Source organism: Mobula hypostoma, chromosome 26 (assembly GCF_963921235.1).
Source record: "Mobula hypostoma chromosome 26, sMobHyp1.1, whole genome shotgun sequence".
Taxonomy (NCBI): domain Eukaryota; kingdom Metazoa; phylum Chordata; class Chondrichthyes; order Myliobatiformes; family Myliobatidae; genus Mobula; species Mobula hypostoma.
Window position 1 is genome coordinate 27,312,618 of NC_086122.1, and position 72,089 is coordinate 27,384,706.

At 41.3% G+C, this 72,089-nt stretch overlaps 1 protein-coding gene across 2 annotated transcripts; it reads right to left on the reverse strand.

Moving 5' to 3' along the window:
• Positions 1-18,278: 18,278 nt before the first annotated feature.
• Positions 18,279-46,073, reverse strand: LOC134338034 (UPF0500 protein C1orf216 homolog). 2 transcript variants are annotated; one of them, XM_063033538.1, is made up of 4 exons: positions 45,794-46,073; positions 40,909-41,180; positions 24,455-24,512; positions 18,279-22,955 (listed from the first exon to the last, which is right to left on the reverse strand). In XM_063033538.1, the coding sequence occupies exon 4, from the start codon at positions 22,934-22,936 to the stop codon at positions 22,133-22,135; it is 804 nt and encodes a 267-aa protein (XP_062889608.1). In that variant the 5' UTR covers positions 22,937-22,955; positions 24,455-24,512; positions 40,909-41,180; positions 45,794-46,073; the 3' UTR covers positions 18,279-22,132. The 2 variants fall into 2 exon arrangements, with proteins under 2 accessions (XP_062889608.1, XP_062889607.1); XM_063033537.1 differs by lacking the exon at positions 40,909-41,180.
• Between the last annotated feature and the right edge of the window lie 26,016 nt (positions 46,074-72,089).

Sequence of the window (72,089 nt, forward strand, 5' to 3'; positions counted from 1 at the left end):
GGAAGACATCTCCCTCGTCCTAGAATGAAAAGCCTCATCCTGAGAGCAGATGCGGCGGAGACGGAGGAATTGCGAGAAGGGGATGGCGTTTTTGCAAGAGACAGAGTGAGAAGAGGAATAGTCCAGATAGCTGTGAGAGTCAGTAGGCTTATAGTAGACATCAGTGGATAAGCTGTCTCCAGAGACAGAGACAGAAAGATCTAGAAAGGGGAGGGAGGTGTCGGAAATGGACCAAGTAAACTTGAGGGCAGGGTGAAAGTTGGAGGCAAAGTTAATAAAGTCAACGAGTTCTGCATGCGTGCAGGAAGCAGCGCCAATGCAGTCGTCGATGTAGCGAAGGAAAAGTGGGGGACAGATACCAGAATAGGCACAGAACATAGATTGTTCCACAAACCCAACAAAAAGGCAGGCATAGCTGGGAACTATACGGGTGCCCATAGCTACACCTTTAGTTTGGAGGAAGTTTAGTTTGAAATGAAATACAATGTTGGAAAATGCATAGTTATGCACTTTGGTAGTAGAAATAAATGTGCGGACTATTTTCTAAATGGGGAGAGAATCCAGAAATCTGAGATGCAGAGGGACTTGGGAGTCCTTGTGCAGAACACCGTAAAGGTCAACTTGCAGGTTGAATTGGTGGTGAGGAAGGCAAATGTAATGTTAGTTTTCATTTCAAGAGGACTAGAATATAAGAGCAAGGATGCAGTGCTGAGGCTTTATAAGGCACTGGTGAGGCCTCACCATGAGTATCGTGAACAGTTTCAGGCCCCTCATCTTTGAAAAGATGTGCTGGCATTGGAAAAGGTCCTGAGGAGGATCACAAAGATGATTCCAGGAATGAAAGGGTTATCATACGAGGAACATTTGATGGCTCTGGGTCTATACTCGCTGGATTTCAGAAAGATGAGGGGATCTCACTGAAACCTTTCGAATGTTGAAAGGCCTGAATAGAGTAGATGTGGAAAGGATGTTTCCCATGGTGGGAGGGTCTAGGACAAGAGGGCACAGCCTCAGGATAGAGGGGCGCCCTTTCAAAACAGAGAAGCAGAGAAATTTCTTCAGCCAAAGAGTGGTGAATTTGTGGAATTTGTTGCCACCTGCAGTTGTGGAGGCCAGGTTGTTGGGCGTATTTAAGGCAGAGATTGACAGATTCTTGATTGGACATGGCATCAAAGGTTTCAGGGAGAAGGCCGGGAACTGGGGTTCAGGAGGAGAAAAAGAAAGGATTAGCCATGATTGAATGGCGGAGCAGACTTGATGGGCCAGATGGCCTAATCCTGCTCCTATGTCTTATGAAGAATGAGTACTTTTAATGCAATATGTGTTCAACTGCCCTATTGTGTTTCATGGGTAGTGCAGCTCTGAAACCGCTATTGTTAGTTTCAGTAGAGGACCTGCGGCAAGTTCTTGCTATTCTTAATATGCAATCCAAAAGAGTGTTCTACATTGCACACATCATTTTCCATGTAGACTGGATGGTAGTGCAAGGACACTTTGAGGGGATAACAAGAGCCTGGAGAGTTAGGTGAAGAATAATGGCCACAGGAGATATGTCCTTTATGGTTTCGAGGCAACAGAGACCGTCCAAAGCTGCAGCAAGGATTGCCTTTGGGAGATGATGATTATATAGTACAGAATGAAGTTTTTGGGAGTTACAAGTTGTGATAGCAAGTGCGAATATGCACATCTGGAAAGGATGCTATTACCCCCAATTTCCATCCTCCTCTCACTTTTCTTCTTCGTACTTAAGGCAGAGTCTTTCTGCATGCCATTGCCTTTCTATATGCCAATCATGCCACCCATCTGTTCCCCTCACAGCTCCCTCCAAATTTTAGACGTCCCATTTGCTTCTCATGGTGTACTCCCTTTATGCCAGTTCACCACTGACCTCATCTTCTGTCTGTGGACTCCATCCAGTGTTCCTTCACAATCATTGTGGCCTTTTATCAGCCTAGCCTTGCCCTGGGGCTTGTTTTTGTATGTCTGTGCGTGTGTGTGTGTGTGTGTGTGTGTGTGTGTGTGTGTGTGTGTGTGTGTGTGTGTGTGTGTTGAAGCAGAGAAAGAAAAAGGGATGAAAAGCTGGAGGCAGTGGGCCAGTGCAGGAATGAGACCCACAAGAAAAATACAAAACAAAGAGGAAACAAAATCTCGAAGTGAAAAAAAACTAATTACAAATCAGGCAACACACACAAAATGCTGGTGGAACGCAGCAGGCCAGGCAGCATCTATAGGAAGAAGTACAATCGACGTTTTGGGTCGAGACCCTTCGTCAGGAAAAACGAGATAGTAAGAGATTTGAAAGTGGGAGGGGGAGAGGGAGACCCGAAGTGATAGGAGAAGACAGGGTTCCTGATTTTTATTTGCTTTCTTGTTTCTCATGCCACAGTTAGTTTGAAAATGCTGGTGAGACAAGGTAATGAGTGGTCTTGATTGAAGTGTCAGAATTACCAGCCAGAAGTGGCTGAAATAAGAGAACCGGTTGACATAACGGCAAAATCTCAGATAATTCAAGGTGATGAAAGCACTTGTGTAAGGGGAAAGCATCAGGCTTTACTGCAGACATTTTTTTAAGATATTCTGAGACAATTTCAATTCTTTTTATTTTTCAGCAAGTTGGATAAGATTTTTTGACACTTTCTGTCTTATTTTTGAAAACTGGGCTAAGAAATAATACAAATTAATTAAAGATTATATAATAGGGGTTAAAATGCTGGCCGTCCCAGAAGTGTGTGTGTATGTTGCTCCTTTCTGTGCTTTGTGGCACATCAGGAGGCAACTTTGCCGTTTCTTTTTTGCCTGTTTTTTACAAGACGAGTTGCTAGCTCAACGCTCTACCCAGCCCAGATGGAAAGACCTTAAGACCATAAGACAAAGGAGCAGAAATCGGCCATTCGGCCCATCGAGTCTGCTCCGCCATATTATCATGAGCTGATCCATTCTCCCATTTAGTCCCACTCCCCCACCTTCTCACCATAACCTTTGATGCCCTGGTTACTCAGATACCTATCAATCATTGCCTTAAATACACCCAATGACTTGGCCTCCACTGCCACCCATGGCAACAAATTCCATAGATTCACCACCCTCTGGCTAAAAAAATTTCTTCGCATCTCTGTTCTGAATGGGCGCCCTTCAATCCTTAAGTCATGCCCTCTTGTACTAGACTCCCCCATCATCCAGAACGAGGGGTCACAGTTTGAGGATAGAGGGGAAGCCTTTTAGGACCGAGATTAGGAAAAACTTCTTCACACAGAGAGTGGTGAATCTGTGGAATTCTCTGCCACAGCAAACTGTTGAGGCCAGTTCATTAGCTATGTTTAAAAGGAAGTTAGATATGGCCCTTGTGGCTACAGGGGTCAGGGGGTATGGAGGGAAGGCTGGGTTCTGAGTTGGATGATCAGCCATGATCATAATAAATGGCGGTGCAGGCTCGAAGGGCCGAATGGCCTACTCCTGCACCTATTTTCTATGTTTCTATGTTTCTATCATGGGAAACAACTTTGCCACATCCACTCTGTCCAGGCCTTTCAACATTCAAAATGTTTCTATGAGGTCTCCCCTCATTCTTCTAAACTCCAAGGAATACAGTCCAAGAGTGGACAAACGTTCCTCATATGTTAACCCTCTCATTCCCGGAATCATTCTCGTGAATCTTCTCTGTACCCTCTCCAATGTCAGCACAACCTTTCTTAAATAAGGAGACCAAAACTGCCCACAGTACTCCAAGTGAGGTTTCACCAGCGCCTTATAGAGCCTCAACATCACATCCCTGCTCCTATACTCTATTCCTCTAGAAATGAATGCCAAAATTGCATTCGCCTTCTTCACCACTGAAAGCGTGCAAGAAGGCGTCTGGATGCAAACCCAGGACCTCTGGCCTCGAGGTCTGGTGCAGATGCCACTACACCACCAGCCAGCTAATCCTAGAAGGTGAAGCACGTATAGTTAGTGATAGTAAATAACAGCAGCCATGCTTCCAGGCGCAAAATATTGCAGATGAAGTCATCATTAACACGGGCATTTAAAGAGGGGCTGACTCTCTCAGGTGATAGTGCACTATGTATAATTATTTAGATCAGCATGGACCATTATTACTGAGCTTTCATCTTCAAAGATTTGTGGGGCGAAACTCATTTACTTGGGGAGGCGTTTGATTTCTCCTGAGGCCTGGGTACAATAAACTGGTTCATTCAGGCTCAGCGAAACTCAGTGAAACCTGGCAACACGCGGGCACCAGTATCCACAGAGGAGCAACAGCTGTGGTATATTATAATATCACAATAACTTCCACATGTCTGCTTCAGCACACCATTTTTACTGGTGATAAATATTTAGACAGTACCCCCATGTTAATGTGTGTGGGTCTGCATTAGTGGCGTGGATACTTGCTACAAGGCATAAGGTGGACTTAGAACATGTTGTGCAATTTGTTCATTAGCAAGTTTTTGCAATGCATATGATAGTAATCTGGCTATTAATCTGTAGCCAAAATTTCTCCCTCAACCATCACCATCAAAGCAGATTACCTCGTCATAATTTTATTGCTGTTGGTGGAATCTATCTGAAAGCTAATTGGCTGCCACATTTTCTTCTTTGGTGATTGATTTACTGCAAAAATTCTTAATTTGTTGTAAAATGCAATTGGATTTGAAAACTCGTAAAGTCCTCCTTCAAATGTAAGTTATTTTTCTGGATTTCACTTGGATGTATCTTACACCTGGTTTCTGAGGCCACAAACTCTTGAGGAAATAATCTTAGTAGATATGGGGTGACACTGTAGCATAGTGGTTAGCACAACGCTTTACAGTACCAGAGACCAGGGTTCAATTCCCGCCACTGCCTGTAAGGAGTTGGTACATTCTTCGCGTGATCGCGTAGGTTTCTTCTGGGTACTCTGGTTTCCTCCCATAGTCCCACGACCTACTGGTTGGTAGGTTAATTGGATCAGGGGATTTCTGGGTGGCCAGTAGGGCCTATTCTGTCTGCGTTCTCTGTCAATAAATAAATAAATATTTGCCAATCACTACAAGTTTTTACAGTTAGGTTGTGATGTTGAGCCTGATGTGTTTCCCTGTCTTATTTATCCTTGATATGCTTATGTTTGCATTTCACCAATTAATTTTTTTATCTTTAAGAAAAGCCTACTGAACTGGTAGTATTATCCACCTATTAACTGATAGTGAACTCTCCCTCAGAAGTTTTGTGGTCGTAGCATCAAATCCCTCTGGTAATTTTTAACTACCTTGTCTGCTTCATCTTAATGGCCTTTAGCAGTTGACTGAATTTTGACAGCAGTCAGAACTTTGTAGCATAATCAAAGATTTTCTGTAAATTTTATTAACCATGGGCTCATGGAGAATTGATTTTCACTGCGTTTGAATCAAAGTCAAAGTCCTTATTCTTGTTTGTGTAGGCATATGCCTTTCAAACCTTTACAATCGGCTCTACAAAATACATAAAAATCATAAAAAGAAATTCATGTTTTTGAAACTTCTTGTTAGCTCAATGCCCCAAAATACTTCATACAAAAAAAAAATCACTGTAGACACTATTGCTATGCAGAAATAACTATTTCTATGCAAGATATTTGCAATTTATGGATTATTACCTTTAATGTTATTAACTCGTGTTTTATTATTAAAGATTCAAAGGTCACCTGTTACAGTATGTAAATATTGTGAGAGGCTTTACATTTATTTCCCGTTAATTTACCCTTCACTCTCAACTTCACTGCTCTAGAAGGTCCAGTAATAATCATATCTTAATAATCACAAACTACATATAAATTACATAATGTGATCTGTCCAATTATTGGCCATGCCATTGTTTGTCTTAACCTTACGTTCTTCACATTTTCAGGACAAATTGATCCATCTCGTCTTTATTTTACAATCTTTCTGATGGTCCTTGGTACTTACAGCTGCTAAACATTTTCTGCTTCAAATTACATTATCTGGTAACTTCCTGAATAGAGTTTGGACTCTTCAGTGCTAATTGCATTAAAGTGATCCAGAAACATAACATAGTGAGTCATCATTATGTCTTCCAATGGCGTGTTACAAAGGCTGATTATCCCTTCCTACCAATTTGCTACAGCAGACGTTCAGTGGAAGAAAGCAGTGATTCACTGTTCATTGACTCCAGAATGTTGGAGCTGCACAAAACTAATGAACTGGGTAAATAAATTTTGAAAGAAAATTATTTCAAATTTCTGAATACAGTATGCAACCTGACACTCTTGCATGCCAGTTAAAGCATGCAATTACAGTACATAATTCAAATGCCTTGCTTGATTGCTCAGAACGAGTGGACAAAACAAAGGCAGATGAAGTTTAATTCACCATTTGAATGTAAAAAGACAAACTGGAGTAGCTTCAGTTGAGTACTGATACAGTTGAAGATAAAAGAGAACTTGGAGTCCATGTAGAGTACTGTGCAAAAATCTTAGGCACATATATATAGCTCGGGTGCCTCAGACGTTTGCACAGTACTGTAGTAATTTTATGTATTACACTGTACTGTCAGAAAAAAAATGTCATGACATATTGTGTGATGATAAACCTGATTCTGATGTGGGTCTCTGTTGTGGACTGAGAGTGGGAAGGGGGCGGGGAGAGGGGAATCATGGTTGGGAAACGGGGAAGGGAGCGGGAGGCACCAGAGAGACATTTCTGTTATGATCAATAAACCGATTGTTTGGAATCAAATGACCTTGCCCGGTGTCTCAGGCCTGGGTGTGTCTGCACCTGTGCCACCACCCACCCCTGGCACTTCTTCTCTGCCACCTGTCCCACACCCCTCCTGTGGCACTCCCAACATCTTTTGCTCCTGCCAAATTTATAAACTCGTTCTCCACTCCATGTTGACAAATACAGTACTGTGCAAAGGTCCAAGGCACCCTAGCTATATATGTGTGTGTGTGCCTAAGCTTCTTGCACTGTACTGTACTGTAGATAAATCATCTTAAGGCAAAAAGTAAAAAAAAAGAATAATCAAAAGACTATTAAAAATACAGTGCTCTGAAAACTTCCTCTGAAGACCGCCATTGTCAAACACCCCAATGAGACTGACGGTAAAGGTACTGCTGTGTGTGCAAAAGGTGACCTTAGTCGGGAAAGATCAAAAGGTGAAGTTATATGAAGCATAGGAAGTGTGCAGGAATTTTTAATGCAGCCCACTATTGAAATTATAGCCCAGAATCAGCATTTGAATGGACTTTATAGATTTAATAACTTTGTGCCCCCTCAAATATAACCTAAAGGAACGTCACAGAAATGAAATCAGCTTTTACTCCATAATACTGCACAAAATTATTTTCAGGTTTGTATATGTATCCTGACCGAAAGTCAGCATCTCTTCCAAACTTGTAAATCTCTTGTTTTAGCCTAATGGCTTTATTGTACTATACATTCATATATGGTCTTAGAAACATAGAAACATTGAAAATAGGTGCAGGAGGAGACCATTCGGCCCTTCGAGCCTGCACCGCCATTCAGTATGATCATGGCTGATCATCCAACTCAGAACCCTGTACCTGCCTTCCCCCTGTACCCCGTGATCCCTTTATCCACAAGGGCCAAATCTAACTCCCTCTTAAATATAGCCAATGAACTGGCCTCAACTGTTTCCTGTGGCAGAGAATTCCACAGATTCACCACTCTCTGTGTGAAGAAGTTTTTCCTCATCTCAGTCCTAAAAGGCTACCCCCTTATCCTCAAACTGTGACCCCTCGTTCTGGACTTCCCCAACATCGGGAACAATCTTCCTGCATCTAGCTTGTCCAATCCCTTTAGGATCTTATACGTTTCAATCAGATCCGCCCTCAATCTTCTAAATTCCAGCGAGTATAAGCCTAGTCGATCCAGTCTTTCATCATATGAAAGTCCTGCCATCCCAGGAATCAATCTGGTGAACCTTCTTTGTACTCCCTCTATGGCAAGGATGTCTTTCCTCAGGTTAGGGGACCAAAACTGCACACAATACTCCACAACTCTTCTATAACATGGATTCAAATACCAGCAGCATCTTCCCTGGAAAGCTGGTTCAGGCAGTAAATAGTGTCCTTACCATCATGGTCCACACCTTGAAAAATAATCGAAGTGCTGCAGGAATCCGTACTGCACTGACTACAGTCTTTTGTCACCAGTGTCGGCTCACAGTGAATTCTATTAACAGGGATTGATCGTCGATGACAATACTGAGTTTGAAATCCAGAAGCAGTGCTCTACGGCTCACCCACAGAGCAAGACTATGCAGAATTTTACTTTCCAAACGACATCAATGCATAGGCAAAGTCAATACAAAAACCCTTGGATGCCATTCAGTGACTTGTCACCTGAGAATAAGGAGTGCCAACATGTGTGTCTCCACTCTGAGGTTTCATACAAAGTGCAAGGAATATTTTAAATGCCTCTTGTCCCCTTGTACAAAATGTGTAATTTAACTCTTGAATGTTGGCAGCCATTTTGAAAAAGGCCTAGCAACACATGCAAAGTGCTGGAGGAACTCAGCAGGCCAGGCAGCATCTAGGGAAAAAGTACAGTTGACGTTTCGGGCCAAAACCCTTCGGCAGGACTGGAGAAAAAGGTTGAGGAGTAGATTTAAAGGGTGATGGGAGGGGAGAGAGAAACACAAGCAGATAGGTGAAACCTGGAGGGGGAGGAGTGAAGTAACGAGCTTGGAAGTTGATAGGTGAAAGAGATAGAAGGCCATGGAAGAAAGAAAATGGGGGAGGAGCTCCAGAGGGAGTTGATGGGCAGGCAAGGAGATAAGGTGAGAGAGGGAGAAGGGGATGGGAAATGGTGAAGGGGGAGGGGGTGGGGGCATTACCAGAAGTTCGAGAAATTGATGTCAGGTTGGAGGCTACCCAAACGGAATATAAGGTGTTGTTTCCTTCAACCTAAGTGTGGCCTCATCACAACAGTGGAGGTTGCCATGGATAGACATATTGAAATGGGAATGGGAAGTGGAACTAATATGAAAAAGGCTTAATGCTGCTTAACATGACTGATTGACGAGGGCCATGTTCCAAGAAAGTAATAGTTGCTTAATATTCAAAGTTCAAAATAGTATCAAAGTATGTATAAATTACACAACCTTGAGATTTGACTGCATACAGGCAGCCCCAAAATAGGAAACCCAAAAGAAGCCAATTAAAAAAAGACCAACAAACGCCCAGTGCTTAGGGAGAGAAAGAACACCCGCATCGAGCAAACAGTAAAAACAAGCAACAGCATTCAGAACGACATTGTGTCCATAGACACAAAGCCCGGAGCACCCTCGCAGCCTCGCAGCCTCAGTCACAGTAATGAATTATAGAATTACATCTTTTTAATAAGTTGCCCATTGCTATCTGAAGTCCTGATCTAAGCACAATCCTGATTCAAGTATAAAACCTCTTGGATAAATGTTGTCTCAACTGTATTGTTCGGAACCACAGAGTCTCCTCTCCAATGCCAATTAGTACGGTAGGAAGTAAAGCTTCAACAGTCCTTGATCTTCCTCTTTTATATTATGGATTTATGTTTAATGAGTATTCTACAGTCTTTCAATCCCTTTTCTCCCATCTGTCAATGTAGGCACCGTTTCTTCCCCCTTTTCATCCCTCTGCTTAACTAAAATGATTGCTAACCTGTCACTTCTTATTTCTCAAAGAGTTCTACACAGAAAGTCAACATTTTTTTTCCTCTTAACAGATGCCAAATGATTTGCTTTGTTCTTCCATGTTCTGCTTTTGATTCAAAAGCAGTTTGTGAGCAGTAAACAAAATCCAGAAATCTTTCTTTATTCGGGCTATGACATGACTGATTCACGAGGGCCATGTTCCAAGAAAGTGATAGTTGTAGTAAGTGGGTAATAAATATTTAATCTTTCTAATGTTTACAGTGTTTCCCATTGTGCCAGCAGATGTGCTGTTTGTTTGTCATAAGATGCCTTATGACTTTGTTTTTGTTAAACCTAACCCTTGAATTCAGTGCACCAAGTGCCTGCAACCAGTGCAAATTTTCATTGCTAACCCTTTAATTCCTTATGCTGTCGTATATCACCCGTGCCCGGTTAGGAGATGGATTTAAGAGTTCTCTACTGTTATGGTGATGTATGTTAGGTGATGGTGCACAAAATCCACCTGGGAAGAGGAAGAGGGAAAAGAAATCGGGGCACAATGACCTTCCGTCTGGGTAGCCTCCAACCAGATGGCATGAATATCGATTTCTCCTTCCAGTAAAAATAAAATTCCCTCCTTCCCCCTCTCCTTCTATTCCCCACTCAGACCTTTTACCACTTTTCACTTGCCTATCACTTCTCCCGGGTCCCGTCCTCCTTGGTAGCATCTCTGGAAAAGAGTAAACAGTTGATGTTTCGGGCCGAGACCCTTCATCTGGACTGGAAAGACCGTAAGGTATAGGAGCAGAATTAGGCCATTTGGCCCATTGAGTCTGCTCTGCCATTTTATCATGGATGATCCGACAGAGTGATCAGCAGCACTGGGGCTCCACAGGGGACTGCCTTGTCTCCTTTCTCTTCACCATGTACACCTCGGACTTCAACTACTGCACAGAGTCTTGTCATCTTCAGAAGTTTTCTGATGACTCTGCCATGGTTGGATGCATCAGCAAGGGAGATAAGGCTGAGTACAGAGCTACGGTAGGAAACTTTGTCACATGGTGTGAGCAGAATTATATGCAGCTTAATGTGAAAAAGACTAAGGAGCTGGTGGTAGACCTGAGGAGAGCTACGGTACCGGTGACCCCCGTTTCCATCCAGGGGGTCAGTGTGGACATGGTGGAGGATTACAAATACCTGGGGATACGAATTGACAATAAACTGGACTGGTCAAAGAACACTGAGGCTGTCTACAAGAAGGGTCAGAGCCGTCTCTATTTCCTGAGGACACTGAGGTCCTTTAACATCTGCTGGACGACGCTGAGGATGTTCTACGAGTCTGTGGTGGCCAATGCTATCATGTTTGCTGTTGTGTGCTGGGGCAGCAGGCTGAGGGTAGCAGACACCAACAGGATCAACAAACTCATTCGTAGGGCCAGTGATGTTGTGGGGATGGAACTGGACTCTCTTACAGTGGTGTCTGAAAAGAGGATGCTGTCCAAGTTGCATGCCATCTTGGACAATGTCTCCCATCCACTACATAATGTACTGGTTGGGCACAGGAGTACATTCAGCCAGAGACTCATTCCACCGAGATGCAGCACAGAGCGTCATAGGAAGTCATTCCTGCCTGTGGCCATCAAACTTTACAACTCCTCCCTTGGAGGGTCAGACACCCTGAGCTAATAGGCTGGTCCTGGACTTATTTCTTGGCATAATTTACATATTACTATTTAACTATTTATGGTTCTATTAATATTTAATTATTTATGGTGCAACTGTAATGAAAACCAATTTCCCCCGGGATCAATAAAGTATGACTATGACTATGACTATGATCCAATTTTCCTCTCAGCCCCAATCTCCTGCCTTCTTCCCTTATCCCTTCATGTCCTGACTGATCAAGAATCTATCAACCTCTGCCTTACGAATACAGAAAGACTTGGCCACAGATGCCTGTGGCAAAGAATTCCAGAGAATTCCACTCTCTGGCTAAATAAATTCCTTGTCATCTTTGTTCTAAAAGGATGCCCCTCTGTTCTGAGGGTGTCCTCTGGTCTTAGACTCTCCCTCCACAGGAAACATATACTCTATCAAGGCTATTCACCATTTGATAGGTTTCAATAAGATCATCCCTGATTCATTTGAATTCTGGTGAATACAGACCCAAAACTATCAAATGCTCTTCATGTGATATGCCATTCAATCCTAGAGTAATTTTTGTGAACCTCCTTTGAACCCACTCCAGTTTTAGTACATCCTTTCTAAGATAAGGGGCCCAAAATTGCTCACAATACTTCAAGTGAGCCCTCACCAGTGCCTTATAAAGTCTCAACATTGTGTTCTTGCTTTTATATTCTAGTCTTGAAATGAATGCTAACATTGCATTTGCCTTTCTCACCACAGACTCAAACTGCAAATTAACCTTTAGGGAATCTTACATAAGGACTCCCAAGTTCCTTTGTGCCTCAGATTTTCGTATTTTCTCTTCATTTAGAAAATATTCGACCCTTTCATTTTTTTCTACCGAAGTACATGACCATACACTTCCCAACACCGTATTCCACCTGCCATTTCTTTGTCCATTCTCCTAATCTGTCTAGATCCTTCTGTAGCCTCTTTACTTCCTCAAAATTTAAAAGTGAGGCTAGTTATGATAGCCGAATCAAGATTTATTGAAAATATCTGGGTAAGAATTGAAAGCTATAAGGATAAAGGAATAACATTCAATATATGTTATAAACCCCCTAATGCCGACAGTGATTTTAATAAACAACTCTAGCAGAATATTAGAAAAAGCAAGACTGAGGGTAATGTTCTAGTTATGGGAGACTTTAATTTCCCAAATATTGAGTGGGAGAACCCAGTGACTAATGGATTACAGAAAAGTCAATTCATTGAGTTATTGAATGATTGTTTTCTGACCCAACATGTTGATGCACCAACAAGGGGAGACGCCTGTCTGGATTTGATATTCTGTAGCAATCAGGATAGAATTTTGAGTACAGAAGCTGTTGAGCCTTTAGGAACAAGTGATCATAACATTATTAGTCTGAAAGTTTTCTGGGAGAGCATATCAATAAAAACCAAAGCCATTAAATTGAATTCCAGAAAGGCAAGGTTTGTGCAGATTTGGCAAAGACTTCAGAAAATAAATTGGAAGAAACCACTTGATGTCGAGTCAGTTGAGGTAAAATGGGGTTGATCTAAAGAGGCAAGACACACAGTGCAGGAAATGTTCCTACCCAAGGCCACGAGAAGCAATGAAAACAATAGATCAACTGCACGGATGAATAAAGATTAAAATAAAAAACATTGAAAAGACATCTATATAAGAAACACAGAAAAACCAGTAATGACGCTAACAGTAGGGCATATGAAAATATGAGATCTATAGTCAAGTATAGAGAGTGGGCACATGGTCAAGTGGTTAAGGCATTGGACTAGCGACCTGAAGGTCGTGCGTTTGAGCTCCAGCTGAGACAACGTGTCGTGTCTTTGAGCAAGGCACTTAATCAGACATTGCTCTGCGACGACACTGGTGCCAAGCTGTATGGGTCCTAATGCCCTTCCCTTGGACAACATTGGTGTCGTGGAGAGGAGAGACTTGCAGCATGGGCAACTGCTAGTCTTCCATACAACCTTGCCCAGGCCTGCGCCCTGGAGAGTGAAAACTTTCCAGGCGCAGATCCATGGTCTCGCAAGACTAATGGATGCCTTAATAATAGTCAAGAGGGAAATTCAGATTGCCAAAAGGCAGGTTGAGAAGGATATTGCTGATATTGCTAAGATTGACCCTATGAGATTTTTTCAATACTTTAATAGTAAAAGAAAAATCAAAGAGGAAGTTAACTGTATTAGGAATAATAGTGGGGTGTTAAATTATGTAGAGGAGGATGTAACGAATACTCTTAGCTCATAATTTGCTAAAGTATTCACCTACAAGGATGTTAGCAATATGCCAGTAAGTGTAGAGGAAAATAAGGTTGTTTTAAGTGACTTAGAAAGTGAGGTCCTCCTTCAGCTGAAAAGGCTGAAACTTAGTAATCTCCAGGGCCAGACAACATACACCCAACAGTACTTAAAGAGATCTGTGATTATATATACAAACCCCTAGCGTGTATTTTTCAAAAGTCGGTGAAAACTGGTGAAGTTCCTAAAAACTGGAAATGGGCTAACATTGACCCAGTATACAAGGAGGGTGATCGCACTGACCCTGGTAACTATTGACCAGTAAGCTAATGTATATCATAGGCAAGATATTGGAAACATTAATCAAGAATGGAATGGAAAAGAAGCTGATAAGACAGGCATGTTAGCAGAAAGTCAGCATGGATTCAGAAAGGGGAAATCATGTTTTACTATATGTTGGAGTTCTATGAAGAGGCAACTAAAATTTATGATAACAATACAGCAGTTGATATCATTTACTTGGACTTTCAGAAGATTTTTGACAAGGTACAGCAGGCAGTGAAGAAAGCTAATGGCATGCTGGCCTTCATAACAGGGGGAATTGAGTATAGGAGCAAAGGGGTCCTTCTGCAGCTGTACAGGGCCCTGGTGAGACCACACCTGGAGTATTGTGTGCAGTTTTGGTCTCTAAATTTGAGGAAGGACATTCTTGCTATTGAGGAAGTGCAGCATAGGTTCACAAGGTTAATTCCCAGGATGGCGGGACTGTCATATGTTGAAACATTAGAGCGACTGGGCTTGTATACACTAGAATTTAGAAGGATGAGAGGGGATCTGATTGAAACAAGTAAGATTATTAAGGGATTGGACACGCTGGAGGCAGGAAGTATGTTCCCACTGATAGGTGAGTCCAGAACCAGAGGCCACAGTTTAAGAATAAGGGGTAGGCCATTTAGAACGGAGTTGAGGAAAAACTTTTTCACCCAGAGAGTGGTGGATATGTGGAATGCTCTGCCCCAGAAGGCAGGGAGGCCAAGTCTCTGGATACTTTCAAGAAGGAGATGGATAGAACTCTTAAAGATAGCGGAATCAAAGGTTATGGGGAGAAGGCAGGAACTGGATACTGACTGTGGATGGTCAGCCATGATCACAGTGAATGGCGGTGCTGGCTCGAGGGGCCAAATGGCCTACTCCTGCACCTATTGTCTATTGTTTATTGTACCCCACGAGAGGTTAATAATCAAATTACAGGAGGTTAGGATTTGGGGTAAGGTGTGCGAATAGGTGCAGAATTGGCTCAAAAACAGAAAACAATGAGTTATGGTGAGAGGATCATTTTCACACCAGAAGATCTTAAAAGTGGAGTTCTGCAAGGATCGGTTTTGGGACCGCTGCTGTTTTTAATTTACATTAATGATCTGGATAAGCACATAACAAATAAACTAGTAAAGTTTGCCATTGACACAAAATTAGTGGGAGGGGCTGATAACATTCAGGCAGTAGAATCAATAGAGTTAGATCTAAACAAAATCCAGATGTGGGCAGACATATGGCAGATGGAATTTAATGTAAGTAAATGTAAAATGTTACATATAGGAACTAGAAATATTAGATATAAATATACTATGGGGGGGGGGGTCTTGAGTTAGAAAGTTCACTGTATGAGAAGAATTTGGGGGTCCTGGTAGACTCATCACTATCAACACCTGGACAATGCACAGAAGCGATTAGGAAGGTTAATAGAATGTAGAGCTATATAATGTGCTCAATGGAATTCAAGTCTAGAAGTGTTCTCCTTAAGCTGCATAATACGCTTGTGAGGCCACACTTTAAGTACTGTGTACAATTGTTATGTGAAGGCACTGGAGACAGTCCAGGGAAGGGTGACTAGATTCATTCCAGGTCTGCAGGGTATGAGGTATGAAGAAAGATTGAAAGAATTAAATCATTTTAATCTCAGTAGACATAGAATGAGAGGAGACATGACAGAAGTGTTCAAAATCATTAAGGGTATAAGTAAGGTGGATGCCAGCTGCTCCTTCAAAATTAATCCATAAACAAGGACATAGGTGGAGATTAGTTAAGGCAAGATTTCAGACTAACATCAGAAAGCATTTCCTTACACAGTGAGCTGTGGACACGTGGAGCAAACTACCTAGTTGTGTAGTTGAGCGTAGTACCTTAGAGACTTTCAAATCTAAACTCAATAGTTATAGAAAAATACAGCACAGTACAGGCCCTTCGGCCCACAATGTTGTGCCGACCCTCAAACCCTGCCTCCCATATAAGCCCCCACCTCAAATTCCGCCATATACCTGTTCAGTAGTCTCTTAAACTTCACTAGTGTATCTGCCTCCATCACTGACTCAGGCAGGGCATTCCATGCACCAACCACTCTCTGAGTAAAAAACCTTCCTCTAATATCCCCCTTGAACTTCCCACCCCTTACCTTAAAGCCATGTCCTCTTGTATTGAGCAGTGGTGTCCTGGGGAAGAGGCGCTGGCTATCCACTCTATCATGCATCCTCTCATCCTCCATCTCTCCAAAGCTCCTAGCTCCCTTAATCTCTGATCATAATGCATACTCTCTAAACCAGGTAGCATCCTGGTAAATCTCCTCTGTACCCTTTCCAATGCTTCCACATCCTTCCTATAGTGAGGCGATCAGAACTGGACACAGTACTCCAAGTTATTTCAACACACAATGTGAACAGGAATTTGGCAAGCTTTGTCGGGCCGGATGGTCTGATCTTGTCAAAAACTTTCTCATGTTTCAATGTTCTAATGAACTCCTTGACCATGTCTGCAAGCTTTTATTCACTGAGTTACTTCCACATGATTGGCTGATTATATATTTGCACTCATGAACTGTTGTACAGGTGTACTTAATAAAGAGGTGATTTTGTGTATGTAACTAACAGTAGGAATATGGTATAATTATAACTAAATAATAAACAGCAAATAATGTGAAGATGCCTTGGTGCAGCAATCTAAAGAAGTTTGACTGTAAAGGAGCAAGATTAAATATATATATTGATAAATCTGATTCAGGATTTTGACAATTTGCCAAAATGTTAAAAATTCCTTCCCCTCATCCCCCCACCCCCACAAAAGCTGCATGACCTGTGGAGTTCCGTCAGCAGATTCTTTGTTGTTCCAGGTTTCAGCATCTGCAGCCTCTCGTGTCTTCACTGATATATATATATATAATGCACCATCAATAACTCCAAAAGACTGGAAGTAGAGTAAATACTGAAAGGCTTTTATTCGCAGTAAAATGTGACCACCAGCATGCTGAGTGTCTGTCCCTGGACTGAGAGGAGGAGCAGTGGCGCAATCGCTTTTATTCAGGGGTCTGTGGGAGGAGCCACAGGGGCAGTCAGCAGAGGGGCATGTCCAGACAGGTAACCCGGTTACAACATATATATATATATATGGTTTACCACAATATATACAGCAGATTCTGGTTAATCGGAACACATTGGGACAAGTACATTTTGGCCCAATTAAGTGGCTGCTCCAATTAGCCAAAGTTGCATGGAAATAGTTAAAAGGTTTACAAAAGACAAACTATGTACAATTTATGTATTTAAATGAAATACTTAACAAATTAGAACACTACCAGTATCTCTACAGTACTATAAAACACGGTATTAGTTTCCAGTTGTTATCAATGGAGGAATTCACCTACCGTGTTCTTCTGATTGAACAAAATCAGCGCAGACACCGAGTGCAGGTAATGTACTGTCTTCACAAAATATTACCGACGACTGCATCCTCTAAATCTTCATTTTCATTGTAACATGAAAGAAGATCGTTGATACCTTCAAATTCCTTGTAATTCCTAACTTGTTAAAATAGTGAAATTGTTTCATTTTCCCTCCTGACCGTTTCGGGCATTTCCAAACCTGAATGCTTGAAACCACAGCGAGCAAAACAGTTCTGAATTGTCTCATTGCTTATTTTCACCAACGATCAGTGGCAAAAACCACTGCTTTTTGAGTATAAACACATGTGATTAATGCTATTTAAAAACTGATTGCTCTAAGCACAGTGTAATGCCTAGAAGCCACGCTAGTGCATGCGGCTGATGCTAGTTAGAAACTGTTCAGCAACGGTCTCCTGCCACAATTAAGTGGCACAGTGCCCCAGATAAACAAAGGTTCTTTAAGAGTTGTCCCAAATAAGTGATTAAGCAATGGCCCAATTAACTGCAATCCACTGTATATAGCACTGTGTCAGATTAGTTCATATTTGCTCCATAAGCAGGATAAGTAATTGCCTATTCTAGATCCAGCCTGTAGATATCCCTTTCAATAGTGGATTTTTAGATTATTATTCTGATGGCATGTTTTTGTCTTAAGCATAATTAATTAAAAATAATAATTCATCATTACTTGTGCTTTCAATAAGTGCTAAATTTAGCATAATATTCCTCTGGCTCCCCTAACCAAAAATAAGTATTGAAATTGTGAACATTTACCTTAAGAAAGTTGAGGGAATTGCTCTGTCGGTAATTGCAATAAAATATAATCTGTACAATTCACAGTGGTAGTTTCCTGAAGAAATGGCACCCACTGTAGCTCAACGGTTGGGGATCTTGGAAAGTGGGTTCCAAACTTAAAGTCCTGACGAAGGGTCTCGGCCTGAAACGTCGACTGCACCTCTTCCTAGAGATGCTGCCCGGCCCGCTGCGTTCACCAGCAACTTTTATGTGTGTTGCTTGAATTTCCAGCATCTGCAGAATTCCTGTTGTCCAAACTTAAAGTGGTTCTTTTCAAGACTGCCAGATTACAGCAGGTTTCAATGAGGACGTCGCATGAACAAAGTCGCTTGAGAAAAGTTCCTGGTAGAAATGAAGTAGTCTCTTTATTCGACAAAATGAGGGCCAACAGGCATCACACTGAGACCCTTTTGGAGGAAGAGGCCTGCTTGACCCAACACCACACGACATTTTGTGTGCTAAAGATCACAGGACGATTCCATATTTACAATGCCTCCACAATGCTTCCTTTGAATTACACACAACTTTCACAATTCCCTCTTCACATCCACATTACAGACACCCAAACGAATTTAAACCAGCTTTGTCTGATCTTCCAATTAACTGCAGTTCACGGCTCTTAGGAACTTTATATTTAATATGCATTTTATATTTAATCTACAGTCTATATTCAGACCTGAAGATTGGTGACTGAAGTTAGTTGTTGAAGTTATTTGCTATACATGCGAACCCCCAAAAAAAGCCCTAACAAGGCGAGGGAGCATACTAAGGAAATGTGGGAGGGGAACTCATCTTCAGACTGAAAGGCCACATCCCTTCCCCTTGTAATTATCAACAAAGTTTGATTGAATGCTATATCAAAGATGCAGCAGATACCACTCCCATGCAAGTGCTGAGAGACTAGGTAATGATGTGTGAAATACACAGATCATTAAAACAGAGCCAGGTAGATGCAGACAGTACACACTGATGACTCAGAGGGAACCATTTAATTCATGTCTCTTTGCCACATGCTGCAGGGACTGGACCTGTTTATATTAAGTTAAAAAAGGTCATAAGTTGCACATTATTCCTCCAACTTCCGCCAGGGAGGCTGAGATGAGCATTTCACATGTCAGTGTTGTCATTACAAGCATGAATGATGCCAGAGAATCATCAGCTGTGTTAAGGTGAATTATGCCTGGAAGTGCTTAGTCCAATTTCACAGGAAGTGGTTGATTTTTCATTGAAACACATTAGAAAGCCACTTTTCTTATTAAGCAAGATTTGTGGAGTGAAAAGGGGATGAGGCAAATGGACTGGGGTTCTTCTAGGAATTCATTATTCTGATCCACTCCAGGAGGTGCTGGCAGAACGGCGATATGGAATGGGGAATATTTAATGATAATATAAGGAATCTCATCAATAATTAATGCATTTAAGTGCACCTCTTTCCCCTTTGGTGATCAAATGCAAACTTTTCTGCATGTGCCTGAACTTTTTTAAATGTGCAAATTAGTTTCAAACAGTTTACAGTATTTTTTTCAGCATCTGCAGAATCTCTTGTGTTTAAGTATATTTCCTAACTCTTTAACACTGCAGACATTTACTTTCGTTGGAATTGCTTAGAATTTCTCATGCTAAATGTTTGCTAAATAACTGTGATATTCGGACCATATGGACATCACATCTCATCCCCATGTATCACAGTATCAGTTGATAGTATCAAAGATTCAAAGTACATTTATTATCAAAGAATGTGTAGATGATACAACTTTGAGATTTGCTTGCTTGCAGGTAGCCACAAAGCAAGGAAACCGAAAGAACGCAATTAAAGAGAAAAAAAAAGACCAACACTCGAAAAGGGGGTAAAACTCAACTATTCATGCATAAAATTGAAGCAAACCAAAAACATTCTGAACCAAATTGGGTCCTTGGGTCCAAATCTCAGAGCAGGCTCAAAACCTTGCTTATCAGTTCTTCATATTAGTGGATTATTTCTACAGTTTTTAAACTAAATGTAAAGGACCCATTAACAAATCACTGACTTATTTAGTAATAAGACAAACTTTGACATTCATATTTGAAGGTGTTTAGTATTATAGACATGATAGCATAGATAAAGTTCTATAAATAGTCATTAATGTATAATAGTTCACTTGATGTAGGCATGATAGCACAGATATAGTTCTATAAATAGTCATGAATGTATAATAGTTCACTTCATGTAGGCATGATAGCACAGATATAGTTCTATAAATAGTCATTAATATATAATAGTTCACTTTATATTAATTAATAATTGCACATCATAAATTCCTATTAACCACACACACATCATGATGATGGTAGTCATTCAGAAAAAAAATTGCAGCTATATTTGGGCAAACATTATTAAGGTAGGTCAGATGACAAACATAGCCATAATACATACGGAATAATTGTTTCTTCTGTCCGCTTGCTTACATTACACATGAGAGTAGCTATCTTTACAAGAAGATAATCATGCCCACGCGAATATCTCAATGCTTTAAACAAACCAGAAAGAAAAAGCTAGTAGTTTCAGATTTTCAGAGAACCCCTACCATCAAATAACGTTCAACCCAATCCATGAGAGGGTTCCCTCAAATTTCAGCCACGTGTTATCCAAACAATAAGATCAGTCAGTACCAGAACAGCTTCAGAACCAGGTATCCTTATAAAAGGTCCATCCCTCAAAATATTGTTCAGCTCACAATGCCTTGCTGCCTTTATTGACAATGCAATTTCTGACTTAAGAGCACATCTTATGAATCTTATCCATATATAAATGATCTCCACGAGCAAATGGATACAATATAGTTATTGGACATGCTAGCTTTAAATACAATCTTTACATTTTTATTAAAAGTTGATTATCTGTTACAGGTAAAGCATATTTTTTCTAGATCCAACATCTAATATAATTAATGTTTGTGACTAAGCTTAAAATTATTGATCCATGAGTTTCAAACTAAAAGGACTTTAATTTTAATTCATATCATATTAAAATACGAATAGAAGAGTATTTCACAAATCAGCACATTTCTTTAGTTCCATTTGATCTTTATATGTAAAATTAAACCAAGTACAGACTAACTCAGCGTTTCTCGACCTGGGGGTCCTCAGACCCCTCAGTTAATAGTAAGAATCAATCGCATAAAAAAGATTGGGGACTTCTGGCCTAACTAATGAGAAGTGTCAATATGCTTCAAGCACACCAAAAAAAAATCTGAGTCAGCAGGTTAAATGCAACCAAAAACTCCTGACGATAAAGCAAACAAAAGTTGGAATAATGTCAGGATCTGCACATTTACTGCATGTGCACCAAGGAAAATCCTCAGCTCCTTTTTTTAAAATCAAATGTCAGCTTCAACTTCGAGGGAGAAGGGGAATAAATCTGAAGCAACATCAATCACTCTATTTTGTTGACTGAGTAACAAGGACGTCATTAAAAAAAAAGTTACATTTTAAAAGAACAGCAAAGTGTGGAGTTGGTTTAAAAACAAGATGATGAAACAAAAAATATATAGCACAGGAACATGTCAGCTGCAAAATGCAACAGGGCAAGATCCTAATGTAACCTTTTTGACTGGAAATAGCCTTTCCAGCTTATACAGGGATGCAACAGTAATTTTCTTTTTACAAAATAAAAACAGATCTCAGTAGAGATGAAGTGATTACCATAACCAACAATTTGACTGATGCTGCGATACATCCTAGGATGTGCATCATCATCATCAGTGATGTATCAACAATGGGTCATCGGGTGTATTGGGTCTTTCAATATGGGACGCTCTTGCCCAGGTGACCCAACCAGGGTTGAAAACGGTTTCCCTACTTAATCTCTATTGTTCAGCAGTTTACTTCCTCGTGCATCTCAGAAAGCAGCCTTAAAATAAAGGGGGAAATATCTCTTCAAGAAACAGCAAGATAGTGGGAAGCATGCCCTCTCATCCAGTCAAACAATGATACATTAATGTTGCTTACATTCTCTGACTTCAGCCACCGAGTTTCTAAGATGAATAAGTGAGTTTTACTGAAACTGATCGCAGGAGAGAAGGCAGTCACTGAGGTTTGCGAGACTCCACGCAACATGCACTGGTCACCGTCTTGCTAGACAACTCCCTGTTTGATGAACTTGAGCAGCTCTTTGCGGTTGTTCAGGATGGTGTCGTAGCTCTCCTGCAGCCGGTTTTGATGGTCCACGACTTTCTGCTGGAGGCTACGGATCCATCGCAGCAAGGCCAAGCGGCGGTACATGATCACTTGGGTTTGGTGCTTCTCTTTCTCTTGCTCTTTGAATCTTTGCTTCTCTTGAAGACTCTGGACTGCTTCAAATATTGAAGGCAGGAAAGAATCTGCAGCAGGTGGAGTCCCTGGAATGCTTTCAACATCAGCTTGTTGCCAAGGATCCAGTTTATCCCTCTTGACAGTCTCACCTGCCTCCCAGATGTTTCCTTCTACACTATCTGGACTTTCGATACTCAAACAGCTGCTGGAATAGCCATTGTCATCTGAGGGAGAGACAGTAAGCTCTTCACAATCCACAACGTTGGTAAGTTTGCTGGGGTGGCCCATTTCGGCTCCCTCTGGTGGAATTCGGACACGCTCTCCTGAAGGTGGTTTGGTGCTCCCTGACTCCAAACTCAGGGAAAAAGGATTGCCCTTCTCTTTCTTCATTTGCAAATCCGGTTCATTTTTCAGCTGAGGACTATTTCTCAATGCGGTCCCTTCAGACGGAAGCTTGCCAAAGATCTCATTCTTGCTGGATCGCTCTACCACAAAGTTAGAATTCATGTCCTGTTTGACATCTGTCATACTAATGGCTTCACTCCTGATTTCTAGCTCATGCGTTCCGTTGCAAAGTTGAGAACTTGAGGAAACTTCAGGGGCTCCCAGTGCCTCAATATCAAACATACTGATTTACTTTAAAAAGCTGAAAAACAGAGCATTTTGGACACATATGGAGAATTATGTTATCATGTAACATCTGCTTCAAGGTATGATCATATTTTATAACTTGGCAAGCAACTTAAAACTTAACGATGGATGTTCGTAAGAAGATATAAATGAAAATCTGTCTTTTCATTTACGTGGAATATTTTGGGATCTTAGGTGTTCATAAAGCTGCTTTTAAGCATAGTAATCATTATTCTCACAGAAATCATGACACTAGGAAAGTCATATTTTCACTAGCATGTTAAGTCAGTTCAACAGGTACTCATAGAGGTCTTGATCTTTCATGTTAAATTTCATTTTGACCACACAGTTTTAAGCATTTGAATTTTGACCACATTGTTCCAATCCAAAAGAAGGTTGAAATATGTCCCAGGATGCTAGATATAATTTACAATGGACTATAGGATCAAAGGATTTTAGATTGTTTTACTTGAGGTGTGTGCCCATGTGCATTATTGCAAACACGAGAAAATCTGCAGATACTGGAAATCCAAAGCAACACACAAAAAATGCTGGAGGAACTCAGCAGGACAGGCAACATCTATGGAAATGAATAGATAGACAATGTTTCAGAGTGAGACCCTTCTTCGGGACTGTGGGCACTCTCCTCTCCTGTCAGATTCCTTCTTCTCCAGCCCTTGACCTTTTTCCACCCACCTGGCTTCAGCTATCACCTTCCAGCTAGCCTCTATCCCCCTCCCCACACCTTTTTATTCTGGCATCCTCCCCTTTCCTTCTCAGTCTTGGTGAAGGGTCTCAACCCGAAATGTCGACTGTTTATTCATTTCCACAGATGCTGCCTGACCCGCTGAGTTCCTCCAGCACGTTGTGTGTGTTGCATTATTGTAATAAACTTTCGATCCCAATTCACTGACAAGGTACCATACAAAGACAATTTAAGCTTCAAAGTAGATATTTAAAGTTTTTGAGAAGGAGAACTAGTTGCATGCGTTATTGAATGGGGAAAGAGATCAAGAAAGTGTTGTGTGGGGGTTACTAATATTAAATGCAGAGACCCTTCCTGGATATTATTTGATCTGGTGTGATCATTATTGATTTTGAGCACTTCTTTATTTGATATCATTTCTATAGCAACCGATTGAAGGTAAAGCACATTTGTCAAGATGCTGAGAAAAATAAATATTCTGTTTATGGTGTTCAAATAGCAAACCATCATACTTCTTCAGGACATGAAGAAGGGTCTCAGCCCCAAACTTCGACTTTTTACCCTTTTCCATAGATGCTGCCTGACCTGCTGAGTTCATCCAGCATTTTGGGTGTGTTGCTTTGGACTTCCAGCATCTGCTAAATCTCTTGTGTTTATACCACAAAGACTAGGGATTTGTACAACATGATATCCATTACGTTTAATCATTGTGAATCAACAAATAACAAGACCAAAATAAAACAGTGACCAATATTATTAAATAGTAATTATATACAAAATCCTGATCAAATTGTGCTTGTTTCAATTACCTGAATACAAAGAAATATCTTGGATCTTGTGGCTTCTCAGAAGAAATGTGAAGCACATCTGCAGTGATAATAAAGAAAACAAATTCACCTTAATTAGTTTGTTGATCAAATATCTACCGAAGTTACTTTAACATCCCCATTTTCCTCTGCTGCAATTGTCTCCAACTCTGCTTATTCCATGTGCATCTTGACTGAACTCTTCACGTTAGGGTGGCATTGCGGTTTCAACTCTCGGAAAAAGATACCTTTAATTCTGGGTTGCAGAAAAGGGAATAGGTTGCGGAGGGGCGGGATGGAGAATAGATGGAGTAATGGGATTCGTAGGATTGCTCTGAGAGCCAGTATAGACCTGGTGGGACAAACTACCTCCTCTACATCATAGTATGTTATGGATCCACCAACAATGACAAATATCACCAAAACCTTCAGCATCATCTAACTATTATTTTATGCCACATCCTGATCTCTGCACTAAATGCCACATGCCAACATGGTAAGACCATAAGATATAGGAGCAGAATTAGGCCATTTGGCCCTTCGAGTCTGCTCCGCCATTTCATCATGGCTGATCCATTTTTCCTCTCAGTCCCGATCTCCTGCCTTCTCCCCGTATCCCTTCATGCCCTGACCAATCAAGAATCTGTCAACTCTGCCTTACATATACCCAGTGACTTGGCCTCCACAACCAACTGTGGCAACGAATTCCACAGACTCATTGCTCTCTGGCTAAAGAAATTCCTTCTCATCTCCATTCTAAAAGTGAGCTTCTCTGTTCTGAGGTTGTGACTTCTGGTCTTAGACTCCTTACCAAGGAAACATCCTCTCCACATCCACTTTATTGAGGCCATTCAACATTCGAAAGGTTTTAATGAGGTCACCTCATTGAAACCTCATTCTTATTCTGAGGCTGTGACTTCTGGTCTTAGATTCTTCGCCAAGGAAACATCCTCTCCACATCCACTTTATTGAGGCCGTTCAACATTCGATAGGCTTTAATGAGGTCACCTCTCATTCTTCTGGATTCGAGTGAGTAGAGGCCCAGAGCCATCAAAAGCTTTTCATATGACAAGCCTTTCACTCCTGGAATCATCTTCCTGAACTTCCTTTTGAACTCTCTCCAATGTCAGTACATCTTTTCTTAGATGAGGAGCCCAAAACTGCTCACAATACTCCAAGTGAGGCCTCACCAGTGCTTTATAAAGCCTCAACATTGCCTGTGTCCACTACATATTTCATTTCAACAGCAGTCTCACTATCTCAAAACCTTCCTTATCCACAACTCTACCACCCTTTGATCTCTGTTCTATATCCTCTCAGATAAGAGGGATCATAATGTATACAAACCCTTGGGTATCATTGTACCTCTAGGCCTTTCTTTCCTGCAACACTTCCTCTGATCCCATCTCCTTCCACAATGTTGTGTACTCTTTGTTCCTTCTGCCTTTCTACTCTCTGGCCCTAGATAATCAACCCTCAGTAGGCATCTCTGTTTCATCCCGACCTCAAAAAGAAAACACCGTACGTAACATGTTGCTGGGCATTTTTTTTCTCTACTGTCTTTGTTCCATTTTCTGTTTCTTTGGCCTTTTCCCCAGACAGTTGTACTTTTCTCTCAAAATCAAGAACTCTCATTTTGCCTCAATAACCTCTTCTGGCCTTTAAACCTCCCTACTCTTCCTTGAAAACTCTCAGAACAACATCAACAGTCCCAATGTTTTTACTCTGCTCACCTTGACTAACCTATCTCACCCCAGCTTGTAACAATTTGCTAGCAGTACCTATGTGTCATCTGAGGCAAGAACAGCATGATTATGTTAAGTTCCAATAATTAAGAACCAAAAAAAAAAGTTTAGGTTGATTTTAAGTGAAAGACAAAGAGGGAATTGTTTATTTTTTTCTATTGAGATAGATCTATTTTGATGCTTGAAAAGTTATTGAATGTTTAGATTATGAGAACACTCAGTCCTCTTTTATTGTCATTTAGAAATGCATACATGCATTAAGAAATGATACAATGTTTCTCCGGAGTGATATCTCAGAAAACAGGACAAACCAAAGACTAACACTGACAGAACCACATAATTATAACATATAGTTACAGCAGTGCAAAGCAATACCATAATTTGATGAAGAACAAACCATGGGCACGGTAAATAAAGTCTCAAAATCCCCGAGTAGATCAACTCCTGAGTCCCCGATATCAGGCGGCAAAAGGGAGAAACTCCCTCCCAGAAACCTCCAGGCACCGTCAACTTGCCAATGCCTTGGAAGCAGCCGACCCCAGCCGACACTGAGTCCATCCGTCCGAAAACTTCGAGCCTCCGACCAGCCCCTCCGATACAGCCTCCTGAGTGCCATCCTCTGCCGAGCGCCTTCAACCTCGCCCCGGCCACCGAAACAAGCAAAGCTGAGGATTCGGGGCCTTCTCCTCCGGAGATTCTGGATCACACAGTAGCAGTGGCAGTGAAGCAGGCATTTCAGAAGTTTCTCCAGATGTTCCTCCGTACTCTCACGTCTGTCTTCATCAAATCAGAATTGTGCACGGTCCCCTACTTGACAGATTACAGATATCATTCACCGGAGAGGCCGCACGCGCTGCGTCGCGCCGCCATCTTCTCCATTATGCTTTTTTGTTTTGTTAAAATATAATTTCTGGAAATCTGTCAAAATGAATTCATATTACAATGAAAAAACAGTGACTATAAATCATGCAACACACATCAAAGTTGCTGGTGAACGCAGCAGGCCAGACAGCATCTATAGGAAGAGGCGCAGTCGACGTTTCAGGCTCTTCCTATAGATGCTGTCTGGCCTGCTGCGTTCACCAGCAACTTTGATGTGTGTTGCTTGAATTTCCAGCATCTGCAGAATTCCTGTTGTTTGACTATAAATCATTATCCTTTACATAATAATGGCAATATTTTGTATGCTTGACTAATTCAAAAGAAATGGCTTTACATGAAAGACTTTCCAGAAAATAAAAAGCTTGAATACATGTTGATTTCTGAACATAGATGTTCCAAGTTCCATCAGGACACAGTTCTCATCTATTCCACTTGCAAATTCCCATCTGAAAGTTTATGACTTCATAGTCAAGTGTAAAACACCAATTTTCAGGAAAAGGCTGATCCAGCTTTTTTTCCCTTTGAGTAGGGGTTTAGATATTTCAAAAGCAACAGAGAGGGTAGTAAAGGAGGTAGGGGAGTTGCATTGCTAATCAGCAACAGCGTCACAGCTGCAGAAAGTGAAGACGTTGTGGAGAGATTGTCTATAGAGTCGGTGTGGGTGGAAGTCAGAAACAGGAAGGGAGTAGTCACTCTGCTGGGAATATTCTATAGACACTCCTCCCCTTTCTCTCTCACTCACACCCACACGCACACAACAGCAACAGACACACCGAAGAACAGATCGGGAGGCAGGTTTTGGAAAGGTGAAAAAAAATAACAGGACTGTTGTCATGGAAGACTTCCTGGACATACCCAACTTGGATGAGGAAGTTGAAGGGTGGGTTAGCAAGTTTGCAGATGACACAAAGTTTAGTGGAGTTGTGGACAGTGTGGAGGTTGTTGGAGGCTGCATTGTGGCATTGACAAATGCAGAGCTGGGCTGAGAAGAAGTAGCAGATGGAGTTCAACCCAGAGTAGTGTGAAGTGATTCATTTTGGAAGGTCCGATTTGAAGGCAGAGTACAGGGTTAATGGCAGGGTTCTTGGCAGTGTGGAGGAACAGCAAGATCTTCGGGTCCACATCCATAGATCCCTCAAAGTTGCCGTAACTTGATAGGATTGTTAAGAAGGTGTACGGTGTGTTGGCTTTCATTAGTCAGGGGATTCAATAGTCAGGAAACTTTTTTTTACCGTTCCCATGGTCTGCTCTTTATCAAATTATGGTATTATTTTGCACTGCTATTAACTATTCGTTATAATTATGTGGTCTTGTCAGTGTTAGTTTTTGGTTTGTCCTGTTTTTTTCTGTGATATCACTCCGGAGGAACATTGTATCATTTCTTAACGCATGCATGCATTTCTAAATGACAATAAATGAGGACTGAGTGTCCTCATAATCCAATTTAATCTAATTCAGTTCATGAGCCCTGAGGTAACTTTGGTTAGACCACACTTGGAACATTGTGTTCATTTCTGGTTGCCTTGCTTTGGAGAGGGTGCAGAGGAGATTTACCAAAATGCTGTCTGGACTGGAGGGTATACCTTATGAAGCTGGGTTGAATGAGCTAAGGCTTTTCTCTTTAGAGTGAAGGAGGATGAGAAGTGACTTGTAGAGGTGTACAAGATGATAAGAGGCATAGATAGAGCAGATAGCCAGAGACTTTTTTTTCCCCAGGGCTGAAATAGCTAATACAAAGGGGCGCAATTTTAAGATGATTGGAGGAAAGTATGTGGGGGATGTCAGGGGTAGGCTCTTTACACGGAGAGTGTTGGGTGAGTGGAAAGCTCTGCCAGGGCTGGTGGTAGATACATTAGGAGCATTTAAGAAACTTACAGAGAGGTCCATGGATGATAGAAAAATGGAGTGCTACGTAGGAGGGAAGGGTTAGATTGATCTTAGAGTAGGTTAGAAAGTTTATGCAACATCATGGGCCAAAGGGCCTGTATGGATAGGTGATATTTTGTGTTCTATGTTCTATATTCTATGTTCTAGGAGTAGTTTGCCAAACTCTCTTTGTTCAAGTTGCCCATTTCAATGTAAATATCCAGATATGTAAAGTGAGACACTTTGCTAAGTTCCTGCCTATCCCTTCATATGAACAAAATATCCAAGGGCTGAAGAAAGGAGAAGAATTTGCTCGGTATGCCGGCTGACATTTAATCTCAACAACCTTAGCAACACAATTTTCTGGTCAATTACCTTGGTGATGTTCATGGGACCATGTTACACAGAAATTGGTGGCCACATTGCCCTTCATTATAAAAGCTAACTGTACTTTCAAAGTATTTCACTGGCTTTGAAGCAGCTCATAACATGCTGTGAAAGACATTCTGTACATATAAATTATTTCCTTGCTTTTAGTCTTAGTTTAGCTTCTATAAAGTTGCTTCATCAGTAATAAATCAGCATCGGAGAAAGTTTGCACTATGGAGCATCTTCACCAGCACCTACTACACAACCATTAAAATATTAGATGCTGGTTTTGAAAATAATAAAAAAAGGATGCATTTTATTTTATAAAATATGAAAGTGCAAACGTGCAATTAATTTGATTATCTTAATTGAGGTTGAGAAGATAACATGGTTATCTTGAACCAATATGAAGTAGGGAGCTAATATAAGGATTTCAACTGTTAACAAGTTCTGCAAATCAAACCATAATTATGGTAATCGCACAAAGAAAAATTTTGGTAAAATGTGTAGTGTTCCCACACCATTCTGGTCTTCCAAATCAGAAACAGAATCCAATTATTTAGGCATTATAAAGTATCATAGAATTGTCTGGAACAAGCACTGAGAATACACTGCCTGCACGCCTGATGACCAAATGATTGCCTGAAGTCATGAACTCTATAACTGAAGCCAACCCTTGGTTCTGCATAGAATGAGAATTCACAGATCATTCACTGATGTATTTTCTGCCTTCTAACAACCAAGGAAAGTGCAATAAAAAATAAATAAGATTCATTGAGTGAAACATTCTGCAGGGTTCTTTGCTACCTGCTGATGTGCCCTGGTAACAGTACCTCATTTTACTTGGAGCCCATAAAGGCACTTTAGTAAAATGCTTGTCTGACTACTTGCAAAATAAAAACAGTGTGCTGTTGTCTGGCAAAGCAAGATAAACCAAGGTTACAATTAAAATAAAGCTACACAATGTTTACAAAAATTATCTAAGTCTATAAATCAATTATCACAATCATTTTAATTAATTTATTGTTGCTCTTTATTGCCCAACACTGAAAACCCTTTATAAGCTACCTTACGACACATAGCTGTCCGTGAAATGGAGGTATTCTAATCATGCCGCCTACATAGCAAACTCCAGGATTTTAACTTAGCAGCTTTGTAAGAATGGTGATTAATTTACACATCTGAATCAGAATGGTGAATGACTTCAGAAATAAACAGTCAGATGGTGCCCTGTATCTATTCTACAGGTCCTGCTAAGGCAGCAGGTCACAGGTTTGTGATGTGCTACCAAAGAAATGTTGGCAAGTTTCTGCAGCACACAGCAGTCATGTGGCACAGGGAAAAATGACTAATGTGGTGGCTGAAGTTTTACTCATGTGGGTTACTTTGATCTGGATGGCATTGAGTTTCTTGATCATTAGAGCTACAATCATCAAGGCAACTGGGCAATATTCCATCACAACCTTCACACGCCTTGTAGATGCAAGAAAGGCTTTGGGAGTTAGGACATGACCTACTCACCATGGAATATCCAGCCCCTAATCTGCTCAAGTAGCCAAATAACATATGTAACTATTCTAGTTATGTTTCTGGTCATTAGTATAACTATTCCCCCCAGACTACCAATGGTATGCACTTAATAATGATGATGGAATCACTGAGTTTTTCATTAGGTCATAATTAATTTTATATATTGTTTGTTTTTCGAAACTCAAATTTAAATTGCGAGTTTTTTTTGCAACGTATGGTATTTTGCATTACAGTTGCTTTAATACAATTCTGTACATTAACTTTTTTAATGAACACTTCCAGGCTTCAAGTAGCCAGCAGCAATCCTCAAAACACCATTTTAAAGGCTGACATCTTCTGTTTAATTTATTATCCATTTTTATTAATGTCTCGTGGAACTATACTTACAATTAATTAAATGAAAACCCCGCAAAAGTACCATCATCCAGCACGTACCTGACTTGACAGGTAGCAGATAATCAGAACTTCTCATTTACTAGGAGTCAGCTTAACCATTCCCTCGAGCTGCCTACCGCCACACCCCAACCCCCTCCACTCAGCGAAGTTGTTCAGCCGGTTATTATAGCCTGCTGGGTAACAGAATTTTCGCTGCACGCATTACTTCTTATAAACGACTAAAATGAATGTATCTTCTTGCTAGACTTTTTAAATTAGTGAAGCGTTTGGCAGCGCTAGGAAAATCCCCAGGAGGCAGCCTCATGCAAAGTTGATTTCCCATGCAAGTGCTTGCAAGGGCCTCTACCTGAAGCCATGACATGACCCTTTTGACCCTGGAGGAAAGTCCATAAACTTGTTCAAGAAGCAGCTTGTATGTGACACCAAGCAGATAACGTGGCCTCTGTGCTCACAACTCAGAGAACCTGGAAATCCAGAAGAAATTTCACAGTCCAAGTATGCGCAACAAGTTAAGGGAACAACATTGCAAAGTAACTTTACAGGACTGATATTATCAAGAAGGAAAGTTCAGGTTGCCAAGGCAGCTGTTTCTCTTGCCACATTTCACTGCCTGAGGTAGTTTGTGCTGTGAATGGTGTACTTGCTATGACCTCTGCATCCTTGCCAACCTCCATAATCTGCAGTATAAGATATGGCCACTGCATTTTCAGTATATGGTCTATGCCAGGAAACTTATATCAGCCGAGAAGTGCCAAATCTGAACTAAATGTTTTTCATTTTCCCTCCTCTGCTTGACCCCCCTGTTAAATCCGTTAAAGGGCTTCTCGTGAACAAGAATTTATGGAGTTAAAATATTCTCTCTTTTCTCCTTGCTAATTTTCAGATGGAAGCACTCCTCAAAGTCATGGTACACACTGCTTTCAAAACAACTCATAAATATTCATACACAAAGGGAAAATGTGCCCCAAGGTCTTTTCAGATATGCCTACAGAATTAATTGTGTCACTTACTTTTTGAAATTGAGTGTACTACCCTTGCAGGGTGAGAGAAAAAAAAACATCACAACATTGAGAAACAAGTGATGCAAAGCAAATTCATCTGGCTTTAATTAATCACATTTCCATTTATTATCTTGTGGCATCAATGCCAGGACAAGCTGTTGTAAAATGAACAGAGGAGAACTCAAATTAAATAACTGATTTGGCATCATCTCCAAACATCATTAAAAGAATTATTAGTACTGAACACAAAGAAGTGAGCAGGGTGGAGACTAACAGATTAGTAAAATGTCTGCAGGTAATAACACTGGACAACAAAAATTTTGCTTTCTGAATAATTTTGGATGTATCTTATGAAAATAGCCATAAAATTTCCCAAGCATGCACTATTTTGTTGAAATTACCAATGTTTGTTATTTCAATTCATAATTCAAGTCAGAATAACTGATGCCAAGATTAGGGAAGGCACTTTTGTTGATCCACAAATCAAACAGGTCATCAATGACAGGCAATGCGAAGAACGTCTAGTGGGACCGGAGAAAATTGCATGGAAGGCATTCAAGGAAGTTGTTGAAAATCTTCTTGGCAACTACAGAATCACAAACTACCGCAGCTGGTTGACAACATGCTTCAAGCATACAAAACCATGAAGTACAACATGTTACTAAAGATTCATTTTCTTCATTCCCATTTAGAATTCTTCCCTGCAAATCCTGGCGCTATCAGTAACAAGCATGGCGAAAAGTTCCGCCACGACATTGTGGTCATGGAGAAACGGTATTAAGGCAACTGGAATCTATCAATGCTGGCTGATTACTGTTGGACACTTAAGCAAGAAACCTCAGACACTGAGTGCAAAAGAAAACCACCAACAAAACATTTTTAGCTTAGTTGAACTATTGCAAAGCATCAGCACCATTAGGCAATTAAATGCATTATACTCAATTGTTAATTTCTTGTTTCTCCAAATTCTTACATGATACAAATAGGCTAAATTATATTTGTGTTAAGCTTCAAGCAGTCTATCATAAGCAAAAAGAAAATTTCTGAGGAAGCAACACTTACCAAAAAAAAGTGTCCAGTGTTATAGCCTAAAAATCTTGAAAACTTTCTTTCACATCAGTCATTTACACACAGTATTTGGAGCTAAAAAGATTTGCAATACTATGGGAAGAGGATAACACGCCAAGTTATTTCCCAGCGTCTTTCTGTGCTCATCCCCTGAAAGCGATATCCTTCAGAATCTTTATCCAATTCTAGTAACGTTAATCATGTTAAGAATTCCTTGACTTTTCATGTTCAGTTAAGTATTGCTTATAATGTACGTAAGGGTATTCTTGCACTAGTTTACAAGATTTATACCTGTGATTCTTTCACTACGCTCCCATAATTTATACAATTGTTAAAATTCAAGCATAGGTTAGTGTAGCCATTTCAGTGGCTCTATGCTAAATGTCAAATTCAGGAATGGCGAAGAGGAGTTTTTGGTTAGCACATTAAAATGCAAATTGTTAGAAGGTACTAATGATCTAAAAGTCAAATGTAGAAATGTTCAATTACAAGTGCAATTGTATCTAATTATCTAATCAATGGCAAACAATAAACCTAATATTTAAACTGAGGTTGCATAATAATGAATATATTAATTTTTTATTCATCAGTTTCATTAATTTTCATTCAGAGTTGATTATTAACTTTTTCCCAAAAGCCCAATTAGCTGGCCAGTGATGTAGTGGCATCTGCACCGGATTTCGAGACAAGTGGTCCCACGTTTGAATCTGGCCGGCTCCTTGCACGCATCCCATCCGTGCTGGGTAGAGTGATGAGCCAGCAACTCAGTCTTGTTAAAAAACAGACAAATGCTAAAGAAATGATGTGGAAAGAACCAACAACAACAGGCCCAATGCCTCACTTTGTTACTTTCTGCTTTAAATGTGATTTTTTGTCCCCTCCTCTCTGAACATTTTAGTGGCATACTTCATTTGCAATGCAAGAAGGTGGCTGAGTTATTTCACTCAAATTTCCCCCATTGCTGTACAAGAAGCAAGCAGACGTTGGTTGGCATTTGACTGTGGACTGCAGTGACTTACTACTTTTCCCACAGTGGACCACCTTGATGGGTGAGATTGACAACACCACCTCCTTGTAGATAATGTACTGGAGCATCACCACTGATCAGGCATATTCTGGAGTTAGGGTATATAGCAAACAGTCTTCAGATTTGATTGTGGACTACAGATTGAATTTAAAATGCAGCTCTGAGCAAGAGGCTCCCAGCAGTGACAGACTGGGGTTGATTTCAAACCAGGAAACACCCAATCACTTCATGTCTGCGTATGCATGAATCAAGAGAGAAAGTCAATGGGAATTAACGTTCATTTTGAGTGTCTGGTGTGTAGGTGTGAAGAAGGATATCTTTGAGAACTATATATAATTTAAAGGAAGCCTTGTAGATACAGTACATTGTAACAACAGAATTGTCCTGCTGTTACCTTTGATCTTTAGCATCTTTGATCTTTAGCATATAAAAATTTCATGTAATATTGGGTTGGGAGGCCTTTTCTTACAAGAGTGTCTCAATATGATGTCTGCTGCTCGTTTTTGGTGAATATATCCACTAACTTCAGTGTTTCTCCATTGACTCCATTCACATCACAACAACCACGTTGGATTAGGTGCAGCAACAGTACTCCCGATGAGATTCATTATCAATTACTTAATTCACAAGAGAATACTTTAAAAGAACAAATGTGAAGGCAAAATCTCACCAATCTACCAAACATGTTACTACATTCTGAGCTAAAACATTAACATGCCTTAGCCCTTCAGCATTCTTCACCATTTGATGCCATTCTTTGTTTTTTAAAGCAACTTTATAACTATGCTTATTAATGGATAAAGTATGTAAGCCTCAACCAAAGGCAATATCAAAGATACGGGGTAGAGTCAGCAAGTGGCTAAACATTACCAACACACCAGAAACATAACTTCAGAGAAGATAATGAAAATGTAAGTGAAAGTTAAATTATGAAAAGTAAAATTAACATACGAAATGCTGGAGGAACTCAGCGGGTTAGGTAACATCTCTGGAAATGAACAAACAGTTGATGTTTCAGGCCAAGACCCTTTATCTGGACTTCTGACCTGCTGAGTTCCTCCACCATCTTGTCAATGTTACTCTGGATTTTCAGCATCTGCAGAATCTCTTGTATTAATGAAATTTTAACATGGGACAGGCTTACTTCAAAGGAGCTGAAAAGATTATTGTTAAGAGTAGCAGTAGATGCTGGAATTGGAACTGGTGTCAGCAAAGGAGGCATAACACTCTTATATAGGTTCACAACCAATTTAAGTACTTTTTGAAAATAAATGCATTGCATCCAATTTGCACAGGGCAGGCTCAATAAACAGCAATGAGATCAACCCCATGAGCCTCCGCATACAACACATCATTCTCCTCTCGGCTATCTTGACCATACCTCTTCCGATCCTGCTTCCGGTAAAAATGGTATTCTCTTTTCTCAAACAAGAGAAAATCTGAAGATGCTGGAAATCCAAACAACACACACAAAATACTTTAGGAACTCAGCAGCCCAGGCAGCATCTGTGGAAAAAAGTACAGTTGACGTTTCCGGCCGAGACCCTTTGGCAGGGCCGTCGTGCCGAAGGGTCTCAGCGCGAATCATCGACTGTACTTTTTTCCACAGATGCTGCCAGGCCCGCTGAGTTCCTCCAGTATTTTGTGTGTGCTGTGCGTGTTGTTTGGATTTGATTTTCTCATTTCCTGTTACTAGGATGAGTGTTCCTTTCCACGAGTGTTCTCTTCACCATTTACACCTCGGACTTCAACTACTGCACAGAGTCTTGTCATCTTCAGAAGTTTTCTGATGACTCTGCCATAGTTGGATGCATTAACAAGGGAGATGAGGCTGAGTACAGGGCTACGGTAGGAAACTTTGTCACATGGTGTGAGCAGAATTATCTGCAGCTTAACGTGAAAAAGATTAAGGAGCTGGTGGTAGACCTGAGGAGGGCTAAGGTACCGGTGACCCCTGTTTCCATCCAGGGGGTCAGTGTGGGCATGGTGGAGGATTACAAATACCTGGGGATACGAACTGACAATGAACTGGACTGGTCAAAGAACACTGAGGCTGTCTACAAGAAGGGTCAGAGCTGTCTCTATTTCCTGAGGAGACTGAGGTCCTTTAACATCTGCCGGACGATGCTGAGGATGTTCTACGAGTCTGTGGTGGCCAGTGCTATCATGTTTGCTGTTGTGTGCTGGGGCAGCAGGCTGAGGGTAGCAGACACCAACAGAATCAACAAACTTATCCGTAAGGCCAGTGATATTGTGGGGATGGAACTGGACTCTCTCACGGTGGTGTCTGAAAAGAGGATGCTGTCTAAGTTGCATGCCATCTTGGACAATGTCTCCCATCCACTACATAATGTACTGGGTGGGCACAGGAGTACATTCAGCCAGAGACTCATTCCACCGAGATGCAGCACAGAGCGTCATAGGAAGTCATTCCTGCCTGTGGCCATCAAACTTTACAACTCCTCCCTTGGAGAGTCCGACACCCTGAGGCAATAGACTGGTCCTGGACTTACTTCATAATTTACTGGCATAATTTACATACTACTATTTAACTATTTATGGTTCTATGACTATTTATTATTTATAGTGCAACTGTAACGAAAACCAATTTCCCCTGGGATCAATAAAGTATGACTATGACTCTGACATCAGAGATATCATTCTTTTTCAAAGTCCGGGGTTTCCCTTCCTCCACCGTTGATGCTGCCCTCACCTGCATCTCCTCCATTCCCCACTCACCCCACCTTCCTGCTGCCTTAACAATGATAGAGTTCCTCTTGTCCTAAGCTATCCCCCCTTCAGCCTCCATATCCAACACACCAAACTCCGCAACTTCAGCCATCTCCAAAGGAATCCTACCACCAAACACATCTTTACCTCCCCCCCCCCACACACTTTCCACAGGGATTGCTCTCTCCATGATTCCACTGTCCAGTTGGGGTGGTATGGTAGTGTAGTGGTTAGCACAACGCTTTACAGTACAGTTGACCCAGGTTCAATTCCCGTTGTTGTCTGTAAAGAGTTTATACGTTCCCCCGTGACCGCACGGGTTTTCTCTGGGTGCTCCAGTTTCCTCCCACAACCCAAAGACATACCGGTTGGTAGGTTCATTGGTCATTGTAAAATGTCCCATGATTAGGCTAGGGTTAAATCAGAGGTTGCTGGGTGACAAAGCTGAGGGGCTAGAAGGACCAACTCTGTGCTGTACCTAAATAAGATAAAATAAAATAAAATTCGCCCCTTCTCACAAATCTCCCTCCCAGCACTTATTCCTGCTACACCTGCCCATTCACCTCCTCTCTCACATCCATTCAGGACCCCAAACACTCCTTCCAGGTGAGGTAGCAATTCACCTGCGAATCTGTTGGGGTTGCTTATTGTGTCTGCCGCTCCCGATGCAGCTTCCTCTACGTTGGTGACGCCCGTCATAAACTGGGGGGCCGCTTCGTCGAGCACCTCCACTCTGTTCACCAAAAGCAGAACCTGCCGGTGGCCCAACATTTTACTTCAGATTCCCATTCACGTTCCGGCATGTCGGTCCATGGCTTGCTCTTGTGCCGTGATAAGGCTATCCTCAGGGTGGAGAAAAACACATTATATTCTGTCTGGCTAGCCTCCAACCTGATGGGATGAATATCGATTTCTCCTTCCAGTAAAAAACATCTCCCTCCCTCTCCCCTCTTCCTCTATTCCCCACTCTGATCTCCTACCTCTTCTCACCTGCCGATCACCTCCCCCTGGATGCCCTCCTCTTTCCCCTTCTCCTATGGTCGACTCTCCTCTCATATCATATTCCTTCCTCACCAGCCCCTTACCTTTCCTATCCACCTGGCTTCCCCATCACCTTCCATCAGTCCTCCTTCCCCCACCCCTACCTTTTCATTCTGGCATCTTCCCTCTTCCTTTCCAGCCCTGTAGAAGCATCTTGGCCTGAAATGTTGACTGTTTGTTCATTTCCCTGAATGCTGCCTGACCTACTGAGTTCCTGCAGCATCTTGTGTGTTTTGCATGAGATCAAATAATCTGTTAAATGAATATTGGCCAAGAATCTTAGGACATTTCTTTTTCTCATTTTTTGAACAGTGCCCCAGAATCTGTAATGTGTCTCTGGGAGGACTGACAAGCCCTTGTTTTAAGCGTCACCTTACGAAGGTGGCTCATCCACAGTGCATTAACTCTCCATGTTGCATTGAGCTACTGCCCAAGTATCTGGAATGGGACCTGAATCCACGTCCGACAGCCTCAAAACAAGAACACAACTAAAGGAGTTGAAGCTCGTTAGTCATCAAATAACAAAGCAGCTCACTATCTGTGACATGCTCTCTTGTTGTTAACATCGGCGAGGAGTTACGGCAGCCTGAAGACCAGCACTCAATGATTTGAGAACAGCTTCTTCCCCTCCGCTATCTGGTTACTATGAACCCATGAGCACTTCTGATTGTACCTTTTTTTTGGCACTATTTATTTATTTTGGTAATTTATAGAGTCTTTTGTCTTTGCACTGCACTGTTGCCCCAACACAGCAAATTACACATCATAGGTCAGTGATTAAAAAATCTGATTCTGATTCAACAGATTGCATATTCTCAGCTTTGAAGAACTCAGTTGTCAATTTTACAAGTATTTGTTCGTGAAACTCAGCAAATAATATCGTCATTCCAATCTGCTCACACATCACTAAGCAACTGGCAGCTCTTGTCACTGAATGCAAGGCTATTCACTGCCCTCTGGAGATTGTTAGCACAAAGCGTGCTTTCTTTTCCAGTAAAATGGTTTAAGATTGGTATCAGAAAGTATGCTTTCTTTTCCAGTAAAGTTGTTTAATATTAATATATTAATGAATATTGTTATATTAATATTATAGAAATGTACTGAGGTAGATTTAGGAACTCTCTGTTCTGAATCTCTTCCATTGGAGAGATTTAGCAGATCGTCTAAAGACTCACATGAGCTTGCTGCATGCCTGGCAAATCCACTGTGGTTTGGCTTGCTCTACAGCAGGGGTTCCCAAACTTTTTTATACCACGGACCCTTACCATTAACCGAGGGGTCCGCAGGCCCGAGGTTGGGAACCCCTGTTTTACATGTTCAATCCATGAACACTGACCAGCTGGACAAGGAAGCAGAAGAAAATTTAATGAGGAAGTCCTGGGTAGTGACCAATTAAAGTAATGAATTGAGCCAATGCTGCCTGTAGAAAAATGCTGGTGCACAATACTAAAATAATTCAAGATAAAAGACTAAGGCCCTTGATGTGACTACAAATGAACTGCATTATTGTGACATTCTTCTTCCCCTCCAAAATCAACAGACCAATAGTGCCTGCTTAACCCATGGTCTCTATCACTAAAACAGGCAATAGCTTCAGTAGATCTGCTAGGACTTGATGTTTCAATCCCTATGGTAAGTTGGCACTCTCGATGTTGGCAGTGGGTTTGGAGTGGTGACAAGGAGGGAGGGTAGGTACATCATCGGGGTCATCAGGTGGGCACCTTCCTTCTATGACGTTTCGTTGATAAGCCCACGACGTCTCCAGAGGGCTCAACAGTGCTACCTGCTGTCCCAGATACTCCCCCCTCAGTTCGATACCCTCCTGTCTTCATCTTGTAGCCCAGTTGTTGTCTTTCCTTTTAATCCAAATCCAATTGCTGCTTTCTTCTGCTGCATTTGACAAACGTACAGTGATGCCCCCACCTGCAGTACCCACCCCCCATGTTACATTTCATTGAGGTTTGTAAATGTTACTATCTCTTTCTTGTTGTCAGGTTTGCTATATCCTACAACCGCTTACCCAGTAGTGTTACTGGATTGTCAACAACAGAAGGACTGAAGTGGATCAGAAACACAATCCACAACCTTGTCAAGAGCAATGTGATTTTGCTAACAATGCTCATATCTTAAAGAGTGAATTAAAAGAAAAGATATTTGGCGTCAACAGAAAATGCTGAAATGTTGGACAGCGACAATCTTTCAACACTGGATAACTTGGATGCATCAGTGCTCTGAAGATTACTCTTTTTTCCTTTAAAACTTATGCTTTTTATAGCATCCCCATTAAATTACGGAGCTAAGCATGAGTAACAGGGAGGGTGTTAGAGAGGGATGGAGTGGACAACTTTCTACTATGTGCATCTTGTTAGGATTGTCTTTTCACATGCTACCTGCTACTAACTGAAAGACCAAGTATTGCCTATTAAAATGATGGAATGGGGAGAGAAAGAATATATCTTAAAATCTTCATCCATGTTTCAGTATTACACAATGAGGATGAGTCAGAGTGAAATCACTTCACCTGGCAATGTACTTAACCACTTCAAAATCAGTGTGGCTTGAAGCATCCTTCTGTGTTTGATTGGGTTTGTGTTGTGGTTCTGTCATGAGCCTGTGGGCTTCTACAGTTTGCTGTAGAACATTGATCTTCTAGGTTCCTCGAGCACCTGTTATCTTAACTAGAGCCGTTAAGCACTTGTGCTTTCAGTTGAGTCTTGTCTAGTTAATTGTGACTGGCATGTGTTTCCCCTATTCTACGATTACTTAAGGGGGTCTCTAGTTAGCTCTTTAGCAGAGTCCTACCTTGTTATAGAGAAGGATTTGTCTCGTGGTGTCTCTCAGATGCTCTGTTGGTATTCCTATGCTTAACCTCTTGTTTCTGTCTCTTCCTGGGGATTCTGCTGTTCCTCTGCTCCTCGGTCGAGTCGTGAGCCCGCTGTCCACTGCTCCTAGGTTGAGCTGGTGCCAGCGACCTCCGTGACAGAGAGAGTGTCTGCCATTCTTCTGCGCTTGGGTCCAGTCCTGCGAGGGCACACCGTGACAGCTTCCACCTGAGCTGTCACTATTGTGTTTCACTGCAGCAATATTGAATTGGATGTGTATATGTTGAACACGTAATCTAAAATTAATGTTGTTGTACAATTGCTCAATTATAGACTACTTGCATTTCAATCTCCAAAGAAGCATTGTACCCAATTTTCCTTAGCAATGTCTTTTGCAGCCACAGTTACCTTCCTCCTACCTTCGGCATTGGTTATTAATAAACTGAACCTTCTGTATAAAAACCTTTTGCTCTATTAGCAACTTCTTACATTCTGTCCTATTTAGTAACTGCCTACTTCCCATCACCCCCTTCTTACTTACTTACTACCCATAACACCACTGGCGTTTAGGGCAGCAATGAAGGTCCTCCATCTCTGATGGTGTTCAGGCCTCCTGTTACTGCATCAGTAGCTTCCTCTCAGTTTTCACTGCTGTCAGTCATGCAAGTTCCAGGTGGAGATGTAGCAGGATTCTACATTGCTGTTTCCATAATTATTTTGTTGTTAGCCCTGAGCTGAACCCCTTCAACCTTGAGGACCAGTGGACTACCCTTAGTCTGTCCTCTACCCTTTGACCTGTTTGGCATGGGTGACCCTGCCAAGAACCAAAGCATAAAGCCCTTACTCCAGCCAACACAGCCCTTCAGGTCATTGAGGCACACAAGCCTCTCCAAACCACAATAAGGTCGTGGTCCACTCGGAAGCACCACCCCTTCATCTGTTGTAAAAGACAGAGCCTGCTTGGATCTGTAAAGGACAAGTCACGTCTAGTGTTTGGATGAGGTAACTGATGGAGATAGTGTTTCCACATGTTACTTATAAGGACGTAAGAAGTTGTGTTAAGGAGACATAACAACAATGAGAGGGCCATCTAATGGCTTGGATACAGCATTGGCAAAATGACAGAATATTGTAAGGTTAAAAATTCACGTATTCAAATTGACAGGGTGTGACTAGTGTTGTCCAAAAAGGGTTTGCATTGGAGCTGGAGCTACTCACCATTCTTATGAATGAAAGAAAAGAGATGTCTTCACTGAATTTTACAGGAACACCATTGAGAGCATCCTGACTAGCTGCATCTCCACCTGGTATGGGAGCAGCAGAGCATCAGACCTGAAGTCCCTACAAAGGATTGTGAGAATGGCCGAGAGGATCATACAGGTCTCCCTACCATCCACTGGGGGCATTTATGAGGAGCGCCGCCTACGCAGGGCCCTTAGTATTATTAAGGATCCCACTCGTCCATCCAACATCCTCTTTGACTTTCCACCATCAGGCAGGAGATTCTGATGCATAAAGACAAGAATGGTCAGGGTGGGAAACACCTCAGACCATTAGGTTGGCGCATCGCATTTGAAGTACCACCAGATAATTTGTACTGTATCCTACAATATTTAATTTATGCACATAAATCACACATAAATATGTGTATTTATGCATAATTCATTTGTAGATTTAATTCTTACTTTCCTAAGTTATTGTGTGTTATATGCATATTATGTGCACTACTGTACTTTACACTCTGGTCCGGAGAAGCGTCGTCTCGTTTGATGGCACATACAGTTAAATGACAATAAACTTGACTTGACTTCTATGCCTAAATTTGTTGATGACACCATGAGGCATAGTGGGTGGTGTAGGCAAAAATCAACGTTTACCAAAAGTCATTACTTCATTCACCTGCAATACTAAGACCTCAGCACTAGAATCCGCAATGCCTCCAATCAGTCTATTCCAATGCAGACACAACACTGGCATCCACCCAGCAATGTGGAAAACTGCCCGGTACATCTCAATAACAAAGAGTGCAGGACAAATCCCTCTTAATACCACTTCCATCCCACTTAGTCCATTTCAACCATCAGTGAAGTGATGCGAGCTGTTGTTGTCACTGCCGAGAAGTGGCACCTGCTGATAAACACAGAGAGTGGTGAATCTGTGGAATTCTCTGCCACAGCAAACTGTTGAGGCCAGTTCATTGGCTATATTTAAGAGGGAGTTGGATATGGCCCTTGTGGCTACGGGGGTCAGGGGGTATGGAGGGAAGGCTGGGGCGGGGTTCTGAGTTGGATGATCAGCCATGATCATAATAAATGGCGGTGCAGGCTCGAAGGGCCGAATGGCCTACTCCTGCACCTATTTTCTATGTTTCTATGTTTCTATGTAACTCCCTGATGTCCAGACAGATTCGGCAGGATCTCTCAGTTACACACCCTGAGATCAAACATGGACAAGGATTGAAGTTCAGAGGTGAAGTTAAAATGACATGATGGCAGCATCTGGCTGATTATGGCTCAAGACAGTCAGCACAGATCCAATAAACCAATGGCCTCCTTTCATTAGGAAAATATAAAGGACAAAAGGAAACCATTCTAATGACTAGAATAACACTTCAAATAGAGGAAAATTATTGTAGTTCCTGAAGGTCCAACATCTCAGCCATACTAGGGGACTCCTTGGTGGGAGGGTCCTGAGCTCAAACATGCTCGCCTGCTTTGTCAGAAAGTCAGAAGTGTGGTTTCTCACTGTGCAATTTCAATTCCATACACAACTTCTCAGTAAGATCAAGTTAACATTCATAACAAGTAACATTACCAGTCAAAGGTGTCAGGCAATGATTATCGTCAACCCTTGACATCCTGTGGCAATATCCTTGCTGACTTCTTACCATCAAGGCCAGTGTGGGTGAGCCATAGAGTGTTGGAGTCTGAGGTTTCCAGAACACCTATATTTGTTAATTGCTGTCTTATCTAGAGTCATTAAGCCCTTGCGCTTTCTACTTAATCTTGTCAAGTTTATTTTGACTGGCACAGGCTTTCCGCGTGGTGATTAATTAAAGGGGACTCCTGATTAGCACTTATTGCGGGGTCCTTGTTTTGAGAATGATTTGTCTCGCTGTGTCGTTCGATCAAGCCAAGGAAGTTCTGTTGGAATTCCCAAGTATAAACTCTTGCTTCCGTCCCTGCGTGGAAGTCTATCGTTCCTCCGCACCTGGGTTCTATTATTGCCAGTGCACACCATGGCAATATCTAGGGAATACTGCAGCAACGAGGACAGCTCAGATAATGGGTATCCTGTGGTCAATAAATCATCTCCTGACAACCCAAGGCATTTCCACAAGTCAGAAACGTGATGGAATTCACTTTGGATACATGAATGTAATGCCAACAACTCTCAAGAAGTCGGAGACAAAGTGACTGATTTCTACCTTTTTCACATTTTTTCAAAGTTCAAAGTAAATTCATTATCAAGGTGTGTATGTATATATATATGTGTGTGTGTGTGCGTGTGTGTGCATGCGTATGTGTATACATATACATACACACACATATATATACACACGTCACCATATACAACCCTGAGATTCATTTTCTAGTGGGCAAACTCAATAAATCCAAAAACCATAATAGGATCAATGAAAGACTGCACCAACTGGGTTACAGCCAGTATGCAAAAGACAACAAACTTTGCACATACAAAAAGAAAGAAGAAATAATAATAATAATTAAGTAAGCGTAGACACAAGAGGTATTACAGACACTGGAAATTTAGAGCAATGGGCTGGAGGAGCTCAGCAGGTCAGGCAGCATCTATAGAGGGAATAAGCAGTCCGAGTTTTGTGCTGAGACCTTTCATTGGGACTGGGAAGGAAGGGGGATGAAGTCAGAATAAGACGGATCCTTGAAAGTAAACCCATAGGTTGTAGGAGCATTTCAGTGATGGGGCCAGCAAAGTTATCCCTTCCATTTCCTCCAGCACTAACACATGTAATATGTACCTTATATAAATGCTCTACGGTTTCTCATGTAGGCGACTCTGAGGTTACCTTTCAAACCTCTGACTTCTGGCATAAAGAGGGGCATTGAAAGCAGGTGCATCTTCCCCTCCACACCACATACCATACTCAACTGGACATACATCACTACTCTACTGTCATTGAGTCTGATTCCTGGAACTCCGTACCGAACAGTACTGTGGCAACCCCTACTCCAGAGCGTTCAGGGATGGGCAATCGCTGGCCTGGCCAGATCCTAAAATAAAATCTTCCCTATTTGCTTAGATGCTTATAAACCGTTACACAGCTATCGTCCGCTCTGTAAAAAAATGCATAACTGGCTCCATTATTACAGGTGCACACCCTCTCCCCTCTGTCTCAAACATTTACTTCTTCACCCCTCGCGTCAACAGCTACCCTCCTCCTGGTTTACTGTACTGGCCATGTCCAGTTCCCTGGCGGGCTCCATGGTGACTGCGATAAATTTCAACGACAGCTCTCTCTCTCAATCTCTCTCTCTCTCTCTCTCACACACACACACACACGGTTGTTTGACCGTCTAGTCCCTTGAAAGATAGGGATGTATTTCATTATTTCAAACGCTTAAGTTTCTTTTGAAAACAAAACGGAATGGGATTTGAACAAAATCCGCGATTCCGGTTCTCTGTCTCCGAAATAAAATCCGCACATGTTTCAAATACTTTCCGTCTGTGATTCCAAATCAGACCTGGGCTGCGCGTTAATTGTAAATTGCTCCATCCATAGACATCACCCTTCCCGCCCACGGATGCCAGAAACCCCGCCGCCGAGTCTCTCAGCGCGATTGCGTGCTTCTATGATCGCTGGGGCTTTAACCGGAGATCTGACTGACCTGCCGTCCGGAAGGCTGGGCTCCTCTCGCTTGCTCTCTGCTGACATCGCACCGCAGCCTGGCTCAGCCGCAGAGAGCGGAAGTACATCACGTAGCAGAAGCTCGGCAGCGGCAGTTCCGTCACGGCGAGCCCTCCGCAAAAACACGGCGAGCGGGCGTCCTCGACTCCCTCCGCACCGTGTTCAGCAGGAGGGAGCCCCGATCCCTGTCGCAAGGACAAAGCGGCGGGTGCCGCAGCTCCGGGATTCACTGCAAGCCGAACGAGCGACACACCACTCGTGTGACATGTTTTCCAATTGCGAAACAGGGGCGGTAGACATAAAAAGGAGATGCAGATGATAGAAAACTGAAATAAAATAGACAATGCTGTAAACACTCCGCAGGTTAGGCAACATCCCTGGAAAAATATTTTAAAAACAGCCTCTCATGTGGAAGACCCCTCACTACATGGTAATAATGACACATTCAATGAACAGGTAGAACTATGGCTGGTAGATTTCAATTCTTCAGTTACGGGTTAAGAAATAGTAATGCTGAAAAGTTGGAACATGAATGGCTAAAGGAGATTAATGTATCTGGATCTCTAAACGGAACAGTTCAAAGTTTAAAATTCAAAAGTCAATTTATGGTCAAGGTACATATATGTATGTCTCCATATACAATCCTGAGATTCACTTTCCTGTGGGCATACTCAATAAGTCTATAGAATAATAACCATAACAGAAACAATGAAAAACCACTCAACTTGGGCATTCGACCAGAGTGCAGAAGACAACAAAATGTGCAAACGCAGAAAGAAAGAATAATAAATTAATAAATAGGCAATAAATATCGAGAACATGAGATGAAGACTCCCTGAAAGTGGGGACTTTGGCTGTGGGAACATTTCAATGATGGGGGCAAGTGAAGTTTAGTGAAGTTACTAACTCTGGTTGAAGACCCTGATGGCTGAGGGGTAATAGTTGTCCCTGAACCTGGTGGTGTGAGTCCTGAGGCTCCTGTACCTTCTTCCTAACGGCAGCAGTGAGAAGAGAGCATGACCTGGGTGGTGAGGGGAGGGGGGCTGATGATGGAGGCTGCTTTCCTGGAACAGTGTTTCCATGGAGATGTGCTCAGTGGTGGGGAGGGGTTTACCCATGAAAGACTGGGCCACGTCCACTACTTTTTGTAGGATTTTCTTTTCAAGAGCATTGGTGTCCCCACACCAGGTTGTGATGCAGCCAGCCAAGTAAAATAAAATGGACAGAATTGAAATATGTGTGCAAAGACCTGGCTAGATCCCATCTTGAATACAATGTACAGTTCTGGCCTCTGCACACAAACAATGATGAATTGACCTTGAAGGGAATAATTCAACTTTGCAAATATTATTCGGGGTTCCAAGGGTTACAGTATGAAGAAATTATATTCCCTGTGCTAAGCCTGTAATATGTAGAAGATGAAATGTTGAGACAGGCCACTGATGATTTTAAGTTCTTTATAAGAATTGATAGGATGAATAATTTACTAAAATCATAATCTTTGCTGCACCATACTCAACAATATACAGAGTATTTATAGAACCAGGGATGCTATAAAGATTACAAGCACCTTCTCCCATTTACCATTACGTTTTTTCAAAGTGTATTCCACGACCAGGGACCATTCACCATCCCAGGTATAATTGTCTATGGTCACAAGGACCATTAATAAACAAAGCCAATCAGGTATTAAACAGGATATTGCAGTCTGCCAGGCTTCATTTTCTGAACCTGAAGACATTCGGGTTCAGTCTGAAGCTATACTTGAGCTTGGAGTAATTCACCCTCATTAGAATGTATATGTGAACTAAAATCAAGATGAAAAGTTGCCAGATATTTCATGAGGAATGGGATTAAATGAGGTTTTCTGACCTGTTAGCTCGTGTTTGTATTTTTAATGAGATTGTATGTTCTGAATTATCACTTAATAAATGTTTAAATAAGATAATATGAAATAATTTAAGGAACCAGGAGGATGGATTTAGTTATGGAGATTAAAGAGGAGGTACACACAGACAGGACAGTAGTTTACAGTGTCTATGGAAACAACGAATATGGATAGTATTGTCTTTGTTCAGTTGAAAATACTTGTGGCTTGAGTAGAAAAGCACAACGTAACTGAGTTACTATATAATCAATAATGGTAAGTAGAATAGTGTGCAATAAGTAGAAGATTGCATCACTCTGTATTCCATTCCGCCAGTTTTGTCTGGAACAAGCATGATCTAGTCAGATGTACATTCACTAAGACACTAAGAATCTGAGAAATACCTACCTATCCTCGTACTTAACAACAGGCCTCACAATATAAAGGGGAGTGAAAATACTTATTATTTGGCGACATCTCATTGAGGCATAAATGTGCCTCAAAATATTTATTTTCTTCCTGAAAGATTAATTATTTGACACTTTGTACAATTTTCTTAACTGAGGTCACAGGAGGCACTCCATTGTTCTGGGTCAATTGTGAACATTATGTCCTAGCTGTCTACCTGATTGATATGCAAGCCAGGGCTGTACGATATTGAGAGTAAGCTTTTGCCCATGCAACAGGCACCCCCTCTCCACACAGCTGATGAAGTCAAAGGAATGGCAGAGACCAATACATTTTGGCACCAATGGCGCCATCTCAGTTGCCAGTCGGCATTGAACTCCGTGTAGGACTGCCTTAAGGGCTTTTCTTTAGGCTTTACTCCTGAAGCCTTCCCCATGAGCGGGTATAGCCACAAGACAGCAGAAGGTTGAGATCAAGGTTTTCCGCCAGCCACGGCTGATGAGCCCCATCTGCCCAAAGTGACTGGTTTTAAGGCATTCTCACCCCTTCTCCTGTCAGTAGAAATGATTCCGCCGGGCTTAGTAGCTAAGCCACACGTGAAGGCCAGGAGCGGGACTTGGTTGTCAGAGGCTATCTGAGATGCACTCCACTGGAAAGCGTCAGTGCCCACCACTCACCAAGCACCAGTAAAGCCCCCAAAGAGAGACCATGATCTTCAGTCAACAAAAATTATTGTTCACCCAACAGTTCAACATGCCACGGTCTCTCTCCCTCCCTCCCTCCCTCTCTCTCTCTCTCTCTCTCTCCCTCTCTCTCTCTCTCTTTCTCTCTCTCTGTCACCCTTTCCACAGCATGGGGAGAATGACAAACAGTTGCTGTTATGATTTTACAGTCTGCCGTGTCACTTTTAATTCTGAGATTCTCCGTCTCAAGAATTGGCAGCAAATTCACCCTACCATTGAAAGAGAGAGAGAGGGTGCAAGATTCCATTTCAGTTGCTGGGCAGGCTTGTGTTTACACATTATCAAGTTTTAGAATTAATTAATAATTCATGACAGTAAGAAGTAATTAAATATTTCTGTAAAAAAGAGATTAAATTGTTAAAAGCAATGTTTAATAGTTCATTTCTAATCAGATGATGAAATATTGATGTTCAGAAAATAACAACTTAAATTTTGATCATTTCTAAAGTGCCTTGCCAGACCTGGGGAAATTGGACCACTATGAGAAAAAGTGAGAATGGACAATGCTAAAATGGGGTAGAAGTTCAGCGAGACCTAAGGGTGAATGTACTCATGTCATTAAAATTGGAGAGCAGGTTGAGGTGCAGGTTAAAAAGGCATTTCAGATCTTGGGCTTTATAAATAGATACACAATAGTAAATAAACTGTATCAAACCTTTATAGAGAACTAACTATGATACCATAAGACATAGGAACAGAATTAAGCCATTCAGCCCATCAAATCTACTCCACATTCTATCATGGCTGATTTATTGTCCCTTTTGTATCCCATTCTCCTGTCGTCTTATTCTTGCCTAACCTTTGTTGCACTGATAATCAGAACACATCAACCTGTTGAGAATGACGTGAAGCTGAGACGTAAAAGGTTAATCTGGAATCATAAAAAACAGCAGAATACACTGAGGTGGTGGGACCAGTGAGGATTGAATTAACAGGAATGAGATAAGAAGGGACTCTGCCGTGAGATCTGAGATAACTACCAGGACTGCAGGCTCAAGCATCATTGCACAATGCAAGGATGTAATTTGTGGTAAGAATGTAATTGGTGTTAAGGGGCTAGCTCCAGAGAATTCCCCTATAACTAGAGATAATTCCAGAATGTCCCTGAGGGATGTTTCCAAAATAATCATGGGTCTGATTAGAGTAACCACTTACCTACACATTGAGAGCATCAGAGAGAGAGGGGGGGTCTTCGCAGGAGCTGATCGGGGGCTCATGATGTCAGAAGAAACAAATTAAATACTCACTTGTACCCAACTGGCTCAGTGAACATTTACACATTATTGGTTGAGGAAGCTGTACCTTATCGCCAAGTATAAATAAGAATGCCATATCTTGTACAGTTGGAAAGAAGATGTGGACCACACCAAGTGAAACAAGTGGGCCCTTCTCCCTTCTGCAGCAGAGATTAGTCAAATAGACGTTTTGATCTGAGGTATGGTCTCAAGTGAGTGATTCTCTGCTCCACAACAAGGCAATTGTTCTGATGAAGACTGAAGAAGTACAAGAAAGGAAAGAATCCGCTAGCCTATGGCAGGTATTGAAAGCGTGCTCGAGAGAAGACTGAAGGATTTGCAAGAATCCTCAGCCAGGATTGCTGAAGGGCTGATCCATCTTGGTATTGTCCAGTGGTTCCCTACGCTTCATGTGATATCAAATAATGGCTGAATACAATAAAAGCTATGTCCTGACAAAGAATGGGGAAGAAATGTGATTTAAGTGACTTTGATCGTGGAAAGATTGTTGATGCCAAAGTGGTTTGAATATCTCAGAATCTGCTGATCTCCTGAGAATTTCATACAATAGACAATAGACAATAGGTGCAGGAGTAGGCCATTTGGCCCTTCGAGCCAGCACCGCCATTCACTGTGATCATGGCTCATCATCCACAATCAGTATCCAGTTCCTGCCTTCTTCCCATATCCCTTGACTCCGCTATCCTTAAGAGCTCTATCTAACTTTTTCTTGAAAGAATCCAGAGGATTGGCCTCCACTGCCTTCTGAGGCAGAGCATTCCACAGATCCACAACTCTCTGTGTGAAAAAGTTTTTCCTCAACTCCGTTCTAAATGGTCTACCCCTTATTCTTAAACTGTGGCCTCTGGTTCTGGACTCACCCAACATCAGGAACATTTTTCCTGCCTCTAGCGTGTACAATCCCTTTATAATCTTATACAGCTTACAGAGAATGGTGCGAAAAACAACAAAAAACGTCTAGAGAGCGTCAGTTCTGTGGGTGAAAACACCTTATTAATGAGAAAGGTTAGAAGAGATTGGCCAAACTGCTTCAAGCTGCAATACATTACAACAGCGGTATGCAGAAGAGCATCTCTGAATGCACAACATGTCGGACCTTGAAGTGGATGGGCTACAGCAGCAGACCATAAACATACACTCAGTGGCCATTTTACTGGGTGTACATTTGATGCATTACTGCTGTGTTCTCTTGGCAATGGTTGCAAATTGTTCTGATGATAAGTAGATTCTTAGCTTGGATTTCTTTCCTCCTATGTATTCTGTTTTTATTCTAGTTGACACAGCCATTTCTGAGAAGCAGAGGAATACTGGAGGGCTCATAAGGCAAGATGGAATACTGCTTTACACTGTCCTCTTTCCAGAGACTTCTGTTTCACGAAAGATTGAAAGGGACAAGATTAAGCGAGTGCGCTTTAATGAAAAGTGATGGATTGTGCAGGGAAATATGACATTACATTGCTCAAATCGAATTGGGGAGAGCTGTGTATTTCTAATGCTGGTGATTAACAGTTGTTCTCTGTTGTCCTCTTCATTTTATTCTGCTTATCATTATTTTCTACATCTGTTATGTTACATGAACTTCCTCGACTTGTAAGCAGGCAGCAGCCAGAATAACCGTTAAATTTTAGCCATGCATCTGCATCTGCAGAGGCTTGTATTTCTAGTCAGCTCCATCTTGGGTACTAGCCTACAAAGTACCCAGGATATCTTCAGGGAGCAGTGTCTCAGAAAGGCAGCGTCCATTATTAAGGACCTCCAGCGCACAGATCATGCTTTTTTCTCACTGTTACCATCAGGTAGGAGATACAGAAGCCTGAAGGCACACACGCAGCAATTCAGGAACAGCTTCTTCCCCTCTGCCATCCAATTCCTAAATGGACATTGAACCCATGAACACCACCTCACTTTTTAAATTATATTTTATTTCTGTTTTTCTTTGCACTATTTTTAATCTACTCAATATATATATAGTAATTGATTTACCCATTTATTTATTGTTATTATTTTTTTCATCTTCTTCCATATTATGTATTGCATTGAACTGCTGCTGTTAAGTTAACAAATCCCACAACACATGTCGGTGAAAATAAACCTGATTCTGATTTGCTACAGTGGGAATAGCTGAAGATACAGTACTGTGCAAAAATCTGAGGCACATATATACAGCTAGGATGCCAAAGATTTTTGCACCGTACTGTAGTAATTTTATGTATTACAAAAAAAACACAAATTTCATGACATATGTGAGTGATGATAAACCTGATTCTGATATGGGTCTCTATTGTGGACTGAGAGTGGGAAGAGAACAGGGAGAAGGGAATCATGTTTGGGAAAAAGGGGAAGGGAAAGAGGAGAGAGCAGGAAGCACCAGAGAAATATTCTGAAATGATCAATAAACTAATTGTTTGGAATTAAATGACCTTTCCTGGTGTCTCAGGGCTGGGTCTGTCTGCAACCACACCAACCCCTGTCCCTGGTATTCCTTCTCAGCCATCTGTCCCACACCCTTCCCTTGGCGTTCCACCCTGGCCATTCCCAACATCAAACAGAGTAATGTCTTAGGCACCCTATAAATTTGCCTCAGGTCTGTGCTCAGTGCTATATTTAATATTGATAAGAATGTGTAATCTTCATTAATGGGCTTCCATATACAAACAGTATTGCAATGGGCATCCAACTGGAGTGGCATCAATGAGCCATCCCTCTGTAGCATGGACTCTGTATGTGGTTTAAAGTTAAAAAAAAACAAAGAAAACATATGAGAAAAAATGGTACGAAGCAGGATTAATCAGTGGATGAATATCTCAAGGAGATAAAAGGAACATTTTATTGGACTGGTGCATGAAATAGGAAAGGTTGAAAGGGATATGAGCCAAATGCAGGACTAGGTTAGATGGGCATCTTGTTTAGCATGGATGAGTTGGGCTGAAAGGCGTGTCTCCACTCTATTATTTAACATAAAGAGCTTGGAATATGGGCAGTACTGGCTCTTATGGGAAATAAAGAGTGAACCACATTATATGTGACTGGAATCACATGTAAGTAAGAAAAGGTAGATGTGGTGGGTTTATGTAGATAAAGGACATTAGGGAATTACTTACAATTTAAGATCATCTTTAAACCTCACACTCACAAAGCAGCAAATTTAGTGAATAAAAATAAAAAGGCCTGTCAGGAAAGGATAAGCAGCAATTAGCCAAGGTAGTTAACCGCCTGCTTTCTTTCCTTTGATGTTTACAAAGTAGCATATTGGATGCAAGGTTAACTTTGCAACAGTTGTAAATGAAACACAAAATAATATAAAAAGTAAAAGGAAAGAATTATAGAAATTGATTAATCTGAATGAAGATAAAATACCAGAATCTAGTGCGAAACATATTGTAGTTTCTTTCTATGTATCCATGGACTGCAAGGGAAATAGGTGAACAAGGATACAGTGTCCTAATATTTAGATTGGTTCTGTATGAGAGGACTGGAATAACGTGAGTGTAATATTGGTTTTCAAAATACGGATTTAAACATTGGCAGACTAAACAAGTATTATCCAATACTGTCACCTGATTAACAGTTGCAAATCTAGTTAACTTCCAGATGTAAATTCTACAAATATACAGCAAAATTTTAAGTTTGAGAGCACAGAATGATTTTTAATCTGTTTATATCAAGCTAAAGTAAATTAAATGCAGTTGGTGATTTACTTACAAATATTTCAGAATTTTCTGCAATTTACAAATGGACCAAAAAGACACAAAAAAAATTCTTGCTTACTGTGGTGGACAGTCGAACAGAAAATGAATGAGAAATAACCCTGGAAATTATTGTGCCTTCTATTGGAACAAAACTTTCTTATTCTAATTTATAATAAAATAAAATTAAAATATACATTAATTGTGACAATGTAAAGTTAATCAAAAAACTTTTGAGAATCCCATTAAGAAAACTGGGAATATAAAACAGTGGGAAAAAATCTGTATAATGGTGGTAAAAGAAATTCACAGACCTCACAAACTAATTTCTTTCTTTAAAAATTGCCTTCTGGAGTTTAGGAAAATTGAAGTGTGGTACTCTTAAAATAATTCATTCACATTAAAACACATTTTTAAAGAAGTTCACTTGTGAAAATTTTTCTCTTTTAGGATTTTGATGCCAGAGAGAAAAATAATTCATAGAAGGAGAAAACACAAGGCAAAATCATAGAATCATAGAAGCAGTATGGAAGGGAGGCCATTTGGCCCATTGCTCCAGGTTTGCTCCAAGAAACACGTTTTGTCCCAAATTCCACTTTTTTTTCACAATGTGGTGTTTCATCCTTGGGATATCAGCATCCTACTTTTAAATAGGATTTAGCTTCCATATTCCAGATTCTGGTACTATAACTGAAAAAAAAAATCCTCATTTCCTTTTGTTTGATCTGTTACAACTTTCATTTAATTTCTGCCCTCCAATTGTTGTTCTCATCGGAGGAAATAGCTTCCCTCAATCTATCTAAAATTATTATCTAAATGGAATGGTGGCCGATTAGGAAAAGGGGAGCTGCAACGAGACCTGGGCGTCATTGTACACCAGTCATTGAAAGTGGGCATGCAGGTACAGCAGGCGGTGAAAAAGGCGAATGGTATGCTGGCATTCATAGCAAGAGGATTCGAGGTCAGGAGCAGGGAGGTTCTACTGCAGTTGTACAAGACCTTGGTGAGACCACACCTGGAGTACTTTGTGCAGTTTTGGTCCCCTGATCTGAGGAAAGACATTCTTGCCATAGAGGGAGTACAAAGAAGGTTCACTAGATTGATTCCTGGGATGGCAGGACTTCCATATGATGAAAGACTGGATCAACTAGGCTTGTACTCGTTGGAATTTAGAAGATTGAGGGGGAATCTTATTGAAATGTATAAAATCCTAAAGGGGTTGGACAGGCTAGATGCAAGAAGATTGTTCCCAATGTTGGGGAAGTCCAGAACGAGGGGTCATGGTTTAAGGATAAAGGGGAAGCCTTTTAGGACCGAGATGAGGAAAAACTTCTTCACACAGAGAGTGGTGAATCTGTGGAATTCTCTGCCACAGGAAACAGTTGAGGCCAGTTTATTGGCTATATTTACGAGGGAGTTAGATATGGCCCTTGTGGCTAAAGGGATCAGGGGGTATGGAAGGAGGCAGGTACAGGGTTCTGAGTTGGATGATCAGCCATGATCATACTGAATGGCGGTGCAGGCTCGAAGGGCCGAATGGCCTACTCATGCGCCTATTTTCTATGTTTCTACCTTTCTATATTAAAACCTCTCAAACGTTTCAAAAGTTCTATTAAGTTGTCTTAACATTCAATATTCCAAGGAGAACAATGTTAATTTCTGTAGCCTCACCTCATAACTGAGGTCCTCCCTCTTCGGTAACAATCTAATAATCCATTTTATATTCCTTTCTAAGCAACAGACATAAAATGCTGGAGGAACTCAACAGGCCAGGCAGCATCTATGGAAAAGAGTACAGTTAACATTTTGGGCCGAGGCCTTCAGCAGGTCCTCCAGCATTTTGTGTGTGTTGCTTGGGTTTCCAGCATCTGCAGATCTCCTCTTGTTCATATTCCTTTCCAACAAATTTATGAATTGTTATAATCGCCTGAAATGGCAAAAACAGCCCCTGCTCCTATTCTTACTTTTCATTGCTTTGACTAAGCACTGACCACCTAGTTATTCAGTATTATGTAAATACAGGAAAAAACATTTGCTTCCTTTTTATATTTTGAGGGCTATGTAAATGAGCAACTAATGTTTTCTCTGGACTTGGAATTTGTAAGGAGAAACATCGGCACAACGTTTGGATCAAATCCCAAAATAAATGTGTTACATATTCATCTTCTTAGGCAAGAAATGCCAAGGAGATTCTGGGCAGTCTCTAATAAAACCTGAATATCTATGCAGGTGTGTTTAAGTCATTGTGCTACATTGCATTATGATATGATTATGAAGACACATAGTCCTTTTTTATTGTCATTTAGTAATGCATGCATTAAGAAATGATACATTATTTCCTCCGGTGTGATATCACAAAAACACAGGACAAACTAAGACTGAAAAAACTGACAAAACCACATAATTATAACATATAGTTACAAACAGTGTAACAATACCATAACTTGATGAAGAAGTCCGTGAGCACAGTAAAGTTCAAAGTTTCTCAAATGTCCCACATCTCACGCAGACAGGAGGAGGAAGAAAAACTCTCCCTGCCATGCCGACCACAATCCAACTCTGAGTCATCCGAAACCTTCGAGCTCTGATCAGCTCTCCGACACCGAATACTGAGCGCCATCTCTGTCCGAACGATTCGACCTCCTTCTCGGTCGCCAAAAGCAGGCAAGGCCGGGGATTTTGAGGCCTACCCTCCGAAAGATTCCCGACCACACAGTAACGACAGCAGCGAACAGGCATTTCAGAAATTTCTCCAGATGTTCCTTTGTGCTTTCACGTCCATTCTCCATCAAATCAGAATTGTCCACGGCCCCTATTTAACAGATACGATATCATTTTTCACTGGAGAGCTGCGCACGCGCAGCGCACCACCATCTTCATTAAACTGAAGATTGTGCTTCCACTAGCCACATGGCAAACATCAGTCGCTAGAACTTGGGTTGACTTCACTGTAATTCATTGGGGACCTTGCCCCTCTTTGGATTAAGCATAAGTGACAAGCCCAGGGGGTTTGTGGCAGGGGAATTATAATGGCAAAATAGGTGGGTTTGTGTTGGCTAGGTAGAAGTTTAAAACACTAAAGAATGCTAATCAGAACCATCTTGTTCCCAAGATTGGTTTTCTTTTCAGGATGAGGGGCTAGTAATGAGGACATCTCTATAGACAGATTCATTATGCAAGCCTTTATTTTCATTGCCTTTTCAACCAAATTCAACATTGTTTCCAGCAGACAAAGGGAGACAAGAAGGGCCATTTCTAGAATTTAAGTGTCTCACAGTGTTGCCTGTCGGTCAGAGGACTAGGAAATTTCCACTTAGTGAATACCATAAACAATCCACAAGTCTAGTAAATAAATTTCACCCCCTCCTTCTTTATTCCCCACTCTGACCTTTTACTTCTTCTCACCTGCCTATAACTTTCCACTGGGTTCCCTCCTCCTTCCCTTTTTCCTATTGTCCAATCTCCTCTCCTATCAGATTCCTCCTTCTCCAGCTCTTTACTTTTCCCATGACCACTGTCTTCACCTTTCACCTTCCAGCTAGCCTACTTCTCCTCTCCCTATCTTTTTATTCTGCCATCTCCGCCTTCCTTCTCAGTCCTGAAGAAGCGTCTTGGCCCGAATCGTTGACTATCTATTCATTTCTGCAGATGCTGCCTGACCTACTGAGTTCCTTCTGCATTTTTGAATGTGTTGCTTTGGATTTCTCATGTTTATAATCCACAATAAGCAACCTCACCTACAGCCCACTCCTCTTTCCCCTGCCACTCCACCCACACAACGCGCCCCCCCCCGCCTCCGATCACCTCTTTGTCTCTGACCTCTTTTCTGCTGCCCTCAACATGTCCCAGTGGTTTTGGAAAGCTGTGAAAAAAGGAAGATAACAGTGAAAAATATATCCTGCTTTAAAGATAAATTGAAACGCATTTGTAAAATTAGACTCTGAAGTTGAATTATTTCTATAGTTCATTTCTTCTTCATCGAGAGCAACCTTTCAAAACAAGTAGAAATATTCATTTCTTCTGTCATTCAGTGCTGCTGTTCACCATCACGATCCTATGATTATATTACCTTGTCATACAGGCATCTGTAAAAGTGGCCCATGAAACAACAAGCAAACTAGTTAGCTCTCTTTTCAACAAGAATCAATTGGCCATTATTTTTAGAAAAGGTACATATCTGAAAATGTACGATCTTTCAAAGATCAAAACATGCAACAAATATTTTTCAGTGCAGAACACATCACGTAAATGATCAGCTCTGTCTGGCAACCACTGTAATTTTAGACAATCAATATCAGCATTCATAGAAATATGTTCACTGTAATCACATTGTAGCTACTAGCTTGCATTTAACTCCTTTTTCTGCTTGTTTATGGCAAAATAATAAATGCCCAAAGCTGATTAAAAATGGTTTGGGGCAACTGAAGGTGAAAACTTTTGAAATATGCTATGTTTTAAGAGCCTTCACTTCTTTTAAGTCCCAAGTCACTTCTGTGTTGGCACAAGAAAATAGCTGACTTGCCTACTTCACCATTGACTGATCTCAGCTTCTGCGACAGTTCCCCAGAACCCTCGATACCTCGACAGCAGCATGCTTCAAATGACTTCGCATTGCTCTACTTTTAAGAGCAATCAATGAAGCAACAAACCAATGATGTTCGGAATTTAAAGTAGTCTGAATGAATCAATTTCTGTTCTTGTGTCCTTTGAACTTACGGTCTAATTTACTGATATTATATTGCCTCACACTGATACTCTGCCTGAACATAATTCTACTGGGAGCTTTTTTGATGACAATATTTTACATGATATTTTCCTTCGAAATTTTTCTGCTATATTTCAATTTCTTATTTAAATTTTATTATATGTTGGGTGGCAGGGTGGAAATATGTCTCCACCAAAGGAGGTGTGAGGTGCTCTTTCCCTCCGCGAGCCTGCAGCTCACCATTGGGCAAGGTGTAGCAACTGCTTAGCCCTCCGATCAGGATCACATGAAGCTATGGGAGCAGGTGGTGGATGGTCGTATGAGCAGCTGGTGCACATCACAAGTCTTAGTTATGTGACCTCTGATGCCAGGCAGACAATCGCTGAGCGGTATTGATAATAGCTGGGGTCACCCGTCTTGCGAAGACACTGCCCAGAAGAAGGCAATGGCAAAGCACTTCTGTGGAAAAATGTGCCAAGAACAATCATGGTCATAGACCAGGATTGCCTACGTCATATGACGCAGCACATAATGAACAAATGGTGTTTAATTCAGGGAAATTTAACCTAAACTTAGTTTTCTCTTTCATACAATAACAGATAAACATGCATACTGAAGGATAAAATTCATAGACATCATTGCAGATATTGAAACTAAGGGCATAGATCTGTCACCCCAAATGAACATACAGAGTAATGCTATTTAATTGCTTATTTACTTCAAAGCCAATACTGATTGCTCTATGATTTGAAACAATACAATGACCTCTGCTAGACTTGAGGGAGGAAGTAGGATTGGGAGCATTGATTAAAAGATCCATTTTAAGGAACGTTTTGAAGGCATTCAGTGCATTGGGAAGGTGATGAGGTTAGTGGAAGAGTTGTCACTGAGAAATGTATGACCATATGGGGTCAAACTACTTTTGACTGGGAATCACACTCTGCGTCTTCAAGACTCACACCAGAGTACAGATAATATGATCGACCAAAAGCTCAGTTGCAGTGTATCCTCTAACTTATTGAAGGGTATATAACATAACAATGTCACCTCCAGCCAGAATGGATTTGATTATTTATTTATTTATTTGTAGGCATCCATTAGTCTCATGAGACCATGGATTTGCGCCTTGGAAGGTTTCCAGGGCGCAGGCCTGGGCAAGGTTGTATGGAAGACAGGCAGTTGCCCATGCTGCAAGTCTCCCCTCTCTACAACACTGATGTTGTCCAAGGGAAGGGCATTAGTACCCATACAGCTTGGCACCGGTGTCGTCGCAGAGCAATGTGTGGTTAAGTGCCTTGCTCAAGGACAAACAGGCTCCCTCAGCCAAGGCTCAAACTAGCGACCTTCAGATCACTAGACGAACGCCTTAACCACTTGGCCACGTGCCAAATTTATTTATTTATTTATTTATACTTTATTTTCAAAATTTTCAAAAAAACCCCAATAAAATTAACAAAAACATACCAGCTCAGACATGTATAGAAAAGAAATAAGTGAAAAAAAAGACATAACATTAGAGGGATGCCTATTGTACAAAGTGCTCAAAAATACTAAACATTAAATCTTAAATGAGGGCCGTGAGAAATCAGCTTGGGGAGGGGAAATTGCTCATCCACCCCCGGCCTCATCCAGGTAGGCAAGAAATGGATCCCAGGTAGCCGAACATTTTTTAATTAAGTTTCTCCATCTGTATGACTAAGATCATATCAGCCATCCATCTCCGAAAGGAAGGAGGAGAAGGTGATTTCCATTCCCTCAAGATAAGCCTTTTGGCAACAGTCATCCCCAGCATCAGAGACTGTTGTATGGCTGCAGGGAAACAAATAGTAGATTGCGAGCAGCCAAATATAGCGAGACCAGCTTCCAAGGGGAAGGATCTTTTATAGGCCTTTGAGTACCAGTCGAATATTTTGGACCAAAATCCAGTCAGTAATGGGCAAAACCAAAAGGGGTGTGGCAACGTGGCCTCCATCCCTTGGCATCTATCACACATTGGCGAGACAGGAGGGTAAATCCTGTGCAATCTAAGTTTAGAGTAATGGAGACGGTGGACAACTTTAAACTGGATCAGTTGGTGCCTGCTGTTAACAGGGCAAGCCTGTATCATAGACAAACACTTATCCCAGGCAGCTTCAGATAATTCAATGCCCAACTCCTCTCTCCAGGCGTCTCTAATCTTCACAGTAGATGCTACAGTGCAATTATCAAACAAACGTACAAACTTAGAAACGAGATGCCTGGAGTCAGGAGCATTCTTTAAAATACCAAAAAACATATGTTTCCCTGGAAGGATTTCAAAATTACAAATCTTAGATTGAATGTAGTGTCTAATTTGCAAATAACGAAAAAAGTGCAAATGAGGCAGCTCAAATTTCTCTTTCAGCAGACTAAATGTTGCAAACCGTCCCTCTATGTACAGGTCTTCAATAGAAACTAGACCCTTCTCCCTCCAAGCATAGTAGGTTTTATCTGACCATGAGGGTAGAAAGGAGTGATTGAAACAGATTAGTGTTTGTACAGAGGTCCCTGATAAATTCAGAACGCTCCTAATCCAATTTAGAATTCTGACGGAAATTTTCAAAACAAAACTCAAACTTTTTGAAATCCCAGGCCTCTCTAACTTGGAGAACAGCATGGCTGGCAAGGAGGAATTGACAACAGAGTTGGACTCCATAATAGCCACAAGGGAGCCCCAGGGGCTAGGTTATCCAGAGCCCCCTGTTACGAAAACATTAAAGCCCTAGCATTGACAGCCCAATAACAGTGTCTAAATACAGGTAATCCCAGCCCTCCTTTGGACTTGGGCTTTTGTAAATGAATTTTCGAAATCCTGTGATTCTTATAATTCCAGATATAACACAATATTATGGAGTCCAATTCTTTAAAGAAAGCTGATGTAAGAAAAATGGGGAGATTTTGATAAAGATAGAGAAACCTAGGAAGGGAAACAATTTTAATTGAATTTATACGACTAATCATGGACAGAGGTAGGGTTTTCCAACTTTCTGTATTCTGTTTAAGTTTTGAAATAAACTCCGCGAAGTTTAATTGGAATATTAATTTAGTATCTTTGGGGATTGTCAAGCCGAGATAAGTAAAGTGATCTTTAACTACTTTGAACGGGACACTTTCCAAAAAACCCTGCGTGTAGTCGTTGGAGAGGGGCACAAAGTCACTTTTTGTCCAATTGATTGAGTATCCCAATCGTCTGCCAAAAGAGGTGATCAAATCCAGAAGAAGAGGGACTGACAGTTCTGAGTTTTGAAGCGTTTCAATACCTCCCACTTTCAAACCCAGAATATTTGGGTGACTTCTTATTTTTAAGGCAAGGGGCTCCACCGTGACGGCAAAAAGGGCCGGCGAGAGAGGGCACCCCTGCTGGACTGAATGGTGTAGGAGAAACAGAGTTGACTTGTCACCATTAGTTATAATAGAACCCATTGGGCTAGCGTATATCAGTTTTACCCAAGATACAAATGACGCCCCCCACCCCCCCCCGCCCCCAGAACCCAAACCTGTACAGTGACTCAAACATGTAAGGCCACTCAATCTGGTCAAAAGCCTTCTGTGCATCAAGGGATAAAATTGCTGCCCCATTAGCTTTCCCATGATCAGCATATATAGTATTAAGGAGGCATCTGACATTGGAAAAAGAGAACCGAACTGGGACAAATCCTGTCTGATCAGGATGAATGATAGATGACAAATGCTTATTTAGTCGGTTAGCCAGCATTTTAGTAATTACCTTTCTATCAAAATTCTGGAGTGCAATGAGCCTATAGCTGGCCGGGTCTGTTTCCTCTTTACCTTTTTTTAAACTGAGGGAAATGTTAGCCTTGTACAATGTCCTAGGCAAGGCTTTATCTCTCTTAGAACAAGATTTCATTCTGAGGAGAAGTGGGGCAAGGATATCACAGAATTTCTTATAAAATTCACGGCTAAATCCATCCGGCCCAGCAGCCTTGCCGGACGGAAATGACTTAATGGCAGAAGTTATTTCTTCCAATGTGAAGTCAGAATCTGGGTCCTCCCTAGCAGCGTCACTAAGTTTTGGCATTACAAGAGAATCAAAGAAGTCATTCAAATTAGATTGAGTGGCATTGCATTTAGAGGTGTAGAGTTCTCTGTAAAATCCTTTAAAACAGTCATTTATCTCCTTGGGGTTAGTTAACAGGGTACCCGCCCACCATCTAATGCAATGAATTGACCTTAGGGCCTGGGCGCCCCTGAGCTGCTGTGCCAGGAGCCCCTCAGGCTTGTCCCCCATTTCGAAATGCTTTTATCTTGATTTTAAGAGGAGGTTATTTATTTGACTACCCAAGATACAATTGTACTCATGTTTAAGCTTCATTATTTTATTATAATCTTCAGAGGATTTCGAAGCCTTGGGAAAGTACTCTCAATCTCTAATAATCGCCCTTCTCTCTCCCTCTTAGCAACGGAATCATATAAAATTATATACCCATGAATTACAACTTTTAATGTCTCCCAGAGTGTGGAATCTGACACCTTGCCATTATCGTTAATGTCTATAAAATCTTTTAATCTGGTGGTGAAATATTCTATAAATTTCTTATCGGCAAGTAGGGAGGGGTTAAAACGCCAGGAATAGATTCGTTTGGGAAGGGAGAGATTTACGGACATTGTCAAGGGGCTATGATCAGAAATTAATCTATTATGATATTTTGTATTGGTAACAGGAGATATTAAATGAGAATCAATCAAAAAATAGTCTATTCTACTATAAGATTTGTGAACATGAGAATAATAAGAATTATCCTTGTTGGTGGGATGTTGAACTCGCCAAATATCTACTAAATTCCTAGATCTAATCAAATTATTTAGGACCTGCACTGACATGATATTTGAGGGCAGGCGGGAGGACAATCTATCTAAATATGGGTCCAGGTAGCAATTAAAGTCACCGCCGATTATTATATTTGAATTACTGGCATCTGGAAGTAAATCAAAAACTTTCCTAAAAAAATTTGGCTAGTCTGTGTTTGGACCACAAATATTAAGGAAGGTTAGCAGAAACGAATTAATGGTGCCAGAGATCATAATAAACCTGCCGAGAGGATCTGTGGTCATGGAAGTGAGTTGAAATGGACTATTTTTCCTAAAGAGGATAGCCACACCACGGGCATGAGAAGTAATTGGTGACTGGTAAACCTGTGATATCCAGCTAGATCTCAATCTGCGTTGCTCAGTTACTTTGATATGGGTTTCCTGTGGAAAAATCACATCTGCAGATAGAGATTTGAGATGTCTAAAAACTTTATCCCTCTTAACAACATGACCAAAGCCCTTAACATTCCACGAGACTATTGTAATATCTTTACCCACCAGCTGTGCTCTACCGCAAGGCCTCTGCATGTGAGAATAAAAAAGAGATTATTAGAGTTGAGCACAAACATAGTAAACAATGCAGAATAACTGGCAGCCTCTTAAGAACACAACATACACAAAAAAAACATGTCTGAGCTATAAACAAGAACAACACACACCTTAACCCACCCCCCCTTCGTGTCTCCCTAAACCAGACACATAGTTCCCCATTTCCACCCCAAAAGGACCTGCTGGGCAGGTAACTAACATTACACAATTATCACAAACCCCCTCTCCGAGAAAATTTATAACACCAATTTTATAATACCATTAAACAAATGCTATTAAGGCTCGGGAGAGTTATCCAGTGTCCACACCTGAAGCTGAACATTCATGACACCAACTCAAATTTAACCCTTATAATAACAAAAATATACTCTGCAATTAAATCCCAGTGCAGCATACAGCATTGCAAAATTACATATAACAAGTGAGTCTCTCCCCATATCCCAACATGGAAACCGGCACAAATATAAGCTGAATAAACAGTGTCAATATATCGACCTCCTTTTTCGTGCGTTATTCCTTTCCAAGAATTGTGCTGCTTCTATCAGGTCGTCATATACTTTAGGCGCTCTTCCATCTTGATGATAAATATAGAACCTAGCCGGATACCGCAGGGTGTGCTTGATTCCTCCATCACGCAGAGTTTGCAGTACATCACGAAAGGCACGACGTTGAGTCATCACTTCTTTGGTATAGTCCGGGAAGATCAAGACCTTATTTCTCTTGTACTCCATGGGTTGTAGTCTGCTGTGGTGCAGGATCAGCTCTTTCACTTGAAAGTGATGGATACGTGCCAAGATGGTGTGCAGTTTACCGCCAGCAGCCGGCTTCGGATAGAGAGAGCGATGCGCACGATCGACTTTAACCGGATACGGGAAATGCTCTTCCCGAAGCAACTTGGGAATCAGTCTGGAAACAAATTCAGTAGGTTTACCATCCTCCTCACCCTCTTGTACCCCTACAATCTTGATATTATGTCTCCGGGAATGAGCCTCTAAGTCATGTACTTTAGCTTCAAGCTGGCTATTTTGTCTCATTAGCTCTGAGTACTTAGCTTCAAGCTCTTGCAAGGTCACTGGTGGTTAGTTCTTGATTAGCCACACGGGCTTGTAAGTCAGCCTGGGAGGCCACAAGTGCCTTAAACTTGGTCTCAAAAACATCAAAGCAGTCGTTAATGCTGCGCACAACTGACTCTCCTGACCTAATTCCTTGCACATGGCGTAAGTTTTATCCGGCGGTATCTCAGGCGCGGAGAAGTTCTTTACCGACACATTGTTAGCACTAACTTCTGTAGTTCGGCAGTCGGCGGTCTTGGCTTTATTTGCCTTCGGCATTGTCAAACTTTTCCAGACACTTGGTTTAAACATACACTGTTGGCCTAAAACACGGTATAATAGTAATTTTATCGCGGCCTCGGAGAGGAGCACTGACCGAACACGTCTAATCCATACGCATGTGCACTAGCGGCCCCAACTCTCGACTGGTTAGTTTCAAAGGACTCCAGATACATTTATCATCAAAGTATGTATGCAGTATACAATCCAGAAATTTGTCTTTCCACAGACAGCCACAAAACAAAGAAAGCCATAGAACCCGTTCAAAGCAGAACATCATTGCCCACCATGCAAAAAAAACACAAATTATGCAAACAGCAACAAGAATATCAATTTCCCACCCCCCCGCCAATTTCCAATTAATTGTAGCTATTCTCTATTAATTGTATACTCTTGAGAATTTATCACGCATTTATTGTGAATCGTCACTGTAGATTCAGATGGCTCTATAAACAGATGGTGCGTAAATTAAATTTGTTATCTAATAGACAGTGAGGTCAGTCCCATGCTCCATCTCACTCCCCGCTCATTGGTTGACAAGATATTATCAATCAACACTCAGTTTATGAACACAGTTCTTCCTTTTCCTTCTAATGCTCGCTTAAATAGAATCTGCTCTATTTCTTCTAATGCCTTCCTTTAGTTTTTTATTACGATAACCATCCTTATGCTTGCTATGTTGTGTCGTTTGCTTCATTTTCTCAGAGTGCTCCAGAGAGATTCTTGAGAGATTTGTGTCAAATTCGTGTGATTGATCTGTATTGGCAATTATTAACTGGATGGCTTTCTTTTTTGACTATATTTTCAACCTTTTTTTATTTGTAATAATTAGATTATGAGAACACTCAGTCCTCTTTTATTGTCATTTAGAAATGCATACATGCATTAAGAAATGATACAAATGTTTCTCCGGAGTGATCTCACAGAAAACAGGACAGACCAAAGACTAACACTGACAGAACCACATAATTATAACATACAGTTACAGCAGTGCAAAGCAATACCATAATTTGATGAAAAACAGATCATAGGCACAGTAAAAAAGTCTCAAAGTCCCGAGTCCCTGATAGCAGGCGGCAAAAGGGAGAAACTCCCTGCCATAAACCTCCAGGCACCGTCAACTTGCCGATACTTTGAAAGCAGCCGACCCCAGCCAACACTGAGTCCATCCGTCCGAAAACTTCCAGCTTCTGACCAGCCTTCCGATACAGCCTCCCGAGTGCCATCCTCTGCCGAACGCTTTCGACCTCTTCCCCGGCCGCTGAAACATGCAAAGCCGAGGATTTCGACGCCTTCAGCTCTGGAGATTCCGGTTACCACACAGTAGCAGTGGCAGTGAAGTGGGCATTTCAGAAATTTTCCAGATGTTCCTCCGTGCTCTCATGTCTACCTCCATCAAATCAGGATTGTGCACGGTCCCCGACTTGACAGATAACAGATATCATCACCGAAGTGGCCGCGCGCGCTGTTGTCACGTCGCCATCTTCTCCCCCCCTCCCAGGAGGTTAGCTGCAACTTTACTTTTGTGGAAATATCTAATGAACTTGGTATTTTTTGCAGCCATTTGATGTAACAAAATGGAGCAGGCACTCCCAGAGTGCTAGGCTAATAGGTTGCAACACATGTACATGACGACAAGTAATGTGCTTACTAAAGCAATACGTGACTGCAAGCACCCAATGTACTGAATACTTAGCAAAAATAAGGAATAGCAGAGAGGAGCAGACCACAACAAATGTATCGGAAGGACTGAGCTCACTGAAAACAGTAAACTCATCTCGTTCTTATGCATAAAAGGAACGTTTTGTAAATGGTGTGTTGAAAGTCTCCTACTGTTTCTAGTGGGAGTGGAGCTGAACTTTCCCCTTGCAAAAAATACGTATTAAAAGCGCTTGGTAAAGATTCACTCAGTGTTGGTATTGTGTTTTGTAAAACTTAGCAAAGAGAGACTCGACACCATCTTAAATCTTGGTAAATTGCTCAATAAGGCAACCTGGATGAATGTCTCTACTATATCATAGGAAATTGTTGTATTTCACTCCTTGACACGATAGGAAGGATTACGAGCCTACCAGGGGCTTGATCTTCTTACAAACTATCATTCAGAGCATTGGGTTATTGTGTTTATGTCAAAGTCCTGCATATGCTATTTGAATGAAATCATTAACCAGGTTATTTAAACCAGTTCAATAAGACTGTTAGGGTTGAGCCTTAGTTCATACATCCCAGTCAGATCAACAGGATTTTAAACAATGAAAATATGAATATATCTATATCGGTAAGAACCATATGAGATTTCTCCTGATGCTCAGAATTTCAATGCTTTTCAATTTATTCCATTTCATTCTTTATAAGCAATATGTTTGATTCCATTAATATATTATAGGTTGTCAGGTGTTCGACAGCATAAGCAAGCATGGATTGGCAAATACTATTTAAATATATTTTTAAAAATTAGGTTAAAACAGAATTAGTTTAGGACACAGGGTTCTGAGCATCACCAAAAGGGGGGAAAAAAAAGAAAATTGTTAAGAAATTTCACTGGATGTTCAAGCCTCAAAATTCAGCCTTAGAGCAAAAATCCCAGAGGTCTTTGCGAAGTGTCAACTTCCTGTGTAAGCAGAACTAATGATGGAGAGATGAAAGTAAAAGCTTGAATCCGGAACTCTCAGGAGATGTGGCAGGCACTTTGAGACCTGCAATCAAAAGGAGCTGGTTCTGAGATCAAAGCTGCCCGTGCATTGATCTTGGGGAGGTTTCTGCCGGGCTTCTAATTCCACCCAATAGAGCTTCACAGGATTTAGTCATCTTGTTTCACCAACCACCCCCCACTAAAAAAAAATCAAATACTCTCTTTTATAATGGTGTCCAGGAGTGATAACATCCAGTGAGTCTTTCAGGCAACTGCTTGGACAAGTTAGGAAGGCACATTTCTGCCTGCATGTGGGATGCAAGCGGAATTGAAACCCTGAAGCAGTTTATTCATTGCATTGCAGAAAATACTGAAAATGGGAATAGATTTAAAGTGGCAATTCCACAATTTCTGAAAACATTATAAATTGTTAAAAGATATTTATTATCAATTAATTAGATGTAGGTTACACTCTAACAGAGCTGCTGCCTCACATCTCCAGTGACCAGTGTTTGATACTGATTTTGAGTGTTGCACATTTTCCTTGTCATTTCCTTCCGGCACTCTAGATTCCTCCCGCATGCCTAAAATGAGCAAGAAGGTAGATTAATTGACTGCTGTGAATTGCATCTAGTGGTAGAGACTGGTGAGTGTTGATGGGAATGTTGGAATAACAAAATGGGATTAGTGTAGGATTAGTGTTTAAGCGTCCTTTGATGGTTAGTCTGTACTCAGTGGGCCGAAGGGCCTGTTTTCATGGTTGATGACATCTTTTGCCTCGCACTAATTAAGTGGCATTTACCGTGACCTCAGCTCTACTGAAACAAGTTGTCTGCCATCTAGGAATCAGAGTCAGGTTTAATATTGCCGGCGTATGTCGTGAAATTTGATAACTTAGCAGCAGCAGTACAATGCAATACATGATAATATAGAAAAAATAGGTAAATCAATTGCAATGAGTGTATAAAAGTATATTAAATCATCATAATCATCATCAGGTGCCGTGCCCAGTTTGAGCTTTGACTGCCATGGCCCACACACTCCTGTTTCGGGTCAAGTGGATCAATTCATTGGTATTCATTTCCAGTTCTCTGGCTGCTGTTTCCATCATCATTTGTCTTTGTCTTCCTCTTGCTTTCTTCCCTTCAATCTTTCCCATAATTACCGTGCATTCTAACTCCTCTCTCCTAATCACATGTCCTATGAAGTTACGTTACCTTTTCATGATCTCATACATTATTTCTCTTTTTGTGTTTGCTCTGTTCATGACATCCTCGTTAGGTATTCGTTTCGTCCATGATATTCTTTCAAAAACCACATCTCTGCTGCTTCAATTCATTTCCTCATGTTACCAGATATTGTCCAACATTCTGAGTCATATAACATAACTGGATAAACGTAACATTTCAGTACTCTGAGGCGGGTTGTCACGCCTAGTTTGGTATTGGTCAGTATACTCTTCATTCTCATAAAGGTGTCTTTTGCCATCCCTAGTCTTCTTTTGATGTCCATGTCGCACCTGCCATCTGATGTCGCCCAGCTTCCTAAGTAGCAAAAGTTCTGTACTTGTTTTATGTTTTCCCCGTTTATTCTCAGCCTACAGAAATACTATTATATAGTAAAACTAAAAATAGTGCCAAAACCGAAATAATATTTTAAAAAAGTGAGGTAGTGTTCATATTTTCAAAGTCCATTTAGGAATGTCCAGAGGGAAAGAAGCTGTTCCTGAACCGCTGAATACATGCCTTCAGGCACCTCTGTCCCAATGGTAACAATGAGAAGAGGGCATGACCTGGGTGGCAGGGGTCCTTAGTAATGGACACCACCTTTCAGAAGCACCACTTCTTGAAGTTATCTTGGATGCTACAGAAGCTAGTACCCAAGATAGAGCTGAGTAATTTGACAACTTTCTGTAGCTTTTTTTGATCCTGTGCAGTAGACCCACCATCTTACCAGACAGTAATGCTGCCTGTCAGAATGCTCTCCACAGTACATCTGTAGATGTTCTTGAGTGTTTTAGGTGACAAACCAAATCTCCTCAAACTCTAATGAAATATAGCCACTGTCTTGCCTTCTTTATAGCTGCATAGATATGTTAGGTCCTCAGAGTTTCAAAGATTCAAAAGATCCAAAGTATATTTATTTTCAAATTTTTATATAAATTGTACAACCTTGCGATTTGACTGCCTACACTCAGCCATAAAACAAGGAACCCGAAAGAACCCAATTAAAAACAAACACCAACACCCAATGCACAGAGAAAGAGAAAAAAAAACAAATCCTGCAAACAATAAAAGCAAGCTGCAGCGTTCTGAACCAAATTGTGTCCCAAGACCTGGAGCCTGGAGTAGGCCCATAATCCATCACACAGCGGGGCAAATTACTGCAAAGCTTGCAGACATGAAGCACGTAGCAGCCGGAGCAGTCTCATGGCCTCAGTGCCGTGGAGAGAGGAGTAAACATCATGGAAGAGTGGGTGGAATCGACACTGAAGAGAGACATGGTGGCTAATTTACCCTCAGCAAACTCTGCAGACATGAAGAAGGACATATTCAGGTATTCAGTTAATGTTGTTCATGTGATATCAAGGTGCCAATGAAAAAGGATTTTATTTGAAATAGTGTCAATTGGTCAGTACCATGAGGTGATGGGGACTCAGTCGAACATCCTGCCCAATAAACAACATCTCCACTTGTTCAGTACTCCCTCAGGAGGCATATATTTCATCACAGGTTACAGACTACATTTTCTGAAAGGAGGTAGAGCGTTCTCATCCGGGAGCAATACTGCCAAAGTCAGTAGAAACCAAAGTTCAAAGTTCAAGGTAAATTTTATTATCAAAGTACATGTATGTCACCCAGACATCCCACCCTGCAAAAACTCATTTCAGCGAGGTAGCACCATCAATTTGTGGGAGACTTCCGGGAGAGGCGGGATGTCTGCAATAGAGTAGCTCCTTAGCAGCCAGCCAGCTAGTTTAAATAACGTTAGCTATGCTGATGAACGAATAACACCTGTTAAACTCACCTCAACATGTCTTTTACAGTGTTAACCCACCATGGGCAATAGAAAAGTCACTGTTGCAAACAGTGCAGCGAGCAACACTGTCATTATTTTTAACCCCTATTAGGCAGGGGTACACTTTAGTGTAGTCTGGGGTGACGTACGTTTTATATTTTCTTTTTTTTTGGAACACTCTGCCATGGCGCGCACTCGCTCTCTCTCTCGTGGTCGCTCGTGTGCTCTCGCTTGCTTTCTCTCTCGCGCTCTCTCTCAAAAAAATTGATTTCCGTGATATTGTATACAATTTGCAGGCATCAAGAAGCCACTAATAATATGTGGGAGACTCCCGGAACTTCCGGGAGAGGTGGGATGTCTGTGTCACCATACATAACCCTGAGATTCAGTTTCTTGTGGCCATACTCTGCAAATCTATAGAATAGTAACTATAACAGGATGAAGGAAAGATCAACCAGAGTGCAGAAGACAACAAACTGTGCAAATTCAGATATAAATAAATAGCAATACATAACGAGAACATGAGATAATGAGATAAAGAGTCCTTAAAATGAGATAATTTTAATTATTTCATTTTAATAATGGGGAAAGTGAGAGTAGTTATCTTCCTTTATTCAAGAGCCTGATGATTGAGGATCAGAACTGTTGTTGAACCTGGTGGTGCGAGTCCTGAGGCTCCTGTACCTTCTACCTAATGGCAGCAGCAAGAAGAGATCATGACCTGGGTGATGGGGATCTCGGATGATGGATGCTGCTTTCCTATGACAGTGTCTCTCATGTAGATGTACTCAATGGTTGGGAGGGCTTTACCCGTGACGTGCTGGGCCAAATCTGTTACCTTTTGTCGGATTTTCCATTCAAAGGCACTGGTGATTCCATACCAGGCCATGATACAGGCAGTCATTATACTCTCTACAGCTACAGAAGTTTGTCAAAGTTTTCACTGTCATGCCAAATCTCCGCAGACTCCTAAGGAGGTAAAGACGCTGACACGCTTTCTTTGCAATTGCACTTACGTGCTGGGTCCAGGACGGGTCCTCTGAAACAGAAACACCCATGAATTTAACATTACTAACCCTCTCCATCTCTGATCCTCTGATGAGTACTGGCTCATGGTCCTCTGGTTTCCCTCTCCTGAAGTCTACAATCAGTTTCTTGGTCTTGCTGACATTGAGTGAGAGGTTGTTGTTATGACACCACTTAGTCAAAATTTCAATCCCCATCCTGTGTGCT

What these genes read in the sequence shown, in the direction of transcription:
- LOC134338034 (XM_063033537.1), bottom strand. Translation starts at nt 22,936, where the DNA reads ATGTTTGATATTGAGGCACTGGGAGCCCCTGAAGTTTCCTCAAGTTCT.